General features: G+C 35.0%; 1 protein-coding gene across 1 annotated transcript; it reads right to left on the reverse strand.

The window, feature by feature from the left end:
• Positions 1-5464: 5464 nt before the first annotated feature.
• LOC126971946 (uncharacterized) lies at positions 5465-7677 on the reverse strand. Its single transcript, XM_050818468.1, has 2 exons — positions 7240-7677; positions 5465-6403 (listed from the first exon to the last, which is right to left on the reverse strand). Exons 1-2 carry the CDS (start codon positions 7539-7541, stop codon positions 5524-5526), a joined length of 1182 nt encoding a protein of 393 aa, XP_050674425.1. The 5' UTR covers positions 7542-7677; the 3' UTR covers positions 5465-5523.
• Positions 7678-72089: the final 64412 nt, after the last annotated feature.

The raw sequence follows: 72089 nt of genomic DNA on the forward strand, positions 1-72089 counted from the left end.
GAAATACAAAAATGTGTAGGATGAAGCCGGCAAAGAATGAGACAGAAATATGCATACTATTGAAGTGGAAACTTCTTTATCATCGTTGTGATTTGAAAATCGATGAAACGAAAAAGCGACGGTAAAAAAAGCAGTCACATCAATTAATAATATTTAACATGGGAGATAATGAGATAGGAAGCATAAAACAATGTTTTGGTACCAGGCGATCATAGTTAAAGAAGAGATTGTCTTAAGTATGGCGCGAGTATACCTTAATATATTCTGACTCCAAGCGCACGACGTATTACTACATAGACACCAGGAGAACATATTATTATATATATTAGTGGTGGTAGGAATGTCTTTCATAGCGGTTAAAATCATGTGTCATCCTAGCAACACGTACCAGGAATTCATATGCAGTTTAGAGGTTCATGCACCATGCAGGTTTCACTTCTGACATGTGTACTTTGTACGCACGCAATGTTTTTTTTATTGCAATATATAGAATTTATTTTGTAGTTCAACAGTGTAATTTTATTACTCAAAACAGTTTCTGTAATTCCATTTATGATAATGTGACCACAAAGCTCTTAGATGTGTAATTTAATGTCATACAAAATACATTGTTTGAAGGTGATGTAAACAGATGATATTACGACAGCGCCCGTGCCCCAAGAGCCGGCGACGAAATTGACTTAAATTTTAAAGCACTTATAGCCTGAGTTAGAACAAGTTTAGCTAAACTTATCAACGCCTGATGTTGGTTACTTAGTTAGTGTCAATAAAGGTGCATAGTAGATCAAATGCTGATATTTTAAAGTGTTTCGTACGTCTTTTGGACTATCAGATCATTGATATCATCATCAGATTGTAAGCAATCTTCTTTCTTAGCCCCAAGCAGCCGTTCCGAGATCCTTAAGAGACGCCCTGCGACTGTTGTTGCATAGAAAATTATGTTGAAGAAAACAGAAGTGTCCATAGCGAAATAACCACAAAGCTAAAATAACCCAAAGATTCACCTGACGTATTGGGAGAAAGAGTGCCACTGTATAGGTGCCTCCACGCAGGGTGTGAAAAGACTTTGTTACATAGTATTTGTGGCCTCCGTGGACTGACAGCATAGAGGAGGTTTTAAGTCGGTAGGGAGTGTGCACTTGAGCCCGTCATATGAGTCCGTTTCGGGGTCTTCAATATGTAAATGTATTTCCCTCCACTCCAAAAAAACCGTACGTCAAAAGGATGAAAGAAATAGTTTTGAATGAAGTGGCAATATTGGTAATAAGCATTAATTATTAGATTGTGGCTTAGCGAATCTTCTGGAAATACCACCCAAGACACAACGGTATGTTGATGCATGAATCATGATTTTGCGTGGAAGAATGTTCCTCGAATAGGGCATTGTGAAGAATTTCCTCGTGTTGAGAATAAAACTTTAATATTATGTTGCGTAATGTGAAACATGTCAACAGATAGTCGGTCCAGCTCATGTGTTCTCCAAATATCATGAAAATACGGAAAACTGTTAAAAAAACTGGTCGGGGACTTGTTATGTATTTAGTAAAAAAATATTTTATTTAATAAATAGGATCGCACAACAGATAAAGGCGAGGTTTGCTTGTAGAAGAAGATAAACGAGCATAGAGGTCACCTTATGGTAAGTGATCACCTCAGCCCATACTCTCTCATATTATATGTATTATGTACCTATACTATATGTTCTGTTTTTTGTTAATATTATGTAATGGCAACGTTGAGGTTACACCTTACGGGTGAAATCAGAAAGAAACTATTTATTAAGACTTTTTTTCAAAATCTGTTATAGTGAATAAATACATTTCTAAAATCCTTAACTTTCTTTAAATGGTTATTTGAAATACATTTTTCTATCGAACACTTTGGGGTTCATATCATCCATCTCCTGTAAGTTAGTATTACGAAATACATTTACTCACTAAGCGAGTCTGAACTCTGAGTTAGCCGACTTTATTCAATCGAGCGTAATAACTGGGCGTAACGTTGCACATATAAAGGTCTTAATAAGTTTTTACTTCAAAAGACATTTCAACTTCAATAGTTGTAAGTATAAGTGGCATAGCATAAAAGTACGTAATTTTAGCCTCGCTGAATATGAGCAACAACGAACGGTCAGCGAAATGTGTTCGTTGTAAGCAATACATTTGTGATGAAGGCCGAGTAACGAAATAAGATAAACCCTTCATTGCGTATAGCCTTTGTTCGTTTTTATGATGTGTTCGAGACTGAAGATTGTATGGTTGTTACAAACTACCCGCCTGTCTCCGAACGACTCCGGCGGACGACGATTTTCAAACGAATTTAAAAAATCACAATTCATGTGCCGATTTGAAAATATTTCTTACACTTTATTATGTAATATTTTTTAGTTTTCATTGATGGAAACAGGCTATTAAATCAACCATTTCATAAAATCGCTCTTTACGATTTTACATTCTTAAAAAAATACCTTTATTAAATAGCTTTAAAAACTGTATACCGTGATACTGTACAAAATTACCTCTAGGTATTTTAACAAAATTATTTATTTGACCGAATCGACCCGATGTTCTCATTTTTAGTTTTTTACAGTTTCGGGTTCCGAGTACGTATTAAACGATGATTATTTTTACAGTTTACCTATACATTTAATTACGAGGTTAATATAAGCGAATGGGAAGTAAGAAAATTTAATCTACTTTTACACACTGACTCACACACACTTCATTATACCTCTCACACCTTACTTAGATATCACTCACAACAAACCCAATGCACACATACATCTTATTTCTAAGTATACATACTTCTTAGATATACTTCTTAGTAATTAGAATATGTTTGATTGTCTGTAAATCTATACTAATATTATAAAGCTGCAGTGTTTGTTTGTTTGTTTGAACGCGCTAATCTCTGGTACTACTGGTCCGATATGAATGATTCTTTCAGTGTTGGGAAGTCCATTTATCGAGGAAGGCTATAGGCTATGTTTTTTTTTTCAAAATTAGGGATCCGTAATAAAATTGCTATTTTGTAACACAAGGTGTAAAATCGAAAACCTATTATTGCGTGCGCTGCAAAAACTATTGACAATAGAACAAAATGATGTACAGGCTATAATATAGGCAATATTTAATTACTTATAAAACTATCGCGTGAATTATACTTTATATGGCAAACAACGTTTGCCGGGTCAGCTAGTAATGTTATAAGTATTAATAAGCTCTTTTAACACAGGTCCTATAGTGCATAAAAGGTGGCTCCAATCATGAGTTTTGATTTATGTACAATACTTGATAAATAAAATAAAATAAATTGTATTTTGTATTTTTTTTGTATTTTGTACTTTTGTATTGCCCTTATCTTTATGTGTCTGATTTTTTATGTTATTCGAGTATTGTGTAGTCTTATTATAACTACATTCGGTTGTTTTAGATAATTAAAGAAACTTACCTATATTATTTCGGGTGATAGAAAAGTTTAACCAATAAATTCCGTCGCGGCAATGAACCACCGTTAGCATTTGATATATCTCGGTAGGAGTGTTTTAATATAAATTTTGCGATGCGTGAACAAAATACAAATTTCTTAAGTATCAATATAACTTTAACAGCTACGTGAAAAAATATAAATAGTTCCAAGGTATTAGATTCTTTAGGTATTCAAAATTAGACAGTTTTTAATATAAATAGTTTTCGAAACTGTCATCCATACCAAAAACTGTTAAATATTCTTCCGAATATCGACTATGGGTGGACTTAAATTACAATAAATAACGAAAATTTTACTATTCGATAAACTATTATCGTTTGGGATGTCCGGATTTATACAATAGTCTAACAATATCCCAGGTAAATTAACAGAAGGCTTTCTATAATAAAGTTAAATTGTTTTCAAAATGTAACAAATTTATATCTTAGTAAGTAATTAAATTAATTAAACAACATCTCCGAAGAAACCAAATTTGTTTCACTAACTCTTACTTACTTAATTAAGATTAATTGTTTCCTAGAGCTCTCAAAGCGAGGCAACGCAAGCCAAGCGAAGCTAATTTCAAGCTAGAGTCTCAAGTATTAAGGTCGATAGAATCAATTTGGAAGTTATATCAAAGAGTTATATCATGGAGTCATAATTGATTATAGACTGTATTACTGGCAGGATGTTAGTTTATACTCCGTGCGATTTACAAGAAAGTTTACTTCGTGGTAAACAAAACTGTCGAATAAATTTCCGTTCACCGTGTTTCAATAACGTTAGATTATTCAGCCACGCTCGGCGTACGCTCTTTTCGGTAAGGTCGGTTCGACTCATACAGGGGACCCCGTTTAGCCAGAGCAGAATTTACTAGAGTAATTTATACACAATTATATTATCGGGTGTAACCAGACAACACGAAAGGGTATCACAGAGCTTCAATTAGCAAGAAAGTTCTGTAATTGCGGAAAAAAAAATTTGCAAATATTATTATTCTAAACTTTTTTAGCCAGCAATTTAATGCAATGTAGAGTTCCTATGTAATAAGGGTCAATATAACTTGTACAATGTTTCTGTTTCTGTCAGCTGTTGCGGTGAAATACATTTCTGCTTCTTGTTTTTTTTTTTTTTTTCAAAATAATAAAATAATCTGAAACACATAATTTTGTAGTTGTGTTATTTACAGTGCAATATATTCAGCATCATGGTCCAATTGTAAACCCCCACTTATAGGATGTAGTTGTTGTACATCCTGTATATACTTTCAATGAAATCACTTTATGAATATAGAATAAAAAATAATATTACATGTATTTCTCACACAAGTTAACATCGTTATGATGAAGTAACATTTGAGTGATGTGCTCAAGAATAACATTTTAAAATAATTTTCGATCATATCGTTCAGTGTTACAATTACTACTATTATAGGCTGAAAATAATTCACATGATAGAAAAATATTGATGTACAATAAACAACTAGACTCACAATCAGGTTCAATTGTTTGAAGCAAAACTCTGCCTACGCGTCTATTACGCAGAGTGTTCTTTTAGAGCCTGTCCAGATGAAGCGTTTTACGCGCGAGTTCACTCGCGCGTTGACACTCGCGCGTAACCGAGGTACTAGAGCTACGTACATCCCGTCCAGATGCCTACGCGCGTTTCCTCACTCGCGCGTAAAACGCGTGCAATGAGCGGGACTCTCGACTCGCGCGTCCCATGCGCGAGCGCCGCGCGAGTCGAGGTACTCGGGGGCCTGTGCTGCGTCCAGTACTACGCGCGTGTCCGTGGCGAGTGGACGTATTTGGTTCAAAATGGAGCGTGATAACTTTGACACGGAACTTTTTATCGACGAAATTGAGAAAAGGGTAGCTCTATGGGACATGGAATCATCAGATTATTCTAATAGAACCATTAAACGTAGGAACTGGGAAGAAATAGTGGAAATTTTTTGTGAAGTTGGTGATTCCGAAGAGAAAAAAAAAACTTTAGGTAAGTAAATAATACTTTATTAAATAATATTATTATTTGCATAGATTTTACATTGTTAAACTATATCATTTTATCTTGCCAAGGGAGTTTGTCTTCGTTTACAAAATAATCAGCAAATCTATCTCTTATATTCAATGATCTCGCATTAGGCCTCACTGCCTCATTGTTCAAATTATTCAGAGATGTTTCGTAGAGAGTGTGATCATACCTATAGCCATCCCTTAACCTTACGTAGTTATGGAGAACACAACAAGCCTTAATTATGTTTATTGCAAATTCTATATCCACATTCAACGGTCTATGAAATATTCTCCATTTATTTACCAAGATGCCAAAGCAACATTCAATGTAACGCCGGGCCCTGGATAAGCGATAGTTGAAAATTTTTTTTTTGGTTGTTAGAGATCTACCGCAGTAAGGGCGCATTATATTTTCAGACAGACTAAACGCCTCATCTCCTACTATGACATGAGGTAAGGGGGTTGCATCTGTTTGCGATATTGGCTTTGGATCTGGAATATCTAAAGTTTTCTCGACAAGTTTTTTATATAAAATAGAGTCTTTAAAAATTGTGGAGTCATTACTTTTTCCATATGCGCCTATGTCCACTGCAATAAAACAATAATTTGCATCACATACGGCCAACAAAACAGTTGAAAAATAACTCTTATAGTTATAGTAAAGAGACCCAGAATCGTTAGGTTTTATAATACGGATATGCTTGCCGTCAATGGCACCGATGCAGTTTGGAAAATTTGTGTATTTTTGAAATTGTTTCGAAATTTCTTTCCATTTAGCTTTCGTTGGTTGTCTCATTACTATGTTTAGCAGTTTGTTCCACATGATGTAACAGGTTTTCTGTACTATTTCGATAACTGTAGACTTTCCTAATCTGTAGGCATAATGCAGATCCGCAAAATAACATCCTGTGGCCAAATATCTGAAAAGAAAGTAAAATAATTATTATTATTTTATTTCGATCTTTTTATTATTTACAGGTACTTTATTGCAGAAGAAGTGGAAAGGGTTGCGTGATGGCTTTGTGAGAGAAATGAAGAAGAAGAAAACCACACCGTCTGGATCAGGAGCCTCCGGCAAAGCCAAATATATTTATTTTGAACGTTTGATGTTTCTCGAAAGATCGACACGGAATAAAATAACTGAGAGCAACATCAACACCGCGTGTGTTGCAACTGAAGAACAGGAGTTTTCTGGCGATGGGGAAGATGTGATGAGACCTCCACGTAGTCAGGCAAAAAAGAAGAAAAAACTAAATGCGGCTGACGAAGAATTCCTCTCAATCATAAAAACAAATTTAGCATCTGGGAATCAGCCACAGGCAACAAACCAAATAGAGTCAGATGATGACAAACTATTTTGTTTGTCCTCACACAAAGAGCTTCTTAAAGTACCAGAGGAAAACAGACTTCAAACAAAAATTGAATTAATGAAAGTACTTCAAGCTCAACAAGCTCTGTGTCTTAGACCTGCAGCAGCTCGTTCCGACTACCAACCTTCGACACAATATCATTACCAAACAGGAATGACACAACGTGGACAGAGAGATTATTTTGGAGAAACAGGATATACCACAACAGACCCTTCAACATCTTCGTTTCCACCTGAAACCTTTTCGACTTACAATCGAGGTTATTGCACTGCGTCACGACCACCAACGACGTCTAGCTACAAACACCCTTCACCGGCATCTACACAAGATTCCAATGAATCTGAATTAATTACTTAAGGTATTACTAAAGCAATAAAAAATATTACCTCAAAGTAATCACGAGTTTTTCTTCTGCAGAAACAGTATCCCGTACCATATAATTTTGACATGGAGACAAATCTTCTTTGATAATTTCTAGTAAATTATCAAACGATGCTATTGACATCCGAAAGTAGTTGAAAAACTTTTCACTATGTTCTCTGAGTTTTGGGTATAAAGTTATAAACATACTATGCGTCATTCTATCACGTAGAATGGGATGTACGTTAAATCGTCGACTTTCTCTTTGTTTACGACGTCTCCATCGACGGTATGCAAGCCACAACACAACCGCTGTATCCGAGTCCATGTTTATAACTGCTCAAATCCGTCTCCAACACATGCGCGCGAGAACGCGCGTGATACGCCGCATCTGGACGCAATACAAATCAAAACGCGCGAGTGAACTCGCGCGTAAAACGCTTCATCTGGACAGGCTCTAAGAGCGTTTTGACCGCGCTTTGAATACAACGCCACGCAATGACAATGTGTTCAGTGAAAAATTGTCCAAATAATGGCATATTAGATATAACATGCACTAAAAAGTATAAAACAAATTGCGTATTTTTGTACAATCTAATTAATTAATCTAATTCTAGTTACGATTCACATACATATAAACGTTACTGTGTTCCACTCTGACGTTTGTTTGTAATGGTTTTGTTAATTCATCAATTATTTTGGGTTATTTTACTACAAAAACGATCAAACAATCTTGTGCCTGGGAGTTCACTATCATCTTAACGCCTTGGGAAAATAAAGAGCTATGTGCAACTACAAATAAATATGTTATAAGAAAATGTTAACAGTACAAAATGTTGCAGAGCAAATCTTAGATGAAATATAAATGAAAAGCTATGCCATACAATAGTTAGAAAACTTGCGAAGTCCTTGCACCCCAGAGACTGCACAAGAATATAACCTGAGATTTACAAGTCTTCTGAGATACCTACTTCTACCGAGTAAATGGAAAAGTAAGCCATATTTCAGTACAATTTTGTATCATTCAGCTTTATATAGACTAGATAATATAAGACATCTGTTTTTTTTTTAATAATTGCAAACTGACATGACTATCATCAGAATATATAATTTATTTTTTATGAAAATCAGGGACGAGACGAGCTGGACGTTCAGCTGATGGTAATTGATACGCCCTGCCCATTACAAAGCATTGCTGCTGATGATTATTGAAAAACCCAAAAATTCTGAGAGGCACTACAAATACGCTCGTCACCTTGAGACATAAGATGTCAAGTCTCATACCAGTAATTTCATAGCTACAGCGCCTTTCAGACCGAAACACAGTAATGCTTACACTGCTTCACTGCAGAAATAGGCGTCGTTGTGGTGCCCATAAGCTAGCGGGCATCCGGTGCAAAGCAGCCTCCCACAGGGTAATGGAAGACTAATTACAAAATTTCTTTTTCCGGTAAACCTAAAGGAGGTTTATTATCGTCTGACAAAATTTTGTTTATAATATAACTAGCGGCCCGCTCTGCCTTCGCACGGGTATAAAATAGCCTATGTCATTCACTGAAAAAATGATTAAAACCGATCCAGTACTTTTGATTTATTCATTACTGCTCGTGGTCCGGCCGGAACCGCCGCAAACGCTACGTCCCGCAATTTTTAAATCTGTAATATCTTTGAAAATATTCATTTAAATAATATTTTGTAAAGGGTATGTATCTAAGGTATTTAATTAGATAAGGATTAATGCTGTATTGGTTAAAATCACTTCAAAAATTAGCCATTATTGGCGTAAAAAGTAAATGACAAAAATATTTTATTGTGGGATATCCATAAGAGATAGATATATAGCATAGTGGAGTTTTCTGTAGACCTTTTCAATGTGTACAATACTAAGTACATTATTGTGATAAATCTCGTAGGGTCCAGCCTGTGTTTGCAATGTAAGCGGAAAAAATGTAATTATTTACGACATCACATTAGATACCTCAAAAATAACATTATTTATCCACTATTTAATGGATGTAATTATACATATAAACCTTCCTCTTCAATCACTCTATCTATTAAAAAAAAACTGCATCAAAATCAGTTGCGTAGTTTTAAAGATTTAAGCATACATAGGGATATAGGGACAGAGAAAGCGACTTTGTTTTATACTATGTAGTGATATTACTAGTCGGGTGAGCAGCAGTTTTATATAATCTCGTGTTGAATAGGAAAATTAGATAATACAAAACAACAGAGTAATCTATTTAAAACCTGAAAATTGAAATTGCTAAAAATGTTTTCCTGACGCCAGCGAAAATACATTTGCAAACGTGATCCGCCTTGGCAAAAGAAAAAATTATTCCTTGTTTCGTAAATAACAATGTTGAGTCAAGGATATAGAGTGGAATAAGCTCGGAATGTAAAAAGGCGGTTTCCAAACACAAATATCAACTTACCCAAGTAACTCAGCAGCAAATATGTACAGAGCCTCATCTTTCCAATTTCCCTGTAAAAGAAAAAGAGAATTTTAATTCTATTTACTCCCGGAAAGTTCGTTGCATTTGGACGTGTTTTGAACTTAATAATTCTTTAGTTTGTAGACAAAATGAATAAATTCTGTGCTGTTGCACGGTCGCTGAATTAACGCACAAGAAGCATAAATAAGTTTATAAAATTGTATGAACAAAGGCGTTCCACTTACAAATTAAGAGGTTCTTAACTAAGTTATAATTAAGTCGATTCCATTGTTAGTGTTCATTAAAATTTAAAGCTTGAAATGTTTGAACATAAAGTTTCTATTGCATTTTGGAAATGTTGTAAACAGTATCAAAGTGGGTTTATGTTTAAAAGTTTTATCATAGCTTGGCCTATATCTATGGTATCGAATGTTTCAACATAATTTTATTAACTTCAACACAAACTTGAAAACTTCCTTACATGCGAAGGACCAGTATAATTCACTTTTTAGCCACTTTGTAGATGTATCAAATATATGACCTCCTTGTACTATTTGAATATACTTTTGAAGCTATTTTGAAAAAAGAAGCACGCATTTGAGAATTTAGTGAATTATTATAAACCAGTGAAGTTATTTAAATCATTATTATCAAGGAGAACAAATTATGTACGGTCACCAATCAAAAAAGCTCACCTATTATATTATATATGTAGCAGTGAATATATAGATTGTATTTTTTCTGTTGCTAAAACAATTTCCTGATGCCGAATTTTCCATGAAACATTATCACATTCACAACGCTTGAAGCTAACGTTGTCGCTTATTTTAAGACAAAGATAATGTATCTCTCTGTATCCAATTACATTAATTATGCTGAATTATATACACCGTTTATGTTGTCAATATTGTTATAACATACTTCATTATGTATCTATAATGTACGTAAGTAACATGTATGTAAGCTGGGCCGCAAGGAAAGCAGGTAAGTTCAAAAATGCAGTGACTTTTAAAATAGTTGAACTATCCTTTCAAAATAAAATATTCACTTAAGTTTGTTGTATCGAAGAGGAAGACAAAAGAGGGTACGGGTCACCTGATGTTAAGTGATCACCACCGCCCACACTTTCCTACAACAATAGAAGAATCGCGAGAGAGTTGGCACCCCTTTTTCAAATGTGGACGCGCTTTTTTTGAAGGTACCCATGTCGTATCATCATTGAACCGTCACCGCACAAGGAAGCTAATTCCAAAACAGCACTGTGGAGGAACATCAGACATCAAGATAGTGGGGATGATAACTACTTTGTGGCATGTCATTTGAAGGTGGAATACAGCGGCAGGAATCAGATCAAACAGCTCTTCAGAACACTCTCGGTGATAGATGTGATAGAACACACATAATGAAGCGACGTCTCTACACAACGCCAGGTGATCGAGCCATTCTCAGAGCACTGGGTCTCCGACAATCCGAGCTACTCTGCGTTGCACGCTGTCAAATGGTTCAAGCTAATACTGGGGTGCGCCTGACCAGAGATGACAGCACTACTCTATGTGTGGCCGGACCTGCGCGTGCCCTACTTATGACGACCAGTTTATTTCATTAGTATATAGGTAGCAGTAAAATCTTTATATTTATTTTTGGTTATTGTGTTAAAATAATAAATGATTTCTTAAAGTTGAAGAGCTCATTTATTATAATAAACAAAGGACCACTTTTATGATTTACTTTACACAATCTATTCTAGTATATAAATCTCTAGTCTAGCCTCTGTCTGTTATTACATTGTTTTTGTGAACCTTTGTGATAAATGAATGTTTTATGATACCAATTCTACGATAACTGTCTGTCTCAAAATTGATGTGTACTTAGATCGTGTGACTGGCTAATGGATAGGCAATATGTAATGACTTTGTCTTAACTTAAATACGTGCATCCTCCAAAAAAAAGTCTGTTCAAAATGTTCTCTGTGTACTTTCCCAACCTAGGTGTGTGTAAAATTTTACGATTGGCTGATAGTTAAGGCGTGACAGCATAATAAATATACATACGAATCCTTTTTAATATTAAATATTTTATTTTGTACTTTTATTGTTTTTGTTTTATAAAAACAACCTCCAAACAACAAATAAAGAATAGAGAGCTACGCCCACTATCGTAATCATAAATTCCAACATCTTAGAAAAAACAGGACATGTGGAAAGTTATATTTTGTTCTACGAAGTGTTAAATGAAACATTTTAAAATTAACGAGGTATTTTGAAAAATATTTAAGATCGTAAAGCAATTAGTAAGAAAGAAAAAGCCTACTTACTAACCTATATAAGAAAACTCCCTATGAATTATGTCATGTACACGCAACTCGTTATAACTTTAATAATCTAAATATAGTTAAGGTTAACGTTCTGCCGTTGGAAAGTAAAAGAGAGAGAGTATTTAAGCTCTTCCGACCAAACTGAATACTCATTCTTACCGGAAAGCGTATTTTCCGTCAAATTGCGACTGAAGATTGGGAGCACTCGACTAAATAGTTGCGACCAGTTGTACACTCTGTTTACGAGCTATTGAGTTAACATATAGTTTAGATTTACAAGAGCGACATCTCAAGTCAATTTCCTAATATGCAAATATTGGGGTTGAGCAGGTTATCAACTGTAAAGTACATCCTGTAGATGAAGCCACAACCTGAGAGTTGAACAAAGTATTAAAGATTTTATGACGATACGTCACTCGAACGGCTGGCTCAGTTGGTTAGAGCAACCGGCACGGAACGCCGTAGGTCGTGGGTTCGAGTCCCGCACCGTTCATTAAATTTTGTTTTTCAATTTTTATTTGTGTATTAATCCTGGAAGTGACGGTTATCGCTTTAAAACATAACTTACAGTTTAGATTTACAAGAGCGACATCTCAAGTCAATTTCCTAATATGCAAATATTGGGGTTGAGCAGGTTATCAACTGTAAAGTAGGACTTGTAGATGAAGCCACAACCCGAGAGTTGAACAAAGCAAACAAGATTTTATAACGATACGTTACTTGAACGGTTGGCTCAGTTGGTTAGAGCACTGGCACGGAAGTGGCACGGTCGTGGGTTCGAGTCCCGCATCGTTCATAAATTTTTGTTTTTCTAATTTTATTTGTGTATTGAGTTAACGTTGTAATGAACTGTTTATTGTATGGTTCTATATCTATATGCTTTAAAAAATAAAAAAAAATGTGCGTAAAAAGTACACGTCACGGAAATGAAACCCATTTGGCAAACTGATTCTCAAATGTCGTTTATATTTGTCCTTAGTACGAAAGTATTGATCCCTAATCTGTGTTTATACTAATCTGTCCTCTAAAAATAATGTTTTTGTCAATATTAGAAATAATCGAATATCGATATTGAAAGGAGCTCGGTACATGTTGCTATACAAACTACGAAAAATCAGTACTACTATGACGCTTTCAATAAGTGTGAGAAAAATCCATTAAAAATGTGGCAACTTATAAATAATTTAGCACATAATAAAATAAAAAAAAACTAATAACACCTGCAAAACTAGATACTCCTTCAGGCCAAATTACAGAAAGTAAGGATATTTGCGAATATTTTAATATATTTTTTTCTAATATTGGAGCTGAACTAGCTGGCCAAATTCCTCAAAAATATCATACAACTCAAAAGATTTTAACGGCTGATAATACTTTACAAAATGACTCAGCCCTACATAAACTGAAACTCGCCACTGTAAACGAGGTAGAAAAAATAATAAATAATTTGGACTCAAACACAAGTTCTGGTATAGAAAAAATTACAACTAAAACCATAAAATGCGTTAAATCTTTAATAGTAGAAAGTCTCACTCATTGTATAAATAAGTGCTTTACTGACGGCCATTTCCCCGATTCTTTAAAAATAGCCAAAGTGAGTCCGTTACATAAGGCAGGAAGTAAAACCAATCCGAACAACTACAGACCAATATCAGTACTACCTATATTATCAAAAATATTTGAAAGAATTTTACATAATCGTTTAAACGAGTACCTTTCATCTAAAAATTTCTTATTTAAAAAACAATATGGTTTCCGGCCTAAATCAAATACTCTTACTGCGGCAATGGATTTAATTACATCATTAAAACTCAGCATAGATATTAGATATTCATCGATTTAAAAAAGGCATTTGACACTGTTAGCCATGAAAAACTTTTAATTAAATTAAAATCCATAGGAATAACTGGATCGGCCTATGAAATCTTTCAGTCATACCTCTCAAATCGATACCAAATAACGAAATTAGGAGATACCCAGAGCAGTCCCCAATTAGTAACTTATGGCGTTCCACAAGGTTCAATTATTGGACCGTTATTATTTTTAATTTACATAAATGATATTCATGAAATCGGTTTACAAGGAGATATAACATTATACGCTGATGACACAAGTTTATTCTACTACCTAACTCCTACTGTTCAAATATATCGGGAAACAAAATTAATGAATTTAAATCAAATATATAAATATAACACATGCATTCTCATAAGAAAAATCTTAACTAAGGATTTACATACACAAATTACATTTACAAAAAGAATAAACATTCAAAAAATTTTAACAAGACAAGCCCTCAATATTTGCTTAATAAAACCTAAAACAAAATATGGAACAAGAAATATAATGTACGAAGGGGCAAAATTGTATAACAACCTACCAAAAGATATTAAAGAATTACAATCATTAAATGTTTTTAAAAAAACGTTAAAACACCACATTTTGAAGGATTTCTCATAACTTATTTTCTTAGACCGCTTCCGGCTATGACTATGAACGAGACCTTAATAAACAAATACCCTCATAGCTGTCATTATAACAAATAATAGAATAGTGTAGGTATTTTATTAATTACTGTAAACATTTATATTATACGTTACCCACCTATTTCGTTATTAATGTACCTAATTAGTATTTATTGTAACTCTGTGTCATTATTGTAACTTTAAATATAACGTCTTAAATTGTGTATAGTATATAACGATTTGCCGCTCAATATATGTATCATTTTAGTTTAAGTATCTCAGTAAGTGAATTTGTATTCTTTTTGAGATAATAAATATTCTGAAATCATACACATATTTACAAATTATCTATACTAATATTACAAAGAGGAAATATTTGATTGTTTGTTTATTTGTATTGAATAGGCTCCTGCAACTAATGAACCGATTTGAATAATTATTTCACTGTTGGGAAGCTACATTATCCCCGGTTGATATAGGGTACATTAAATTGTCAAAAAAATTAGGGATCCCTACTAAAAGTCCAATAATGTAACCCAAGATGTAAAAATATGTACGCGAACGACGTTGCGGGTATTAGCTAGTTTTATATACATATACACAAAGGACCAGGCTTACATATGCTGTTCCTTATTATTTTTCACAAGCTGCTCAGCAAGCCAACTGGAGCAAGATTCGTAGTTACGTCGCTGAAAGTGATCAAGAGAAAAAGCCTTGAATGAGGGAAATACTAACAAGGGAGTAATTAACATACTGCTGACTAAAATTAGCAAGCAATAAGTAGTGAGGTTTAAAGGTGAGTCAGCAATATATTTTGTGTAACAGAACGCTCAAGAAATAAGTGATCTCACGCACAACTGAGTATAAGGTCTGTATATCAGAAGGTATCTCAATACGTAATCTATGACCAAGTATTTTTTATCTCGTTTTTTTTTATAACAATAAAGGACGAGACGAGCATCACGTTCAGCTAATGACAATCGATACGCCCTGCCCTTTACAATGCAGTGGCGCTCAGGATTCTTCAAAAACCCAAAAATTCGGAGCGGGACTACAACTGCTCTCGTCACCTTGAGACATAAATGTTAAGTCTCATTTGCCCAATAATTTCACTAGCTACTTGGCGCCCTTTAGACCGAAACACAGTAATGTTTATACATTACTGCTTCATGGCGCCGGCTTCCTGTGCAAAAGAGCTTCTCACTGGTAACAGTCTGTCTGTCTTCGTAACTGTGCACAAAAGAGATAAAATACTCACTACAATACTAAGTAACGAACATTAGTATCAAGACTACTCGAACGTTCTATGCTACTTCTAAGTAAAGTATAAGATGTTATCTATCAATAAATTCAAAGGATCTGTTTAAATGAATGACGTGCTGTCTGTCTTAGTACTCAACTGAAGAAAATGTATATTAACAAACTGTCTGAATAAAGATTATGATTGTATGATATCAATAACTTTTTACAACGTTGAATTATTACGTATTTCTTGATTTATAGCTCTGAGAGCTATTATTATATAATTAGGAAATAAGATCAAAAAGGGTTTTTTAGCTTCTAAGAATAAATTGAAACGACAGAGTTTCGGTGAGATGTTCACAGTCCGACAACGAACGAAGTAATAATCACCAAAAAAAAATCAAATTCCAAATTTCTATATTTGATATTAAGATATATATACAAAATTACTTATAATCTACTTATTAAAGCAATTCACAATTAAGCCTTATATATGTAGGTATCAGAAAACTTATTTCTACAACCCTATCTATCTATCGTGTTGAGGGATAAAACTTTATTATGTAATATGTATGTATAAAAAACTAATACATATGGTTTGTGGGGGAAAATCCAGGAAACTGGGAAACCTGGCCATTTGCTATCACTTAACCTAACTTAAGACTAATGACTAGAACTTAAAACTAACTTAAAACTTAAGTAAATAAATAGATAGATATGTATACATAGATATAAAAGAAGCGGCAGCATTATCATTGTAGCGTCACTGACAAAAAAATGAGACTTATTTACGAAGCTTTATATTTTATTTCCATGGAAGTGACAAACGAACGTCCGGTTATTATTCCGAGCATTAACAAAACATAATCGCACCACTGAGGCCATTAAGAAGTACCTACACGATATTAAATGTTCTATATTATGCTTTTGTATTTACGGTATATAATACAGAAGAACAAATAAAGCGGTAGTAATACGATAGTAATGAGAGCTTTGCGTAGTATTATGTCAAGTCGATTTGCGACATAAGGAAGCGATTTTCAAGTTTCGAACGTTCCAATTCAAATCGAGTTCGAGAGTAACTGATTTTTCACTTTTTTCATAAACTCTAAAAAAAACCTTTTAAATTATGACACATATATTTATATATATAGAATTCTTCCTGTAGTTACTTTAGTGCTGGATAGGTGGCGCTGGTGGCAATGATTATTAATCTTTCCTTGGATCGATGAAATTTTGTATTATATGAAATTTTTTAAGTGAAGTGAAGTTTTATATATATAAATATATGGTGCCCGGTATGCTTTGCTTGGATTGGCATCGCTCACCGAAGAATACTCGTGTCCACCAAATATTTTTATGTGCTCTGCACCTTTAGCAGTTCTTGGTTGCTTTCTTCGTAAGCGAAGAACGTCACAAGAACGCCGGTAGTTGTAAAACTACTGCGGGGAACCTCCGGATCCGTTGAGTCCAGCCAGTTTACAACTACCCTCATTCCGCCGAGTAACCGGCTTCCCACCAGCGGGATCCCCCGGTGAAAAGTGGCTTGGGGGGAACTTGTGGCCGGCTTAGGACAGTGCCGTGAGCTCCCCAGCCCCATGCTGCGCGGATAAACACCCGCATTCATGGATAAACACCCAAAAGGCCCTCCTGAGGGCCACAAAACGCCCGCCGCAAGCGCTCCGCTAGCGCCCCGCGCTCCGCAAGCGCCCCGCGCTCCGCTAGCGCCCGCGACCGCGACCGTGACCGCGACCGTGACCGCGACCGCGACCGCGAACAGCGCGACTATTATGTCTGCGCCCGCCGCGTTCCGCACGCCTGCCGCGCCCGCGTCCGCGTCAACCACCGCCGCTCCCAGCGCGCCCTTCAGAGGCCGCGCCGAGGGGTTCGTTCTAGGCAAGGTGAAAGAGGCGACAAATCGCCTAAGAGAGGCGCCCGCGGTCAGCGTTGAAATGGTTTTTGAAACCATCAAAACGTTGGAGCCCCGCGGCGCTTCTCAAGTGCCAGAAGTCGCATCCGCTTCGCGCCGCTGTCGTCCCGACTCAAATAGCGAGGACGAATTTACTAACAAGAGACGGTGTGACGTAATCTCGCCACCGTCCTACATCAAAAGGGACCCGCGACTTCAGCGACTCGAGCCTCAGGCGGGGCCGTCCTCCCCGCCTGTGACCTACGCGCAAAGAGCAGCGGCTCCCATAGGCCCCCCCACACCCGCGGCCCGCGCGCCTCGCATGGTACAAACGACCGCGACCGCGACTCCGACCGCAACGACGACGGTAACCGCGACAAAGCCTGCCGCCCGGAACAAGCTCCCTCCGCTTATATGTGAAGACCTGCCCAACTGGACGCACCACTTCCGGGTCCTGAGGGAGAAGCTAGGCCGCCCGCCCAGCGCCCGACCCTTTGGCAAAGAGATCAGGTTCACCCCCAGCGATGAAGGTGAGTACCGCCTCATTCAGAGGTACCTTACGGACCTGGAAAAGGTGGAGAAGATCTCCTGGTTCAGTTACTCATTGCCGGCAGACCGCACTCTTAAAGTAGCGGTCAGGGGACTGCCGGTGATGTCGGAACCAGCAGAAATCGAGGAGGCTCTGCGCTCGCTGGGGTACTGCCCGGAGTACTGCCGGCGAGTACAAGCTTGCAAAGGCCGTCCGGGGTGTATTTTCTTCGTTATTTTGAGGAAAACCCCCGGCCTCACCCCTGGCATCTACGAAGTAGACCAACTACTTAATATGACAGGGGTAAAGATCGAGCTGTGGCGCTCCAAAAAAGGTCCCGCCCAGTGCCACAGGTGCCAAGAATTTAGGCACTCCTCGCATGGGTGCCATCGTAGACTGGCATGTGTGCGCTGCGGCGAGGAACACACTGCCAAGGAGTGCCCGCGCCCACTCTCAGAGCCTCCAACATGCGCAAATTGCGGAGGCCCCCATCCGGCCAACAACTCTTCGTGCCCCGTCTTCAAACAGGAGGCACGAAACAAGAAGGCCGGCACAGTGGCGCGCACAACAAGCGCAAGGATAGCCGCCACGCATATAAACCAAACAGCAGTTGAACAGCCGCCGGAAGCCCCGACCCTTATGGCCCCTGCAAATATGCCCAAACCCCGACAGCCAGGGCCAAGCAAAGAAGAGGAGGCCAAAAACCAAGAAAAGCGCCCCGCTCGCGGCGCCAGAGAAGGCACCGACTGCGCCTAGAAAGGAAGGAGCCGATTCTGTACCCACCAACACAATGCCCGGGACAGCATTAACGATGGAGGCAATGCGCGCCTTTCTAGAGACTTTTGCACGAACGTTCCTCGGCGGAACGATACAATACAACGCAAATGGCTAGCCCGCTGAGGATCGTTCACTGGAACGCACGTGGCCTAAAGAAGAAGGCCACATTATTGAAGCATCTCCTCCGCGACCAAAAAATAGACATCGCACTCATCAGTGAAACACTGCTGGCCAGCGCGGACGCCTTTCGGGTCCCCGGCTTCGTCGTCTATAGGAAGGACGAAGTCGGCGAGTACGGCGTTTATCGGGGCCTCGCCGTGCTCGTGAGGAGGGGATTGCTTCACCTACCACTGCCACACCTGCATCTCTCCAGCTTTTACGCGCTGGGTGTTGAAACCAGAATCAACGAAAAAGACACCAGGATCTACGCAATATATCACCCGCCAAAACATCGACTAGACATAGAAGAAGTACGAGAGTTGCTTAACTCTCCGAAAGCAACTCTCGCGGCGGGTGATTGGAATTGCAAACACCCAGCGTGGAATTCAAGCCGGACAACAGCGGACGGACTTAGGCTATGGAGAGTTGCCGTACTTCAAGGGTGTGAGGTCCACGGCCCGGAGACTCCAACACACTATCCAGATTATTATGGCTACCAGCCGGATGTAATAGACTTCGCTGTGCTTAAGGGCCTCGACTGCCAGATGTCTCAGGAGGTGCTCATTGATGAGCTCCAATCGGACCACCTGCCAGTCTTGATCACACTAGAAAACGAATCCTCACGTACTCCACCACCACCACCACGCAAGGTGATAGACTGGCGGTGCTTCGCCGACATTATGGCGTCGACCACCCCGACGAGGAGGGCGGAGTCCAGTACCGACGTGGAGTCCCTCGCAGTGGATCTCACGGAGAGTACCCAGCGGGCGCTAGCCACCGCGACAAAAGAAAAGTCGTCTCACCGACTCCCAGAGCTGCCGGCCAAAATCCGGCGCCTCATTACCCACAAGAGAGAGCTGAGGCGCCGGTGGCAAGACACCAGGTATCCTCCGCTCAAGACCGAACTGAACAGGCTGGCAGCTCAGATAAAGAGGGAGTTGGATGAGGCAGCCGCAGAGAGCTGGGAGGAGCGGATTGACGGCGCAATAGATGACTGGGCATCATTGCACAGGCTGTGCCGTCAATTCACTAACACATCGCCCCCAGTAAGACCTCTGCGGCACGAAGATGGCTCGATGCGGTACGCTGCGGAGGACCGCGCCGACATCTTCGCCAAACACCTCGAACGCCAGTTCCAGCCGAACCCGACGGACGACACCGCTCATCTGACAGCAGTCGAGCAACACCTGGAGGAGTACTTCAGAACACCGATAGCTAGCGAAGAAGATGCGATGTTCTTCTCGCCCAACCAAGTCGCCAAAGCCATCAGGCGCACGAGGCCTAAAAAGGCCCCGGGCGTGGATGGCATTACAATCTCAGCACTGCAGCATCTGCCGCGGCAAACCATCGCGGCAATGACGCGGCTCTATAATGGCATCCTACGCACGGGGCACTTTCCGTCCATCTGGAAGGAGGGCCTCGTGATAGTGCTTCCAAAGCCCGGGAAGGACACGCTGCAGGCCGGAAGCTATCGGCCCATCACGCTGCTCCCCACCGCCTCCAAGGTGTTCGAAAAGCTCCTGCTGTCTCACATCACGCCACACATCCAACTGCGTGAAGAGCAATACGGGTTCCGCGCTGAACACAGCACAACGCTTCAGCTATCCAGAGTACTGCATCTACTCACAGCAGCCCGGAATAAAAGGGAGAGTGCTGTTGCAGTATTTCTGGATATTGAGAAGGCGTTCGACCGTGTTTGGCACCAAGGACTGCCTTATAAGCTCTCCCAGACTTCAGCTCCAAGACGACTGGTAAAGATAGTCGCCAGCTTTCTTGAAGATCGCCGATTCCGAGTGCGGATCGATCACCATATAACGCAACCGCACAAGATCTGCGCGGGCGTACCACAGGGCAGTTGCCTTTCTCCCTTGTTGTACGCCCTGTATACAAACGACATCCCACTCGGAGCTTCCACCACACTGGCGCTGTTTGCAGACGACGCGGCGTACATCACCACTTCCCTCACGTCGAAACACGCCGCGTTGAAGATGCAGCGCCAGCTGGATGAACTACCAGCCTGGCTGAAAAGCTGGCGACTCTCGGCAAATGCCAGGAAAACCCAGGCCATCTGCCTATACAGGCAGTCCATAAGCCTGCAAAAGCTGAAGTTCTGCGGAGAGGACATCCCGTGGTCTTCGATGGTCAAGTACCTCGGAGTCACGATAGATCGTCGCCTCAACATGACGCAGCACGTCGAAGACACTGTGACGAAGGCCAACGTCGCCACAGCGCTCCTCCGTCCGGTGCTCTCCTCCAGCCTCCCTCTAAAGAACAAGGTGGGGGTCTACAAGACCTACATCCGATCCCGCCTCACGTACGCAGCACCAGCATGGTACGCGCTCGTGACAGGCGGCTCAAAAAAGCGTTTACAAATTACACAAAATAAGATTCTCCGCCGTGTCGCGGGCGCCCCATGGTACGTGAGGAACACCACGATCCAGAGGGACTTGGGAGTTGAGATCCTGGACGCCTTCATTAGGCGCCTCGCCGTCGCAATGTTCTCGCGAGCAGACGCGTCGGACTTCGCACATTTGCGGGACCTGGCGCCCTTGCACGCGAGGCCACCCGACGGCCGCCGCTTCCCGCGAGATCTTCTGTCGCGTTCGAAGAAGAGGAGGAGTGACGACGTGCTCGTCCCACTGCTCGGCTGATCGCTTCATAGGGGCTTGATCGCTGGGCCACCCGGGGCGACGATCGCCACACTACCGGATATGACGCCGCGCCCAATTATCCTTATATTGGGCGCAAAAACCAAAAGATGACCGCATGGGGAGCATCCGCTCCCCTACCAATTCAGGAAGAAGATGACCGCAAAGGGGAGCATCCGCTCCCCCAACATCTCAAGAAGAGGATGGCCTCAAAGGGGTGCACCCGCACCCCCACCCGACGACCTGGGCATATTCATGCCCAGCGCCTGAATCCTGATTCAGGGGGCAAATTAGCCCCGAAAATCATGCCCCACGCGCCCTTCGGGCGCGCGTGAGATGACATCACGTGTGTAACGGTTCTCGAGTTATGCGTAGAGTATATAATAAATATATATAATGATAATTAAGAGTTTTAATTGAGTATAAGCATAAAATCGAAAATAATCATAATTATTGTGTCACAGTTCATATAGACCATTTTGCATTCGAGTTAAGATAATTACTACGTCATATTCTTGTAGTTGTATAATGCCAGCTTGCGGTATACCTCACTCAAACTTAGATAAGTCAAATAACTTTTCAACCACGGACGAGTAAAAATGTAAGGACTCCGTGTTACCATAACAGTGAGGCACCAAAACAAGCCGGTGAACGTGTAAATTTCATAGCCCCATGCATACACTTACTCATACAAGCCGATTGGCCGCAATTATGAGATTTGCCATCGTCTGTGACAGATTAGTTTGTGTAAAAAAAAATGCCGTTGTGCGTTGTGAAAATGTGTAAAAACAATAATATAAAAGTATTTGTGAATAAATGATTATTTAAGGGAGAAAAAATTGTGTAGCTGGTATACCCCGTAACCGCACACACACTAGCATAAAGGTGCTTCACTTGCTAATATGACGGCGCGGATTCCTTTTTTTTTTAGTCCGTGTTGTCAACATGGTCTAAGATTAAAACTATCTATGGAAGATAACTTAAAATATTCAGATATTATACGATACGAAGAATGCTAGTATATAAAAACAAATGCTATTTTCGTTTAAAAAAAATTTAAATAAAATATGATTCAAGGGTAGAGAAAAGACTTATTAAAAATGAAAATAGGTGTGAAACAATAACTCAATAGAGACAAAAGAAGGGTTAAAAGAAAATTAATATCTGTATACAATAACGTATTTATATTGAATTCTCATAACGTTAGGGTTATAATCTATAGCTAAATAGAAAAGTCCAAGAAACATGTATTATAAAATGCATATTATGGGTGTAAAAAATGTTGTTAAATGTACATTGTGTCTTGCAGGTGTCTTGATTCTAACCTGTATGCCAAGTTCTTATCTTAGTGACGTTGCCAAACTTACACTTACAAAGTTAATAAAAGGACATAATAATCAATGAAAGTAAGATAGTGAAATATTTTTCATTGATAAGTAGGTAAGTACAATCATTCATAATTTGAAGCTCAGTATACAGCGTTGCCAATGTTCTCGTAATGGTGTGTGACATTGATACTTAGATAATTTATACGTCTAGTCTATTGCTGTTAGGCAACCTTAAAAACAGGCCAGGAATATTAGTTTAGTATGCGTAACCAGCCACGTCTTACACTCGCATTTGTATAACACTTTGTGTTAGTGTGCGTGAATTGATCAAAATAGAGGTTAATTCTAAAGTCTATTTTTTCTACGTTTTCACAGCATAATGATATTTGATAATTGTTTTGTTTGAAAGATAAGAACGCAAAAAACATAATTAAAAAAATCCTACGCCAGTCGATTCTAATAAACGGTCTCGTCACGCGTAGGTCATCATGCACCTGCTTTCCTCGTACGAGAACGACCTACTTTGCGCACTTGTATCGTAATGTACTATATCCACATAGATTACAATAATTTCTAACCTAAAGTCTTAATTAAATGTCATTTAAATCTTATTGCAAACCTAGAGGGTCGCACAGCTTGAATAAGATTTTAAAATTAAACCAACTACAAAATTCCTAATCTACTTAATTATTTTACTTAGTTTATTAAACGAGCCTCTGCAGGGCATACTGCCAGTGTTTCTATACCTGCTAGTTATGGTACCGATACAAGAGGGCGTCCTTCAGCACCATAAGGGTGCAATATAATGGATGCATATCGCATTCTTATGAAGTTACCGCGGTAACAGCATCCTCCAGGTGGTGGGCCAGGACCTGCGCAGTCCAATGATAGCCCATTGGCTCTCGACACATCGGGAAGCAAATAGAAAATATCTTTGGACACAAAGCTGTTTTCTTTTTGCTTTTATCTGACTGAGTTAAATAAATGTCAAATCAATATAAAAATCAATATTGTATATGGGATTTTATGCCTGCAATAAAGATTTATTATTATTATTATTAGAAAATAACGAAAGTCTGGAATCGAAAACATCTATGTCTAATTTTGCTATCTCATTATATGAGCGACACATTTATAAGAAGTTATCACGTCAAAAATTTAATTATAAATAGTTCCTACTAGTTTAGAAAAAATATCATTTTTATCGATTAACTGCCTATGTTGTCATGTTACATAGAAGATACAAGGCACCTCAAACCCACATTTTAAAATACTGCCACGGTGTGGGGATGACATGCCGCATTTGTTTCCATTACAGTTTATTTAGGCGTGGCCTGGCAGCGGGACTCCGCAATCGTTCTAAACGCATAAATATTAAGTTAATTTTAATTTACTTGACCCACTTTTGGGGAAAAGTTAACGGGGACTATTTTTCACAGCAAAGTAGGCTAATTATATTGCAGCTAGTTTGATAGCACGGAAATGAATTGTTAGAATTTATTTTTATATTAGTTGTTCAGCTATTTGCTTTAAGTTTTAGTGAAACTTTCCGTGACGTTGTTGTTTTACAAATTTAATTCAATTGATAGTAGGCGATGTTCCCATCTCTCTAGAACATACTAAAAACATTACATAAGTACTCAAAATATCGTTAACATATGTAATGGTATTTCTTTATGTTTTTTACTAGTATCGAACATGGTGAACATTTTCCTTTTAATTCCAAACTTTGGCCCATTTCCCAGAAATATTCATAAACAAACTATACCTCTTTATTATATTACTTTTTATAGATCAATTCAAAATTGATTTTGTAAGTCATATAGTCACTTTAAACATTCCAAGTCATGGATCCCCACCATGTCATATCGTCAACAAACAGTACTTTTGGTGGCTGGATGCTCCTGGGAGACCCTGCTTTTGTTATTAAAATTAAAACTATATTTTCCTTAATTACTTTAAATTTTAAAATGTTCACATATTTCTCTTAAATTACAATGCGTGTGAATTGATTCATGCATTGAACAAAATAACACTTGAGTTTTTAATTTACGTTTAATTATTTACACCTTTTTTTTCATTTAAATAGGTAATTTATAGCATTGCTTTGCATGGGTTTGCATAAGTTTTGAGTATTAGTAGAGTGATGAATATTCAAATATTTATTTAAAAGAGTGATGATAAGTTTCTTGCCACTTCATCTCATCAAAGCTCAACCTTTTCCGAAACTGTGGTAAATGGTAAAAACTATCACTTTTGAAATTGATTACTGACATTCCATTGACCTTAATTAATGAAGTGATTTTAAATTAATTTGATTTGACAATTATCAAATTTACACCAATAAATGCATGAACGAGGACGCAGGACTTGATCAGTGTGAAAACAGTGCTTTTGATTAGTAGTTCCTAAAACGTCACTATGACATTAGTAACATGAACACACCCTTTATCAACATGCAGTAATTATACTGCAAACCCCAAAATAACTAATATCCTACGAAGATAACTATAACATACCATATATCGACATATACTTTACATAACTTTGCTTCTTTAACTCGAGTTAGTTTGAATGAGGAGTAATATATTTCGAACAAAGCGAAAGTAAGAAAATAATTTCCCAATATTATCTTTCCAAAGTAAAACAGCGATTATTTTACGAGGAAACTTGCTGCGAAGTTACTGCACAGGTGTTTGGAAACACAGACTTTATACGCACCGTAATTCGACGACAAAAATTGGAGCAGTTGGTAATATTGTCACATAAATGACGCAAAAGATAGTCTGAATGTGGCTAACCGGTAACTTTGTTCCCACGAGAGGTAATGAGGTTGTAAACAGCTGTGTAAACGTGATCCTAATGATGTTTTTTGTGTTTGATATGAGGCGCGTTCCGTCAGACTTCTGGTAAAGCGGTAATGTTAAAGCGATTTAGAAAGAGATTTGTCAGAACTTTGTCAGCGCTGATAGACGAGGAAAGATTCACGAATTGCTAGATTAACTACAAACCCTTGCTTATAACTTCTTTATCAAACAAAATGATAAAATGTATCTTCTGTTCAATAGTAAAAAGTACCACCAACACTCAACCACCATCATACAAGATAATACACAATATTGAATCCTGTAATATAACAGAACACGTTTATAGTTATATAAAAAAAAACTACGTTTAAAAAATCCACATCAAAAATTTAGAAGTATAAAACAACATAATAAAAGGCATAACAGGCATTTATTTGCTCAAAATTGATTCCTTTAGAATTCTTTTTGATGTCATTTCCAATATACTAGATCCTAGTACAGCTTCGGAAACAAATGGCGCTTTGAGAGAGAAGAAGCGGCGCAAGAAACTCTCTAAGCATTCTTTTTTTGCGCTCTTTTCTATAAAAATAATATACAATATTGTACAGTCATTTCTATCGCTATAAAATAATCACAATCTAGTCCCAGGCTAGTAGTCCGATCATTTAGATATTCAGCAGTGGAGTAATAGGATTTACGGCAGAGCTATTATTTAAAAAACATTTAAATTTATTTATAGATAATGCCTGAACAGTGGCTGGGACTTTATTATAGATTACATACAGATATACATTTACCCTTAAAGCTATTATGTATCTTATGATGCCTACTAGAATTAGTTACAAGCAATCCCTTATTTCTAGTGTTATAATAATGAAAATCACAATTAAGCGCAAAAAGGTGACGATTTTTGTGAACGTATATTAAATTTTTATGAATAAACTGACAATGAACAGTCATAATATTTATTTCTTTAAAATTTTCTTTGAGAGACTGTCTATAACCAAGCTGATATATAGCACGAACAGCTCTCTTTTGCCGAGCAAACACTATATCAATGTCAGCAGCATGACCCCATAGTAAAATACCGTACGTCATGATGCTGTGAAAATAACTGAAGTACTCTAACTTACTGTTTAAGTGCAGATTATTCGTCTCAAACCAACGCACTATCTTTGAGAGTGCATTGTTTACCTCGTCATCAATATCTGCAGATCGCTTCACTTTAAAAATAAGTAAACAGTATCATCAGCAAACAATACAATCTCATGGCTATCATCTACCACAAATTGTAGATCGTTAATATATATAAGAAACAAGAAAGGACCGAGAATAGAACCCTGTGGAACACCTATTCCCAAAGGTTTACCTGATGACCGTTTGCCATTTACATCGACTATCTGAACTCATTCGCTTAAATATGATTTTAACAGATTTAGGGCTCTATTTTTCACTCCATAATGCTTTAGTTTTAGGAGTAAAGTTTCATGGTCAAAGTTTCGCAGTCAAATGCTTTGGACAAATCACAAAAAATGCCCAATGCATCCTGTGACTCTTTCCAAGCGTCAAGTACCCGCATTAATTGTTGATAAGCCCCTAGTGAAACCAAATTGATTTTTGTTCATTAATTTACAAAAATGCATTTGTAGCTGTTGAAGCTAAAGTTTTTCAAATATTTTATTAAAAAGAGGCAGCTCTGAAATAGATCTGAAATAAGCAGGGTCTAAAGAACGATTTAAACAAAGGTATAACTTTGATGTATTTCATGAGGTCAGGGAACACACCCTCATCTATGCATTCATTAAATATTATTGCTAATTCAGGTGCTATAATGTCAAGTATATATTTTACAATATTAGTCAAATAGCCCCATAGGTCTTTTGTATTTTTTAGGTTAATTAATTTGAAGATTTTTACTATATCGCTACCTGTAACATATTTAAATTTCAAGTCAGTGGAAGATACTGGTACGTGTAATTTAAGCATATCATGTGCTGATTTTGGTGAAGAGTTAAGGTCTTTGGTCGTGATAATCGGGATTTCGGAAAAGTATTTATCACATTCATTTGCAATTTATATTTCCGAATTTATAACGCGATTATTAATATTTAAACAGATAGAGGTGTTACGGCAATTCGATCTACCAGTTTCATTGTTAATTACACTCTAAGTCGCTTTTACTTTTTTATTACTTAATTATTATGTAGTTTATTTATTTTTATTTAGTTTTTTATTTTATCTGCAATGAAACGTGTTTTAGCTTCATGACAAATTACTTTATAGAGCTTGGAGTATTTTTTTACATATATTTTAAATTCTCCGCTATTATTGTAATGTTTCTATAATAATATAAAGGTCATATAAGCGTTTACGACTTTTGAGGATACCCATTGTTGCCCAATCATTAAAACAATGTTTGTTGTATAATCGTCACCTTTTTTGGACTGATATTGTCCAATCTTGTATTTACTTTTAAAAGTTGCCTACTATGGTCGGACTGGAGATTATTAATTATGAGTTTACTAGTAATAGTGACATTTGTAAAAATATTATCTAGACAGGTTACTGTTGTAGAAGTGATTTTAGTAGGTTCCCAAAATACATTGAACAAAGTAAAACTTTGAAATAAATTTTTAAGGCTAGTACAATTGGCCGAAGGTTCAAGCAAGTTTATATTAAAATCTCCACACACTATAATTGACTTGCTGGTTTTGCTAAATTTTGATAGTACCTCCTCCATTCATGATGCAGTGGGGGGGGGTGGTATACACTTAAAATAATAAATTGCTCTAGTTCTATACAAGCTATCTCAATGAGTTGTTCTATAGAGAGATTAACAATATCTCTTCTATTTTAACATTTTAATCTGTTACTAATAATAATTAGGGAACCTCCACGTATTGCGCTACTTCTACAAAACGAACTGACTACTTTATGTTCTCTAAAACTAAACTGGAGCTGATGACTTTTATGCCAATGTTCTGTAATACATAATATATCTATGTTACAGCAGCTCAAAAACAGTTCAATTTCTAATTCCTTACTTGAGATACCTTCTATGTTCTGGTGAACAATATTTATGAGCTTTAAAGCAATAAGATTTAATATGCATCTCTCATGCAAACCTAATTAATATTAATAAAGTATATATAAGTACTTACTATTATTTGTATGTGCTACCTATTTATAGGTTTTACATCGGTGCCGGTGATTCTCATGGTAAGTGATACCACTACAATTACAATACCGCTTAAGATTCTTTATTGCATTCTACAGATGGACCCAATTTAAGGTTCAAATTCAAACCCACATGCACACACACTAACACACACACACAGTTTTTTAATCATTTCTGTTTATTTCTATATTGTTTATTAAATAAAATGTATCTGCTAAGGAAGTTGCGAGATATTCCCAATACAAGTGTCCTAAGACAACTTACTGGGAAGTCTCAACCACTAAAAATGTATATGTAATCTTTGAAATAAACGAAATTTATTATTATTAATTGCATATTAGGAAAATGACTTGAGATGTCGCGCTCTTTCAAATCTAAACAGTTATGATACTAATATTATAACTACTTAATTTGTTAAATTCACGATAGTAAAGTACGTTGTATCACGATATTTATCTTTTACATGGCTTTACATTTTGGTTGAATTTAGTAAACAACATTCCCCTGAACAAATAAGCTAAAGAGAAAACTAGTGCAGAACTGTAATAAAATGCGGCAGATAGGTTCGGCCTTTTGAAGCAAAACAGCCAGAATCTTTTATAAAATCCTAAACAAATGGCCATTTTTATTTTCTGTGACAATACAAGATATAAACAAAAGTAATAAAAATATTCAACTAAAGAAATTAGCATTTTACTGTCTTATCTGTGTTATGTTTGTTCTATCTGTAGGGCCTTGAAGAAACATTTTATTTATATATGGTAAAAAGAAATGCCATCAAAAATATAACTTGAAAAAAAAACAAGTCTCGCAACTCAGTTCTTCCACCGTAAAAAGTTGTGAGATCCATGTCCTATCATGTAATAGCAAGTCCGTCAATTTATTTAGTCTCTACTTAAGGTTCCTTCTGTCTTAAGTTTCAACGTAATTAGCTAACCTAACATCATCTTACAGTGACCATATAATATTATTAATATTTTATGTTTTGAATAAATAGATTAAATTCGCATGAAAACACAGTGTGTCTTTTTATTAAACACACAATGTATTTCACAAGTAATAAATGTTATATTAAATTAGATTGGTTAATGTAATTAAAAAACAACGCTATAAATTTTAATTAATACTTTTTTAATTTTTTATATAAACAAGCTGACTTCGTCCGCGTACACACTTGACTGAGCAGTCGTTGTTTCTTAAACTTTACATATATAGAAACACTAAACAAATAAGATATTGTATTTTTTTTTAGCTAAGGGCCAAGACTCTAAGGAATAAAAGTTAGAATACTTAATTGAAATCTATCCAGTGGCTTTTCCGTGATACACGCACAAATGGAAACCTCTATCATTTCATTTATATAGAATTAGTATAAGTATGTTATCAATGGTGCTTCTATTCTTGAGTTATAACAATATTCCATCAATATTCAGACAGGTATCGAAGTGTGCATGCAGTCTATATATTAATCTTTGTTATGAATCAATGCGCACAGGATCTTACACCTTTTGTTTGAATTCAGAGCCTTATGAATGATTTACATTATACTCAGGATTTATTGCTTTTACGAGATACTTGCTGCATTTGTATTTGAAACATAGCTTAACTTTTCAACTTTAAATAATTCAGAGATGTTTGAGATTTTATCCAGAATGTTTTAAGTTCTTTAGAAGGCGATATGAATTTAACGTCGCGGACAGATAGTTCGCTCCATGTACATATATACTATGCTTTTGGAGATAACATGTGCTTACTAAACATGTTCCGGCTATTCTTGAGTTATAGAAGAACAGACCGAAAATTTCAATAATCGCAGTATTTTTACATATATTCTGTACACGACTGACTGACCGTACTGAGTCGTAAAATAAATATCTATTACAAATATGATCAGACAGAGACTACAGATCTATTTAGTGTTTAAATTATTTTTGTTGATTTCTATAGATTTATTCTTACTTGTCTAGTGTTAAGTCCGGTATTCAGGATTAAACGCCAGAAAAGGTCGTACACTGATCTAATAGGTCGGAACCGTTCTTGTAATTCCTTTGGTGTTCAAAGAGATTATGAGCGGCTGTGATCACTTTACATCAGATAACCAGTACGCTTGTTTGTCCTCCTCTTCTATACAAAAAGTAAGGATAAAAAATCAACAGAAATAAAGTACTTTAGTTTTTGATGACGCGAATTTGAAAACCATTGTGCTGATCTGCTTTTCTTAGCATTTTCTACTTACAGTAAAGGAAAGAATTATAACTAAAAATACGTTTGTATAGATATATCTCACGACCCATATGGCCCCATCTCCGTAGATGCAAACACTCGTATGATGAACATGAATGTGTGTTTCCGAGTAATGGATATTTTGATGTATTTATGGATGTTTGTGTTTATAATAATATTATACTCTATTATATATATCGATGTATGGAACTCGTACAGGCTATGAATAATATGTCTAATTTGTGTAAAAGTGTATTGAATGTAACGTGATTGGCTAATGATGTGTCTTCAAATGCAAATTTTAGATGCACTTTTAAAATTTCACGAAAATAAACAAAAGCATCTTAAAATTATTGTTGTTACATTAATTCTTATTTATATTTAAATTCTGTTAATGTAATACAGTAGGTATTGTTTAATAAATTGTCATAATACACAGCGTGATACCATAATGGCGATATTAAATGAACACAGGGGAAGAAGTAATCATAAAAAAAATTAAAAATATGTTTTACCTAAAAAAATCCATTTATAATAATATCATTTCGAATCAACCTGTAAATAATCTAGTAGCCGTGCGCTCGCGTAGGCACTGATTGACGTAGTAGTTCTGAACATGTCGGTAAGTAGCGCGCTCGCAAGGATGATATGATGTTTGTTTGAAAATAATTGAAAATTTCAAAGATTTAAAGATATTTTATTTTTTCCCGAAGGACACAAAGTGCCACTTGGGTATGTTAAAAACAAAAAAAGCGAAACTTACATAATATAATGACTTTACCAATAGTATAACTTAATTTTAATGTATTTATTCAAATTTTGTTCGTTGCCTATGTCGGGCTGAACAGTTTAAATCCACGCTTGTTTGTCATTGAAAAAGTCTTGAATGGTATAAGTAGTCTTTGTTGCATAATTTTTGTTTGATGGTCTACTTAAATTTGTTCAAAGGGACTTCTTGAATAGCACCCCACAAATGAGTCAGTACCTTTATTTAGCCTGCTGACAGCAGTTTAATTATTTACTACAATTTTTAGATAATTTTTTCATGATTACAGTTCAACCAATGAGTTCACTTAATGTGGCTTTTGTAGCGCCATCCTGTATAATTCAAAACTATAATGGAAGCCAATGTAAGGTTAAGCTTGCGAGCTAGCTGCACAAGTCGGAAGTCTGATTTTAGATTCAATCGATAACATAGAAATAGCAACGACCTTTTAAGCTAAATTTCCGCATTACGTTCATGGATAAGCGCCTATTTCATTGGTAGTTTGAACTTATAGTTGCACTTTTTGAAGATAAGTGAAGCGTTCTATATGCTGTCGACAGTTGCCAACTTCCAAGCACCCGTGTCGTGCTTCGGCTGAGTTACCTGGATACCTTTGCTTGTTAACAACTTCAAGTTTATTACATTATACGCATGATATAGCAAATATAGAGTTGGTTGAATATTTTACAACTATTATGAAAGAGAAATCAAATCGATCTTATTAAATCACTCTATTAATTTTTGTCATAGAATTTGGTCACCTATAAATGTAAAAAGGTATACATTCTACCATTACCACATCTCCGGAAAAGATGACTTATAGAAGAAGTTACAAATTATTTATTGCCGTTCTTTTAAGCTACATACATTTAGAGATTATTCGTTGCACTAATTATTTTCATTTGTATCAATGTGAGATGAAGAAAGAAAAAGACACAAACTTCATGATTTATACGAATTCGTTCGGGAATACTGCACTCGCTGATAATTCCACATAGTGACTGTGCCCTTTCCCTTTCCACCAAATGAGCCATTTACCCGTAAACCTCATCTATTATAAAAATAAGAACAAAAAAACTACTTCACCATGACAGCGTTAGGGAAAAAGCACTAAAACTGTCAGTCGATGTCAAACAGAACAATATTATCAATATCATCTTTCAATAAAATATTCTACGTATACTTTTGTCGGCATTTTATCCTATTTAATTCCTATTCCCACTCCTATCAACAACCACCAACCTAGCCCTGTACTTCACCCTGACCCTATAGAGCAGAGTGCCCCAGCTCAGGGTGACATCAAAAGGACTCGTTCAGGCCGCACAGTCCGATTTCCAGATTATTATCGCCCGTAGTGACGGTCTCTGGGGGGGAGTGATGTGGCCGATACATACAGTAACACGTACACTATACCTACATACATTTACACAACACATAACTGTTATTACTATCTATTTACTATTTATTATTACTAATTATTATTATCTATAATATATATTGTCTTACACTACAATAACTACAATATTAATATTCACAAACATACAAATTAATATTAACAATAATCCCACATATAATATTCAGTATTGTGCAGTGGAAATCCACCGCTTGTAACCGGTGAATATTGCGCCTGCGCAGAACGAATATCGTTCAACGACCCGCGCCCGCGCCATTACAGTAGTCGTGTCTTGATCATTCTCCGCGAAGCCCGTGTCGCTTGTCTATAAGATTTACCTACTTTGCAACTGTCGTGTCGTAATATCTGTACCTCTAATTACTGTGTTTTCTCCTTCTTTCTATATTGTAATGGTTTAACTTCATGTGTATCAGTCTACTTAATGTGTGTGTGAATTGTTAAAGTATATTAAACTGTCATAGTGTTAGAATTGAATTAGGTTTATTAAATCGCCATCAATACCACCATATCACTACTGATAGCCACTCTACGACCATAACTGGTGACCCCGACGTGATCTGAACACGCAACCTTCTGAACTGGTTTTTTAAGATTTAAGACGTTACGACACTTGACTGATCCCAATACGGTGAAAACTGTATACCTTGCCTTATGCCAATCACTTTTGACCTATTGTATCCCTGTTTGGGGTGGAGCCCGCGTAACTATTATGTTAAGTCTGGAAAGAGCTCAAAGAGCTATTCTAAAGATAATGCTTTATAAACCTATCCGATACTCTACCAACCTCCTTTACTCAGAATGCCAAGTCTTAACGGTCCGGCAACTATATATTCTTCGGAGTGTATTAAGAAAACATGCGACCCTACCCCTCAACGTGACTGTTCTTGAACGACGCCGCACCCATATATGTCCCATAATAAAATGTAAAACGGCCTTCGCAAAACGTCAATATGATGCTCTCTCCTCTAAGCTTTACAATAAGATTCATGAGAAGACTTTTATCTACACACTAAGCAATTTTGAGGTAAAAAAGAAAACCACCACTTATCTTAAACAATTATCATATTCAGAAACGGAAAGTCTACTGTAACCTACTCACTAAGAATTACACACACACACACACACACACACACACACACACACACACACATACATTCACATTTAATTTTTAATTTTTGTTTCGTTTGTCATTGTCATTTGTCGAGGAATCACTGACTCCGAAGATACAGTTTTAACTAGTTTCGGGGTCAGAGGTCTTTTAATATCACTGCAAAACCAAATTTTCAATGTTCAATGTATTGTTACAATTAGCGATAAAAAGATGAAAATAATTGGTATTATGTAATAAATATTGTACATTTAGTAATTTAAGTTATTTGCAGTGAGTGTAAAAGAAAATGAAATAAAAAGTATTATTATTATTATTATTATCCCAAAATACAATGTTGTATTAAAGCAAATAGCACCAAATTTACACAGACAATAGTCGCTTCAAAATTGTTTTTAACAAATGGAACCAAGATTAGTTCAAAATTTATATATGGCAAATGCATAGCACTTTCGACTCTTATTAAAGGAATATATCATTCGGAATTGCATGGCACAGGCGGTGAAAATTGGACGTGATTTTACATCGAATCACGAAAGAGCACTTATCAATTTTTTGTCCATTCTATATACGAGATAAATGGAATTGTTCAATATGCAAGCCGATGGGGTTAAAATAGCTTATTGTATTTAAGTAGATAAAGAGCATTTGCTCGTCAGAATAATATTTCTACAAGTATTACGACGCATAATAAAAAATCAAATCAAATCAATCAGAAATGACCCAGAGAATAACGTCCTTTAATATTCTGTACGACTTTATCTTTAACAACCACCTTGTCAATTTGACTTCATGGCTGTCGAGGATCATGTAACTCCTCGCTCAAAAATCATAATGTACGCCATACACTAAATAGATACGTAATTTGTTAAAAAAAACCTTTCAACATATCACTTTCATAAAATCAGAATAGAAAAGATCGTGCCTTGAAATGCAATATGTTTGAATTTTTTAATGAAACTTCTATATCGACATATAAGAGAAATTTTATAGCAATGTCGTCACATATATCAGTTACGCACCATGTTGTTTTTTCTGAAATTTACATTTTTTTATTTTATATTCACATGTGCTAATATTACCTTCAATACTTAATTATTTTATGAGTGAAAGTTTGTAAAATGTGAAAGTGGTATTCCTGGATTTTCTATTATGGTATTAGTAAAATGTTTGCGTGCTCTGCTTGTGACAGAAAAAGATCTGGCCGTCCACGTAGTGTTCTTAATCCGCTGGATTATGATTTATGGTCAATTTTAGAGAGTATGGCTTGCTTTTAACGCCATGATAATTTGGAGTCCCTCAAACAATCCGTACGATTGGCAGTGAAGAATTTTCCCATGGAAAGAGTGCGTGCTTCTATTGATAACTGGCCTCAACGTTTAAAGGACTGTATAGCAGCCAATGGAGACCACTTCGAATAAGCTTTTTATATATATAACTAGCTGACCCAGCAAACGTCGTATTGCCATATAACTAATATATTTAAAAAAAAAACAATTATAAAAATTTTGATGCAACTGATTCTCAGACCTACCAAATATATTGTACTACAATTATTGTATTCGATTGCCATCTTGCAACCCTATGTCGGTTTGGTGGATGGAACAGAATAATATAAAAATCGCGATACAAAAATAGAGTATAGAGTATAATAGAGTTGATCGCAGAGGGTTGAAAATTTAGGGTTGTATGTAATTTTTAATGTTGTAATCATAAAAAAATAAAAACATAAAATTAAGGGTGTTAATAAATTTAGGGGTGGACACACCCTTAACATTGAGGGGGATGAAAAATAGATAGTAGCCGATTCTCAGACCTACTGAATATGCATATAAAATTTGGTAAAAATCAGTAAAGCCGTTTCGGAAGAGTAAGGTAACTAACATTGTGACACGAGAATTTTATACATAAGATATATTTTAAATTGTTTTATATATATGTATTAAACTAACACACTGTGAAAGAAATAAATGTTATTTGCAATAAAAAAAATATTTTCTTTGTTTCAGTATTTATGGCAGGACAAGGTATACATTGATATTATGACGATATACATTAATGCTTCTTGTCTTTAAACTTTTTAATAATTATTATGTATACATATATTTTTGTTTACACACTTTTTATTTTTCTTTGTTTCCATTCTTGATCAAGGAACGACGAAGTCATGAGCGAGTGCTTGTTAAATAAATATATTTTTGTACTATATATACCTACCTACTCATTAAATGTAATAATTTGTTATATTGATAAGGAAGTGCGTGTCTTTCTGTCACAGATGTTCCTCACTAAATATAAAGTCACAAACACTAACTAACTTGATTCAATAAAATATCTTTCATCTTTTTTCACTCTGTCAGTAATTTTATAAAATTTAACTAAATGAACTGGAACCAGGAATATCTGTAGAGTCAAAAACCCGCAAACCAAGTTAATAAATCTAATAAATGCATACTTTCTTAAATAGGGATTCGTTCAAAGTATATGGTTTAAGTTTAATAAGTATTATGGTTACTCACCATTTACGAACAAGCGATTTACACGTTCTTCACTAGTTATTTACCGTGCGTGAGTAATTTATCATAAAACTAACTTTATCGAGCGACCACATCCGCGTTAAAGTCAGTGACATGGTCTTTCATGTATTTTCCTTCCAAAAAGTACTCAAGTGTATAAGGAAATTTACCTGTCTCAAAATATCCAAAAGCAGTGTGTTCCCATTATTATTTGATTCCTTACAAATTCTTTGATTACTTTGAACAAGGGCTAGACAATGTGGCAGATAACAACTCTAATCTCTCTTAACAATATTTATAATAATGATACACTTTCTACAAATTATTTAACCTCAAACTATGCTAGCCCACAGCCTATTCGTGCTATAAATAAATATCCATGACTCAAAAAAAGTATCCATAATATTCATTATAATATAAGTGTTTACTTATCACCACCTGGGATTCGAACCCGGGACCTCAAGACTAGAGGGCTGTCGACGTCATCAACAATGAGACGGTTCAATCGCCCTCAGGAATATACGGACAGTAAAAATCATTTTGTAAAAAAACATACTTCAGAAAATATAGATAGCTCAACACTCAACAACATTTGTGTCTGACGTGAATCTAATTGGCTTCGCGAATTTTTAGTAGCTGTACAGAAAGCTACTTTTAAATGCATGTTCTATGAAAGTTGGATATGTTGCATATTCAAGGTGCAACAGACACACCCCTAACAAGGTACGAACGTGACTCAGCATCGCTACGTTTTATTACGAACTCTTTTTGTTGTGTCAACCCTAACACGAGTCACAGAATAAATGAGTGACTATAGTAATATAACCATTTTATACTTTACTAACTGTAATATTATCTATGTTGTTATACTAAGAGCTATCTATGGTTAGTTGAAATACGTAATAATCTTAAATAATATGTATTGAAGATAAAAGATAATTCATATTTTTTTTATGGAATAGGAGGACAAACGAGCGTACGGGTCACCTGTTGTTAAGTGATCACCGCCGCCCATACTCTCTTGCAACACCAGAGGAATCACAGGAGCGTTGCCGGCCTTTAAGGAAGGTGTACGCGCTTTTTTTGAAGGTACCCATGTCGTATCGTCCCGGAAACACCGCACAAGGAAGTTCATTCCACAGCTTTGTAGTACGTGGACGAAAGCTCCTTGTAAACCGCACTGTGGAGGACCGCCACACATCCAGATGGTGAGGATGATATCCTAACTTGTGGCGTGTCGTGCGAAGGTGGAATTCGGCGGCAGGAATTAGGTAAAACAGCTCTTCGGAACACTCCCCGTGATAAATGCGGTAGAAGACACATAATGAAGCGACGTCTCTACGCAACGCCAAGTGATCCAGCCGTTCACAGAGTACTGGGTCCCCGACAATTCGCGCTGCTCTGCGTTGCACGCGGTCAAATGGATCGAGCTGATACTGGGGTGCGCCAGACCAGAGATGACAGCGATACTCCATGTGTGGCCGGACCTGCGCTTTGTACAGCGCTAGAATGTGGGCCGGCTTGAAGTATTGCCGTGCTCTATTAATGACGCCCAGTTTCTTTGAAGCCAATTTGGCTTTGCCCTCCAGATGGCCACGGAATTGGCAATCGCTCGAGATTTCGAGACCCAGTATTCCGATACTAAGCGAGGCTTTTAGGGAAGTGTTGTCGAAGAGCGATGATGCGACAAATGGGGTTTTTTTAGTGGTAAACGCGCAAACTTGAGTCTTCTGGGGGTTAAATTGGGCAAGGTTCAATTTACCCCATTCCGTGACCTTCTCAAGAGAGGACTCGATAGAAGACACAAGTTTCTCCCGGCACTGGTCGACGATTTCCCGAGAGAATAAGCAAAAATACAGATATTAAGCAAAAAGTAAATTCCGAACAGTAACAGAGATTGAAAAAAAAGTATGTTAGTGTGGATTAGCATGAACAGAATACAGATGAGAGTAGATTGACCTTTTCCTCTACATATATGATCCCCGTAAGCCTCCACAATCTGTCCATTGCTAGTAATCCAAGTATAAGGCCTGAAGTCTACAAACAACATTCATTGAAATATTAGATGAAGTAAAGCTTTTATTGAAAGGGTAACGGACGTAACGGACATGTTACAGACCTTTGTTCAAATAAAAAAAAACACTTGCTATTTCTCGTAAGGATGTATTCCATTAAAATTCAAACTGCTATCATTTTCAGTGCAATCTTATTGACAGATTGTCAGGCGGCTCTAGCCGCTATAGACTGAAACAGCATTTACAGAGTTATACTTCGATGGATTCCAAGACATGCAGGGAAAGGCAATGAATTATCTAAACAATAGAATTCAGAGGGTCGACGTGAATGGCAGGAGATCTCCTGGGACTCCTCTCAGTATGGGGGTACCACAAGGGTCTATTCTTGTACCGTTCCTTTTCCTTATCTATATAAATGATGTTCCTAATCTTATAGAGAAAAAACATAAGGTAGTATTATTTGCGGATGACACTTCACTGATTTTCAGTGAAGTGTCATCCGCATAAGTGAAAAGAAACCAAGCTATGTACGACGAAGTGAACGATATTTTATCTGACATCGTGTACTGGTTTAGCGCTAATAACTTATTGTTAAATAGCAAGAAAACTAAATACATTAAATTTACCGTACCAAATGTCAAAAATGTAAATGCAAATGTTTTGTTAAACGGAGAGGTGATTGAACCGGTGGAATCTGCTATATTTCTTGGCATAACTCTAGATTCCAAATTACAATGGTGCCCCCATATTGAAGGATTGGCGAACAGACTTAGTTCTGCAGCATACGCGATTAAAAAGATTAGACAATTAACTGACATAGATACGGTGCGACTAGTATACTTTAGTTATTTCCATAGTATTATGTCCTATGGTATATTGTTATGGGGCAACGCTGCCGATATTAATACAATATTTGTGCTGCAGAAGAGGGCTATTCGCGTTATTTATAACCTAGGTCCTAAAGAATCATTGAGAGCAAGATTCAAAGAAATTAACATCTTGGCTGTTGCTTCTCAATATATTCTTGATAATGTAATGTATGTTCATAGGCACATAAGTAAATTTGCCAGAAACTGTGATAACCATAATGTTAACACGAGGAACAGACATAAACTTATGATGCCTACTACTCGGCTAAGTCGAGTTAGTAAGTCTTTTGTGGGGCGATGTATATGCTTTTACAACAAGATCCCAGAAAATGTTCAAAACAAAAGTTATTCAAAAGAATTGTTAAAAAACGTTTGTATGGTAAAGGTAAATAATAATAACATAAATGACTTTCTTAATGATACCACAGATTGGGAATGGAGTGACCGCCCTCAGGCTATTAAATAATAAGTTTAATTGTACAATATTACTTTGTAAACATATTTATTCGATGAAAAAAAAAGCCCGCTGAGTTTGTTGCGCCCATTCTTCTCAGGTCTGAGGCATTCATTTTGGAATGGGTGGTAGTTTTTTGACTTTCAATAAGTGATGTCACATCCTATTTTGAATAAAAATATTTGAATTACAAATACGGTGACGAACTTGCAAGAATTGGTGCAAATAGCACACAAAGCAAATGTTGTCCCAAGTAATCTAATGTGTGCGTTTATCAACCCTTGATACATCATGTTCACAAGATAGAGTAAACTTTAGAGCAACACTCCGGGCTCAACCCATACCAAAACTCTAATCCAAGTCACCAACAAAAAGGCAGCGCATGAGGCACAAGGGTTAAGTAGGTAAAATTTACGCATTCCGACCAGGACAAAAAATGGGGAACTGCAGATGAAACAAACGCCTCTCAATCTTAGGGCTCAGAGATTGCAGAGCGTGTAGATTCTGTAATAGTGCAAATGAAACCCGGTTACACATCCTCTCTGAATGTGGTCATTTAATGTGTAAATGTTGCATCTCTTTGGGAGTCCAATTCCTCAATTACTTGAGATATGTCAGCTTACTACAAGATACATTATAAAATATATGAAAAAAATCAATCTAATCCGTGAGCTTTAGTTAAAAGTGGCTATCACATTATATGACATTGGTCACAGTGAAACAGGACTGCACTGGACTGTAGTAAAGCCTCTTTACAAACCATAGCCATATTGACTGTGTGTCATACGTGAGTTCGAGTATATTCAATGATATCATAAGAAATTCATGACCAACAGAACGGAGTAAATGTCAGGAGTTGTAAGATGAGGGTATTGGTAAATATTTGATCGTATAAACGACGAGACCCTTTTTGTGCTTGTAAATTAAATGTTAGCTTCATATTTGAATAGTTCATCTATTATGTATGCGGGCTTCATAAATATATTCAAATCCGTTTTAGCATAATATGTTTAATATCACGTAATATTATGCTGAAACGATATGTCACGCTTTTTATATTTTGGTTATATTTTACTGAAGTAATAAAATGGTTAAGCGATCAAAATTGATCATTAGGTACATTATAATAGTTAATTCGTCAACGATCATGTTGATAACTAAATACTTAACTAAACTTTTTCAGTGTTATTATAAACAAATAATTTAAACATGGCTCAGACACGTGTTTTGTTAGACAGTGACCTAACAATAACAACGTCAGTGACCTAATAATAACTACGTCTAAAATTGATTTTATCTTTGTCTATTACAAAACAGTGTTTAGCTTGTGTTTAACTAAAACGTCGTTAAGCACAACATTAACTGAAGTGTACAGGAACAATTAAAGGAACGGAAGGCTGTTGTTGTCAGCTGTCATCTATCTGTCATCATATAATCTTCCATATGAATATGATCTATCCGTTAAACAGTAAACACACCTTAGACAAACTTCAACTCGTGTTTAAACATAAGCAATTTCTAAGGAATGTTGAACGCTAAACAACAGAAAGACACAGATTAGTTATAGAACTTTTTTAAAACATGTGTTCGACAAATGTTTAACTTGTTTGTAATAACACATTTTATATTTAGTCCCAATCATATACAACATAAAATGCCAAATCCGTCTCTGACTAATTTAGGTACACAGGTATAAGTAGACGTCTGTTGCTTGTCAACAAGGCGGCGCGGGATAGAAATGGCTCGCATCATTTGTCTATGACGTATGAGTCAGTCTAACAACAGAACGTTATAGAACGAGATACATCTATGACTTGTCGCATGTCATATGTATAAAAATATTTAATAAACTCCCTCCAAGCTTACGCGTATTACCCGTCCACCGATTTAAGGAGGATCTTTTGACACGGCTTATGGATAAATGTTTTTATTCCATAAATGAAATGTTGACATGTAGACATTAGATTAGATTAAATATATTGTGTATAAATGTTAAATCAATTATAATAATAACCAGAATTTTGTAATGAATGAAATGAAATGTAAAATGAATTATTTCATAATAATAATTTGGCATGCCTGAAATGGCCGATTACATTGATATTTAAAAATTATTTACATCCATCGTTATATGTTTTCTGGCAAAATAAAGGATTTATTAATATTTATTTATTTATACATAACTCATCAATTCATAATTAACGTAAGAACGTTCTTTGTTTTGTTCCGTTTTTAAAAATATTATTAGCAGTTTAAAGTTCATAAAGCCGTGTGAAACAGTAATTTCAGTAATAATTGGGAACGATTATAGTTATTATAGTTTGAATTATGAAGTTTTTATTTCGAAATAGTGTATAAATACTAAAACAAAACTCATGTATTTAAGTGGTATTTTTGTACTACCCTCATATCGATTGTGATACAAGTGTGAATGCAATTTGGTAAGTCGTTTATAAGATACAGATTGCAAAATTCGTAACTTTCCCATTATACAGTGTAGTAGTTCCAGCGCTTGATACAAATTGGTTCGAATCTTACCACCGAACAAATTTTCGAATTTTATATTTTCAAAAAATGACAAACGAATGTAAAAATTGCAAATTGAATGTGTTGGTTACACAAAAAAGAATAAAATGCACAATATGTCAAGTAATGTACCACCTTGAATGTGTTGTGCCATCTGGGAGTAAATCACCTGTGCCCCGGGGGCAATGGACTTGTACAGTCTGTAAGAGCTCGTCAAAAGTTCTGTCATCAACATCAGCACTGGGAGGCATAACGACTGATGGTACGCTTATTTCAAATAACGAATTGTTATCGGCTGTAAGGAAAGAGGTGCAGGAAATAATTTCTCAAACCGTAAGTGTCGAATTGAAAAAAAATAGTGAGGAGTTGACCGGTCTACAAAGTATAAAGTCATCCATAGACTATTTATCAGCAGTTTTTGATACAGTAAAAGCAGAGTTAGAAAACGCAAAGGCGGAAATCTCAACCTTAAAGAAAGAGAATATTGAACTCCGAGATATCATAAATAGTCATACAAACGCACTTAATATATTGGATCGAGAGGCAAGAGCCACCAATATTGAGGTAAATTGTATTCCAGAGCATAGAGGCGAGAACTAAGTTAAAATAGTAGAACAAATTGGAAGAGTAATAAATACTACAATACCTGAAGGGAGTGTAGTTAAGTGCACAGGAGTCGCAAAATTAACAAGGACTCTTCGAGGCCTAGATCCGTTATTATTAAGTTTAGCTCATCTTTGATAAGAGACAAATTTTTGGCTGGTGCAATAAAGTTCAATAAATCTAACAAGGAGGATAAGCTAAATACATCACATTTGGGATTATCTGGAGACAAGAAACCATTTTATATTTCAGAGCACTTGTCCTCCACCGCTAAATTCCTAAATTTTTTCATTCATACTTAAAACAAAAGCGTAATAATAAATGTGACTATCCTGCTCTTATGTCTTTTAATGGTTACTCATTCACTGATGGCTTGGATATTTGCAATCAATTCGCAAATCACTTTTCAAATATGTACATAATGTCAGACAAAATATTAAAAACAGAACCATCTATTAATACAAATTCCATACATAACTCACAATTAGGCAATATCAACATAACTAAAATGGATGTTATAAAACTATATACGCGGACCTATCAAAGGCGTTTGATGTAGTTGATCACTATATTTTGTTAGAGAAACTCCGGAGATACGGTATCTGCAGGATTCTACTTAGCTGGTTTGAGTCGTACTTAACGAATCGCAAAATGAATGTGGTTTTAGGAGGATATCAGTCCCACACATTTGTTGCGACGTCAGGAGTACCACAGGGCTCCAATCTTGGGCCCTTGTTATTTGGAATATTCATAAACGATATTATTGAATGTTTCAAGTACTGTCAGTTCCAAATATATGCTGATGACCTAAAGATATACGGTAAGATTAATGACATATGTGATTCAATTCATATTCAAAGGGACTTGGATAGACTCTCTGATTGGTGCGATCTCAATAATTTAAAATTAAATCATTTGAAATGCAAAAGCATAACCTTCAGCAGAAAAATTAAAATGTTGAGTTCGATTATAGTATCAAAAACAATATTTTAGAAAAAGTAAATCAAATAAAAGATCTTGGCGTGATCGTAGATTATAAATTAAGCTTTATACCTCATATTGACAATATAGTTAAAAATTCACTAAAATTGTTGGGATTCATCATCAGGCATTTAGAAAGTCTTCTACTAAACTAGCACTTTTTAATTCGCTTGTTCGAAGCAGACTTGAATACTGTTCTATTGCATGGAACCCATATTATCAAATACATAAAAATAGGGTAGAGAGAGTCCAGAAGAAGTTCTTACGGCACCTAGCATACAAGGATAAAATACATAAAAAGGTTAACACCTACACTGATCTTTTAAAATTTTATAAAGCGTCGTCACTGTCTGATCGCAGGGACTTAATTGATCTCTCTTTCCTAAAAAATGTTATAGATGGAGGGTTCAATTGGCGGTACCAAAGCGTAATCCTAGGTCACATGTTCTCAAAAAACTAACGTTCAGGCCTAGATTAACTAGATCGAACCTAGGCAGATCCGCCCCTTTGTATAGAATAGTTGTCACCTACAACAACTTGTTTAAAAGAGCTGGTATAGATATTTTTCAGCACTCAGCCCCATGTTTCAAAAAAGAAGTCAAAAAAATTATGAAAGTACTGCAAGATGGTTAGTCATTGTTCGTAGTTATTGTTTTATTCTTTAGTTTTTTCTTGGTTATTAAGTAAGAACATAGTTATTTTATTTTTTTATCAGCCTTTTGCTTGTGGCTTTAATTTGTAAAAATTTTATCAAAAATTGTTTTCAAAAGTTTTAGTTTAACAAAAAATGTATATAATACTATTAAGCATGTCGAGTTAGCCTGTAAGTGGAGTATACAACATTATAAAAGAATTTTTAAATGTATCTATAGATTAAGATAGTTGTATGCACGTTGGCTTCCTAATTAATAAATAAATAAATATACATAATATAAGAAAAGATAAAAATCGTGTCTATTTATAAATAGAACTATGGATAAATGTCCGGTCTCTCTACTCTTGATACCTGTCTGTGATTGAGCTTTAATTTAAGGCCTGGTTAACTAGCCTGGCCTTAAATATTGTAATAATTTAGAAAACTTCAAAATTTATTGTTTTAAATTTAAAATTGGAACGAGTTTACTTAGATCATTTATACGTGTAGATGACTGACAGCGAAAAAAATTTATTTGTAAGTGACATACAAATCGCGAGTGTAAGACGTAGCTTGTCACGCACTCTAAAGTAATAAATCTGGCCTGTTTTCATCGGTTGTCTAGCAGCAAGAGGCTCTATCTAGTCGTATAAATTATCTAGGCGTGTTTATTATATCAGAAATTTCGATCATTTTGCGTCATTTCACATATTTTTTACGAAGTGCAGTGATTGTCTTGCACCAACTGGTTGTCTTGCCGTCGGTCATTTTCAAGACACTTCAAATCAGAAATGAGGAGATCCGCAGGGGAACCAAAGTTACCGATGTTATCCTAGATGGTTACGAAACTGAAATGGCAGTGGGCAGGGCACATAGCTCGACGGGCAGATGGCTGGTGGGGTAGTAAAGTCCTCGAATGGCGACCACGTACCTGAAGACGTAGTGTTGGTAGGCTCCCCACAAGATGGACCGACGATCTGGTCAAGACCACCGGAATAGGTTAAATGAGGCAGCGCAGGACCGATTGACAATATTTAGGGGGGGGCCTTTGTCCAGCAGTGAACGACTTCCTACTAACATGATGATGATAAAATGAAATAAACAGGCAAAATATTATCATTACATTATAGGCAGAACTCACAGCAATGCCCCCGGTTCGATCCTCGTCCACCACATATCAAAGTGGTTGCGGTTTTTGAATTCATAATATATATTTTGCAATTCAGGCGATCACGTACCATCAGGTGACCCCATAATGTATGGACCTCTTGTATATGTAGATTTCTATAGGTAAAAAAAATTGCCTTAGAATTTTTATTTGTTCAATTACAAACTAATCTCCCTCTAATATAATATAATTTAATCTAATATTTAGATTTTTTTATTTAGTAATTACACTTTTTACGTAATAATGTTTATCTAGCCAAACTTTAACAGTTTGTTGGCAAGTTATTGCTCATTAAAAACATTTATACTTAACTACTACTTACTTTAAATTTAACTATTACCTACGGCTAAAAAGAACGATACTTAAGCTATCCTTAATTAGTAAAATTACTTAAAAACTAAAAAAAAACTAATTACTAAAACAAATTACTAAGTATCATTGTTGAGTAGGATTGAACAATAGTTAGTTAGAGTTATTCAATAATACTAGTAATTTTAATTTTAAATTTTACTAAACGCAAAATACCTCAAGATCTACTAACTAGCCAACCAGATGCTTTATTATGGAAATTGGGTTTGGCATAGGCCATTCTCCAAGCAAGCCAATATATATACCAGTAGGACACACATATTATTGAATGTCCCAGCGAAGGAGACAGATTATAATAAAATGAATACAAATAAAAAAAAAAATTACTGCATTTTCTTTCAGTTTTGGAACACTTCTCAGCCACGCTAGATCGTTGTAAATGACGAGTAAAGATTATATATTATATACTAAGCTACAAAACATATAACTCGTACCTCATATTACAGATAAGGTACTACAGAATCGTTAATTAAGAAATGTAAGAAATAGGTCCATATTCCGGCAAAATGGTGCCAAATGTTTTTTACACCCGCTCCCTGCCTATAACAGGCGTAATATCGTAACTCAGTACGTCAGGTGCAGCTGCCACCAACGACTCGAGCGATTAACCCATTTGAGGGATCTGAATCGACCGACCACTCTTACATGACCCCTCAAACATACCACACCATCTTGAAGTATACAAGAAATTGGATTAGTATAGGGGCTTTATTAGTGGTCAACTTTGAGGAAAGAATGGCGGTAATTTCGGCGCTTGTTTATAACAAATATCACCCGTGCTTGAGCCGTGCTCTTTGTATTTATGACATGTGGAAGAAATACTTTTATTCCTGTTAAGAAAAAACTGCGGGATATAAGAAAGACGTGATAAACTAGTTATGTTATTAACAAGTATTATACAAAAATTGTTTCGTATCGTATTAATTAGCTAATGCTACGTATGTTATTTCGGACTATTCATAAAGTGAACATAAAATAAATTATTTTAAAATCTACAAAAAAAAACCGTCGAATTGTGACTGTCCTCCTATTTTTGATGTTGATTGTCAAATAATGGTACAAGTGTGGTGCTCACTCTATTGACACCTTAACCACCAAATTACGTATCACCATTCCTCTAGAACCTGACAAGGCTCCTGTGATTTTCTGTTTTTTCTTCATTTCTGTCGCCAGTCCTAACTTTCCATCAGCTAATCCGGAGGCTATATGGTAAATAATTAGGTAGGCAGTTGCAAACATTTCTATGATTATTAATATGGACTTTATTTCTTAGTCATGAATGTTTACATGTATTTAGGTATGTTAAAGTATGTATATTATATTAAATATATCGTTGTCTTGTATATTACAAGATATGCCTAGTTTGGGGCAAGATAATTTGAGTAAAAGTGTGTCACTATTACCTATATTGAAAAAATGGATCCTTGACTAATTTCAAACATCAAAGCTTTTTTTAGAAATAAAAATCACTTGACGCTTGCCAATTTCATGAGAAATGTTAGAGATTTTTATTAGAAATTATTGAAATATTTCAAACAATACAGTTTGTCTGTGCATGGATAGAAGCCAAAAGCCAGGGCCTATAAACAGTCCGACTTAAATTGGGCCACTGGACCGTCGAAGTTTTCTAGTTGCCTAAACTAATATTGAATTAATGTTATATTTTCCAAATAAGCGTACGTATATACGTCTTGTAAAGATATATTTGTTAGAACAATGCACGGCTTATCTTTCTTGCAACATATGTTTTAAATTATTTAATTTTTATACTACTTCATTTCTTTTAGCTTGACACTAAAACAGAGAATTGGATGACGATGAAAATGGTCTTAAAATAGCAATTCTAATGAATCCGATTGTTTCTAGCCATCCATAATGATTATTATTACATAGCATTTCTGGTTCTGTTTTCAACGAAAGTGTTGATAAAATGTGTGTCGAATCTGAATGTACTAGTCGAATTTGAATATTTATTTTTGTATATGATATCAACTCTATGAGAACTACTCTACTAGTCTAGTATATGCTAGCATTTGGTAATACATCTTGTTATCTATACATATTTGTCTACATTGTATGAAGTTAGCTACACTCAAAATTGTTCCATTTTCTGCGTAAAAATTTAGTTTGTTTGACATGTTAAGTCGTGTTCTTCTTATAGCATCTGCGTATGGTGTCCGTGTTGGCTCCACTGAAGATCAGCGTCATACTGAAGTGTGACCAATTTGTGACAAATACTTTATTTTAGAAAAATATTTAGTTTGGGTATGATTCTCCTATATTAAATGTCCTAAATAAATCAAACTTATATATAGCATGTCAAATATATTACCGCCAAAGCCGTTACCAAAAAAAGGTATACTTACTCCCTAAAACAATTTTCATGAATTTGGCCCTGACTACAAATTTTTGAGTTTATCGCGAACAGACAGACAGACGCCGCGGAAGACTTTGTTTTATAATATTTAGTAATATGAGTTCAAATATAATCACATTTTCATTTGAAAGTTATTTTATAGGAACAAATTGATGTTAAAAGTAACCAAAATTCCTCATTTTGAATGAAAAACCTCTAGCAATTGTTTCTATTTATTGTGTTATTCAAGCGAGATGCACCATTTCCCTAATTGTTTGAATTAAAACATCCGGAACGGAATGAGGGCGTTTAAGTTCAGAGTTTTCATAGGTGTATGTTTACCACAGGTTATTAACAATTTGTTATATTTTTAAAGTGATAACCCTCACTTCTGGGATTATTTACTCGAGAACGCAAACGCGAGAGGTCGCGGGCACGAGTCCCGCATCGTTCATAAATTTTTCTTACAATTTTTTTTTTATGGAATAGGAGGACAAATGAGCGTACGGGTCACCTGGTGTTAAGTGATCACCGCCGCCCACATTCTCTTGCAACACCAGAGGAATCACAAGAGCGTTGCCGGCCTTGAAGGAAGATGTATGCGCTTTTTTTGAAGGTATCCATGTCGTATCGTCCCGGAAACACCGCACAAGGAAGCTCAATCCATCGCTTTGCAGTACAAGGAAGAAAACTCCTTGAAAACCGCACTGTGGAAGACCGCCACACATCCACATGGTGGGAATGATATCCTAACTTGTGGCGTGTCCTGCGAAGGTGGAATTTGGCGGCAGGAATAAGACACACAATGAAGCGACGTCTCTACGCAACGTCAAGTGATCCAGCCATTCACAGAGCATCCCTGACAATTCGAGCTGCTCTGCGTTGTACGCGGTCAAATGGATCGAACTGATACTGGGGTGCACCAGACCAGAGATGACAGCAATACTCCATGTGTGGCCGGACCTGCGCTTTGTAGAGCGCTAGAATGTGGGCCAGCTTGAAGTATTGCCGTGCTCTATTAATGACGCCCAGCTTCTTCGAAGACAATTTGGCTTTGCCCTTCAGATGGCCACAGAATTGGCAATCGCTCGAGATTTCAAGACCCAGTATTCCGATACTAGACGAGGCTTTAAGGGAAGTATCGTCGAAGAGCGGTGATACGACAAATGGGGGTTTTTTTTAGTGGTAAACGCGTAAACTTGAGTCTTCTGGGGTTTATATTGAACAAGGTTCAACCTTCTTTCACCTTCCTTCTCGAGAGGACTCGATAGATATTTGTGAACAGATAGTAAAATTTCTCTATAATATAATCTATAGCACCATCTGCTTATGCACTAGTCGTGAAAGCCTTAATAATAGTAATAGTTCTTTTTTGTATCAGTTCTTATATTTTCGGAATAGTACAAATTAAATGATTTAATTAGCGGGAGTGATCAACTTCGTAGAGATCACCAACTTGATGAGCTTGAAAGGAGATGGTCTAGTGATATGATAGGCTTGTGCTTGGATACAAGACGATCAGCACCAAGCGTCATATCTTTATTGAAAGAGTTTATGATACGTGAAATAATCGGTGAGATTTCAGTGAATTCTGATTTATTTAAGAGCCTATTTAACCGACTTAAGTAAAAGAAGAGGTTCTCAATTCGAATATATTTTTGTTATGTTTGTTACCTCAGAACTTTCGACTGGGTACACTGATTTTGATGATTTTCTTTTTTTTGAAAGCTGATGCATCACGTGTGGTCACATTTCAATGGTCCAGTTTTGACAATGGCATCCATGAAAAAACCCATATAAATCTAAAATTTTCATTAAGTATGTGCGTTATAAATGGACGAATAGCACAATATCACGCCATCGATTTCGATGATTCCTTTTAATTGGAAAGGATGTACTTAAAGGTTAATTTGATGGGAGTTTGGTTTGGTTCTGATTATGGGATCCATGACAAAGTAACGGAACTCTTCAATTCCTAGGAGCTACTTATCAATACTAGGCCGAATATTTTATATGCTATCCGGATATTTAAATCACATACTGTAACATCGTTATGGTCAAGTAATTGTCGTAGTCGAATATGATGATCAATGGAACTCCTTAACGACTGTAGTTAGGGTGCGATCAGTGGCAGAATTTCTAACTGTCTGTGCTTACGTTCGTTGCTGCATAGCAACATGACGCAAGCGTTCTTTTGAAATTGTCCTCGAGGAAGATTTCCTCTGGTGAGAATTACGTTTGTTTCATTTAACAGCTGTCTGTCTCATATGCACAGCATGTTTAGTAGGTCTACACATATTCAGTCAAATTAGTAAATGTACTTCAGATTCACTAAAAATAAAAATAAATACAAAATTTCTATTATCAATACAACAGTATAGATAAAATCATAATTAAGTAGTTGAGTAAAAATATTCATAAAATTGTATACAGCGCTTAACAGTCTGAACTCTGAACTCTGTAAGCCCTCTTAAGGGGCAGCCTATTTATTGAGTTAGCGATTTGCGTAATTTCGTTACGTAATGGGAACCGAGGGAGACTGACATTAATCCATTTAGCTGTAAATAAAAATGGTTCTGGAATAAATCCTTGCACCCCAAATATTCAAAAATTATTTATTAATATTTAAAGAGTGATATGGATTAATATTTAAATCCCCACTAGATGGATCGACGATCTGGTCAAGATCGCCGGAATACGTTGGATGAGGGCAGCGCAGTACAGATCGTCGTGGAAATTTTTGGGGGAGGCCTTTGTCCAGCAGTGGACGTTTTCTGGCTGATGATAATGATGGATTTAAATATCACAAAACACGATAGGATAAAAAAAGATATAAACATTATACCTAGTTATTCATAAAATAAATTGTAATGTAATGAAAAAAACCAAAATTAAATCCGGGGCCTTACTCGGTCAATCTGATTAGAAAGTGTGTTGAAATAATTAATCATTCAACTTCACCACTACTCCGCGGCCGGCTGTAATGCGAAAAGCGATAGATGGACAAAAAAAATAGAGACAATATAATATACGTTTCACTTTAAAAACTACTGAACAGATTTAATTAAAATTCTGCATCAATACAAGCGGTCGGGACCTAATATAGGCTTCATATTATCATGCTAGATATAGACATTAACTGCTAAAGGTTACGTGTGAATTTGTACAACTTGCACTCAGCGAGCATGGTCGACTAAGGCCTGATTAAGATAAAACAGGGCAGACCCTACGTCCCACGGAGGGGCATAACCTCCATAACATAAATAAAGGTTATGGTATATGTTAATTACGGTAGTTTGGTCGTGTCGAGCTGATGGATTGAACTAAATTGTGCAAATATTGCTGATGTAGATAGATGGAAGTAGAGAAAGGTACAATGAGTCGGGCTTTTGGTTACAACTGTTACAAGCCTTGCCTTCTGCGCCGATTGGAACGCTACTTGACAATATGACATTGTCAATATGCGTGTCACTCCGGCTAGGTATAAAACTGAGTGAACCACATCAGTGTAGATGTGGCGTTCAGGTAGATGCTCTTTGGACGCCACGGGTTATCCTGCCTAAAATCGGTAGGCCGTATCAGTCGTCACGCCAGCATTAATCCGCAGGGCATTTGCCGCTCTTAATATATCAGCTGTTTTAGAGCCAAATCGTAATACCCTCCGCGATGGCAAGCGTCCTGATGGAATGAATTTTGCCAAATTGAGGCATGACTGTGTTTTTACAATCTATTGGGTTCGCATTATTTGTATCGCAATCTTTCAACGTGATATAAAATCACTTCGAGATGATCCTATTTACCTACTTGAAAAGTTGCGCGGTATCATAGACCAATATGTACACTCACATTTAGATTTGTAAGTACATACAATATAAGAATATTTAGTTAATTAAATAAGAATGTTTTCAAGTAAGTAATTAATAATAATTAATATGCCCTGCCCATAACAAGACAGTGCTGCACAGGATTCTTGAGAAACTGAAAATTCTTAACGACACTATAAATGCGCTCGTCATCTTGAGACAAAAAAGTTAAGTCTTATTTTCCCCGTAATTTCACTAGGTACGGCGCCCTTTAGACCGAAACGCAATAATGTTCACACATTACTGCTTCACGGCAGAAAAAGGCGCCGTTGTGGTTCCCATAATCTAGCTGGCATACTGTGTAACAGAGCCTCCCGTTGGTAATACATTTGATGCTGAATATATTGAGAAAATCATTTCACGTCAAATCAAGTCACTACTGTAATAATATTAATATATGAAATATAAATTTATAAATTCCATCAAACTGAACAATTCAACTATTTGGTAAGGAGACAAATAATCCTCAAGCGCTTAACAATCGATACATACAATTATCTGAAGCATTTCTCACTAACACGTTACCAAGTGTTACATAGCCATAATTAATGTGTACCCATAAATTTGTCGATGAGATTAATGTTACAGCAAATGCCTGAAGCTGTAATTTCTGTGTAATACTAATAATAATAAGATAACGGCGATACATGGAACATTAATATCGTTCAGGCAAACGTGATAAGCCAATACATAGATAGCATGAAATGTTATGGGGAATTCCCGAAGGAAAATATATTCAATCGTCGAAGGCTTTGTTATTATTGCTTTTCATGTATCACAACCATAGGTGCTCCTATTACTACCAAATGTACTATCACTGCAACTATCAGGGCACTGGCCTGGGGGATTTAAATAACGACAAGTAAACTTTTTTTTTTAGATTTTTGTTCTATCTCATAACAGTCGCGGGCATTATTATGCCCACGACATTAGTCTTGATAGAGTTTCTTACTGTTAGATAACCGATAGAAACAGACCAAGAATATTAGTTTATTGTGCGCGACAAGCTACGTCTTACACTCGCGATTTGTATCACACTTTGTGTTAGTGTGCATTGCTCAAAATAGAGGTTAGTTCTAAATTAAATTTTTTTAGACATTTGCAGAGCTGTCATAGTCTATCTACACGTATAAATGATCTAAGTTATACGCATGCAAATATTTTATTTTATTTAGGACAACAAACAATCATACAACCAATGTTACTTATTACTAGTTGTTCTAATATTATATAGTTCTATAATAATGATAGTGGGGCCATGAACAATCTTACTATAGGTATATTTATTTATAAATATACCTATAGTAATAACATTTATACTTTTACAGTAATATAATATTTATCCACTGAATAATTTAAAGAGGGTTGAAGCGCGGAAGGAATTTGGGTTGTTTTAAAAAAATATTCACGAAGAGTTTGGCGGAAAAAAAAGTAAAAATTTTGTTATAAATTGACTACTTACATACCTACTATGTGAAAATGAAAGTTATTTTTTATTTACATCAATTTATAAAAGTATAAGAAAATCTTTCAATTACAAAATAAAGTGTTTACAAGCGTCAAAAAGTAATGTAGGTACGTAAGCAACGTAAAATATTATTCTAAAATGTGCAAATTCATGCTAATATTTTCTTTTTATAAATTTAAAAAACTTAGGTTGCAACAATTTAAAGAGAATCAAAGCAAGATATATGAATCTCACTAAAGTGATAATCATATTTTTAACGCTATCAAATGCTTCGTTCAAAATATGGTGCATGCCGGTTATTTACTATGAAATTAAATGTGTGTTACATCACATATTATGCACAGATTTCACCAGGAATATTTTGCACCAATAAATTCAAACTTATTTCTATTTATAAAATGCATTTTCATTCAACTATTTTCCAATATAATATTATGTACTATGGAAAAGCGTTTCAACTCGACGCTAGTCGCTCTTCTGCTTTTGGCGCGAAAAGGATCGGCGCCATCTTGAAATGTGATGCCCGACTCCGGTTGATGTTTCACCAATTATATTCGCTCTTTTATTTTTGGGCGTTTAAATTTAATGGGAAACATAATTTATTCAACGATCCATTGTTCTATTTAATAATAACGTCAACACACCGAAAACAAGAACATTGACGATGACATTTAGCAAAACAAAAGAAGGGCAAGCAATAATTACGCGCTTTTTCAATTCATTATTTTCATTGTCAAGTAGTTGTTGTCCAGAACTCATAATAATTTGACCACAATTTATTCCGTTCCTAAAATTGGGAATTAGTATTGGGATTTTTGATCTAAGAATTACTCAATGTAAAATTAAATCCCTCTAATTTTCACGCCTATTTCAGTTTATATATTTTGTTATTAAACTGGTACATGTGTATATCTTATTAGTGAAATTGAATGTATTTAGTGAAAAGTTCAATGTGTATATACTGTGCATGGTTGAAATAGTGTTTGTGTTTGATTAATATATCATTGAAAGTTTCAAATATAAATTTAAATTAATTATTTAATTATTCTTAAACATAATGAAATTTTAAATATTAATACTTAAAGTTCTAAGTTTTCACTTCTATCGGCACTTTATTTTTAATGTAAGAATGATCCTCTTCTCCCCTCTAGAGTTAGCGTCCCAGCACAGTTTTTAACCGTCAATCGCAGCAATATCTGCAATGTCCTCAGTTTACCGTATTTTTGGTCTTAATTGGCATATCAGAGGAGTCGAAATAGAGAAGATTATATTGTTGTAAATATTATAGACAGCGCATGACGGGAAAGATAATCTCTCAGATAGCATTTCATGTTTAGTATGCTTAGGGGCTGTTTCACATTATCCAAGTAAAGTAGCAGATTGTCATAGGCTAGATAAATTAATGACTAAAAGTTCCAGATATATATTTAATTACTATATTAGTTATCTGGCAGATCGGTCTGGCAACTTCGCACTCAATAGTTCTGTTTGACGAAATCAAGAAATTAAAAAAAAATCGTTTCTAATATGAAATAACGTAATACAAGCTTAATGGCGTTTACTGAAAGTTTTATTTCATATTTTACCATTTTCTATTTGTATATATTTCTAAATATAACTTCTACTTCTATTTTCACAATAATATGAATTATCACATAACTGTATTCCGCTTCCACGTAACGAAATTTGAGAATTTCAACTAATCAATATTCATTAGCCTTTCATAATTAGACAATAAGTCATAACATAAACAAACCATGTGGCAAATACTATAGTAGAGGAGCCCAAGCGGGGATCTTGGGATTTATTCGAGTGCGTCAGAATAACATAAGAGGGACAAACCTTGTCGCACGCAAAACTTGACGCACTTTGTGAACGTCTAGAACATCTGATCAGTTAAGTAAAAAAATCAATCCTTGGAACAACTCGATCGCATCAGATTGATATTGTAAGGTTAGTTAACTATATGCAGTAAAGTGTGCATTTCAATAATCTAACAATTTGAGCGTTACAAAGTCTCAAACCAAAAATTTCAAACGGTCAGGTTAAGGGAAATCCTCCACACAATTGACATATTATGGGTCAGGAAGACGATAAGGATATTATGATTAATGATCTGATGCGCTTGAGTATTTGATGGTCACGATTTTTTTTTTACATTTTCGAAAATCATAACTTTTAGTCACGTCCAAATCGTCAGTTTTTTGAAAGTTTTTTGACCAGGAGCTACAATAGGTCTCACGTAGCATCTCGCAATGATGCGGTGTAAAAGATTTTTTTACTATTTCCTACCCCTTCGTTTGAAAACCCCCACTATGCAAATCGGCAGATTAATATTTTTCCGTTATCAGAAACACGTGTGGCAGTATTTCTTTATGACTGCTTTTTTACATTGTTGTATACGCTCCCTCCACCAGTGACAGGTAACACATCATATAAAGTTTTCTTGTTTAAGCATCTAGCCTACACAATCCAATAGGCACCCACGACGCTGGAGTAAATCCCTATTAAGTCTATTGGGCTCCCCTACCATTATACAAATTTACATTATTTTGTCAAATGCTTGTCACTCTGTCAGGTCTATCTGATGGATAATAACTGTAATACATACATCCTACTATTTAAATTGCCCTTGCCTGCTAGATAACACTATCTGAACATTGTGAAACGCATATGATATCTTTATTCGATAGGTAAGTAGTATGAAGCCTATTAGGAACTCTACTTGGACATTGTGAATCAGCCCTTAAGTAATTAAAATTAAATATTACTAAGGACTACTCCAAAGCGCTTTGCCTATTTGAATAAATTTTATTTGACTTTAACTTTGACTTTGATAGCAAGACGTTGCTCTCATTTGAAAATAATTTGTACATTGCTCAAAAATAGAAACAAATCGGTAGATTTGAAGCTGTGTCGTCGACTGCCGTTTATTGTATTAAATGTCTAAGTTTTCTTTGAACGCATTTATTAGATGTGCAACAAAATCATTTGAATACTAAAATCTTGTACAAACATTTAGGAAATAAACCTTATTTATTAGTATTTTTTAACACTCAATATCTTAAATTTTACGTCCCATACATTTTTTACATTAAAAATATTATTTAGAAAATTGATTATATATATATGTATATAAGTATATAAGTATATTTAAACTAAACAGGGTAAACTCCAATAGGGCAATGAACCACCATTGTATAAATGAAACAGCCGTAACCTAAGGCTTACTCACCCCTCCCATTTAAATAGAAGCTAGATAAAATATTAATAAATATTAAATTTAAGTATGCCTCCGTTGATTAATGGCATAAAACTCTAAAGTAATTAAAACCAAATCTACCGTTTAATAGTTTGTAATCGACGAGTAATAAATTTAATTAAAACGAAAAGGTGTAATGCTATTCCTGCAATCCAGTTATAATACAAGGATACAATATGTAGCTACAATTCGATATGGATAATCCGAATCGCATAAGCCAATTAAATCTTAGCACGTCGTGCAATCGATTCAATGATATTGTAATAATTATCGTCACCGCTTCTCATTTTAATCTTATATATTTATCTGTTTCTTTCATTTTAGAACTATAAATATAGAATTTGTTTAGGTATTGTTTATTTTTTTTACTTTAACCACCTGCTTTCTTACAGTTTCGAATTAAGCTGGGCAAAGGAACGTTCGAAAAAAATATGGACGCGTATAACACCTATATTATTTAAAGAACAAGGATTCGGTTAGTCTTGCATTGCATTTAAATCCAGTAAGAGCTAGAAAATGTTAATCTTAATTTTCATATTTATTTAGTTTAGTTTAATATTTTAAAATTTATTGTGAAAATGCCCGAAGTAGGCGTGGATAGCACAAGCGAAAATACCCGTTATCGGATGTAATTTCAACCCTTTGGTAAAATTATAAAAATTAGTCTTACAGTTCCGGGAGTTACTTTGTTTTTAGGAAATTTCATCGTCTATTTGACTCTTTTTTAGATTTCAAAAATAATAATAAATTTTTGAGATATTTGCACAAATCCGAAACTATTTTATTGGTAATTTTTCGAACCGAACTTTATTTTAATAAATATTATCTAGACTTATCCGAATTACATGACTCCTCAACCATATTTTTCCTATGCTGCTCAAAATACTTGGATTAAATAGAAAAATTTTGAATGCAAGAAGAAGAATAAAGAAAATGTAACTAAGCAAAAAGAATATAAACAAGAATAAGTTAGCTTGCATGAACTGGTGGCATGTAGAATTAACCTAAAAAATTCTAGAATACAACATGTAACTACTTTACACGTACTGCTAGAATACAATATGTATGGTAGGCGTGTAACTCAGTCTAAAGTTGATGTAGGTATCATGTTTACCAGTTAAGTTGTATTTTATATGTGTTGTGTGTGTTAATTGGATCGTATTAAGTTACGTGCGAGCTTACGACATTGATTTACTGTACTATTGAATGAACTAAATGTACATATTTTATTCATAGGCAATTTATTGTTCAGTATCCTTGTATAATAAATTCGTTAAGAGTAAACAGGTATATGTATAGCAGATGAGTATGGTTAACGAATAAAAATACAGTTATGAGCGATAAATCTACTTTTACAGCCTTAAAGATATCAATATTGTGCTTTCTAATATATTTGTAAAAAGTAAAATTTTATTTAAATCAAAATAATATTTAGCCTATGTATAGGAATAGTGAAGCTTTTAGTGAACATGTTATTTCAATCGTTTCAATAGTTGTAGATGTTACCCGCCACATACAAACATATCAGTAAAATTCTTCTTTGTTATATTTGTGAATATTCTTTGTAGATGAGTATATACTATCCGAATTTCCAAGATCTTACCTGATGACGACAAATACTCGTGTCTGCAATTAAAGAGGGCTTGGACTGGTGTATTTCGAATAACATTTTTACCTAGCTTTAACTGACTGAGTGACTGTTCAATTATGCATTAAGGATGTGTGTCTGAAATAAACATTTATTATTATTATTTGTTTGAATATCCATAAAAGGTGAAAAGCTATATAATTTATGAAAATATTTAACCTTAAAATAAAAATCTCCGATTTTTCTTTAAAAAATTAGAACTTCCAAAAATTTTGTAGCATAATATTTATATTCAGTTGCTTGTATATGAATTTTCATAATTCTCATAATCCTTAAAGTGCAAAGATTCTGAAAGTTTCATAGCGGATATATTATATAGTATAAAATAAACAAAATTGCAAATTTCAGATTACTATACACAAAATAAATAAATAAAAATAATCAACAATTTTGACTTATATAAGTAGAATTAAAAATGGAGGCCACGGTGATAGAGTTTACCAGTCTTCGACCATGACGAATGGACCAGCAATTGCTCTTAATAAAACCAAGATTCACTATCTTATGAAGCAACAAATAGTCCCGAATAAATCCGGCAACTCAAGTGGCATCTGTACTTGACAGGGCGAAGCGACCTTCTTATGTAAAGGCCACTCATCCGAATTTACGGCCGGCTAACGAACAACTTTCTTTAATTGGTTTTATTATTCGTGCCTATACCATCTTAGCCGAAACTTTTAGAATAGCCATTATTACGTGTTGTTCTAATATTATTATTATTTTGTTTTCGTTGTTCTCGAGTTCAATTACTGTTTATTTTAATTTTTGTTTGCGTAGATTTGTTTTTAACCAACTTCAAAAAAGGAGGAGGTTCTCAATTTTTGGAGTCAGTGTCATCCAAGATAGACTTGTAACTATGTACATAGTTATAGGTGAGGTGTGCTTGAGTCGTGAGGAGGCGAGAGGCGAGAGCGGGTGGCGGCGGAAGGACACCGATTCCAAAAATTACAATAATCGTAACTAGAATTAGATTGTATAAAAATACGCAATTATTTTTATACTTTTTAGTGCATATTATATCTATTGTTGTGGAATAGTGTTTTTAAAGTCAGTTGTTTTTTTTTTAAGTTTTTTTTTTTTTTTAATATTATTATCTTTTCGTGTCATATTTTATATTGTATGTCTAGTACTTAGTTCAAATTACTTTATTAAGGTTTAAGTTTACTAATACCACTCGGTGGGTACCTCAGCGGCTTCTATTATCTGTCTTCAAGCAGTAATGTAATGTTTGTGTCTTGTTTTGAAGGGCGCCGTTGCTAGTGAAATTACTGGAATAATGACTTAAATTTCATGTCTCTTACGTGACAAACGCAATTGAGGTGCAGCTCAGAGTTCTCGAAGTTAATAGTTAAAACATTATTAAAATAGGTTTAAACTTATTGCTCTTGAATCATGACAATAAATATTTCTAATAAATTACTGAATCTGCCATATTTATATCGGGAAAAGTACAGCTCAAGAGAATAACATACAAGAAACACAATGGCCACTCTTTTCAATCAATAGAGTATTTTACAATGGCTGTAAAAATTAATTTTAAAGGTGCTGCATCCAATATAGGAATAGTGTTCAAAATTAAAAGAGTTTAAAGTTAAGTATGGTAGGTTTATAATTATAAATATCAGGTAATACCTAGTAGATACTATATTCCATACCTACATAATATTTTTACGTTTAAATAATTAGACTAAACAATGACAACTTAAGAAAAAAGCTTGTCAATATAATTTTAAAATTTGGTAGGAATATATAATATTATATTAGAATACATTAGGAGTACACATAGAAATATTATGTATGTAATACAGTATGTACTAGGTATTACCAAATATTTTTATGAACCTCCCATCATTATATGCTTTTTTGGCGACATTAAAGTACGATAAACTATGCTTTTTTAGGTCATAGAGTAAAGGACACAATAAATTATGTACATATTAGTGATCGTGGTTGTATATGGAGTAGAAAAAGTAAAATAATAACTAAATAAAGAGTTTAACTGTTCTCTGGCTGGGTGTCAACGTTCGTGACGTTATATTCCAAACGAGCAGATACTATATATATAGTAATATATATATATATATATTATGAGACCAATTTGGCTGAGACTGGTCAAATCCTTTAGATAATAATAATCCTTTGGATGATGATAACAATAACGACCCATTTAGCCCAGTGATAAGTAACCCTGTCTACTGAGCTATAGGTTCCAGGTTTGAATCCTGGTAGATGCAAACATTTATATGATGCATATAGGATCTTATTTCCGAATCAAGGATTATTATGTATGTTTAAGTAAGTATATTAAATATATCGCTGTCTTTTGCCCATAGTACAGGCTATACCTACTTTGGGGCAAGATAATTTGTGTAAAAGTGTATATAGAAAAGAAAAAAAAATATCAACATCAAAATTCATTTATTTACTTAAGTAAAAAAATACACATAATTATATCAAAGTTATTTGTACCACCAAGTAACCAGTTGGGAAAAGTTGAGAACTTTATTATTAATTCAGAAGTGGCAAGAAACTTATAGACTCATTTCTTAATAAATATTTACATCTTCATCAAAAAGGAAGCAAGTGATGCAACAAAGTTACTTAAGTATTAATAATAATATTTCATTTTAAATCACTTATTGAACGTCGAAAATATTCCAACCATAACAGATCATAACAGGGTTATAGAGAACAGTAATTTTTTTATGGAAGATATATATAGATGTATATATATAACAATATTTTATTATATGTATAATCAAATCAAATCAAATCAAAATCACTTTATTCATGTATGTCAAGGAAATGACACTTATGAATGTCATGTTTTCTTTTCTTTTCTTTTTATTTAAATTAATTGCCATTTCGCAAAACCTCTGATCTGACGGCAATGAGAAGAAGTAGCAAGAAACTCATTGCCCCTCTTTTAAATCAATATTTACAGCTTTATCGTTGTACAAATAATTTCAACTACAATATATTATGTAAAGTGAAGCAACAAAAATACTCAAACGTCAAATACTTAAATGAAATGCCTTACACGAGTAAGTCAAAAAGGTAATTGTAAATTAATACGTAAAAACTAAAGTTATTAAGTACAGTGGATCCATTAATCCACACACACCATAACTAAATAAAGGTATTCCTGTGAGCATTTTTTATAAAGAAACAAAACGACCAACTCGTTCATCTGAAACTCAAGGTTTTTGGAAACCTACAACTCTCAGCGTCGCGTCACCGCGATGCCGCTCAGCATCTTGAGACATAGAATGTTAAGTCTGAGTTCCTCAGTAATTTCTATGGCAACGGCGCCATTCAAACTAAAACATAATTAAAGCTTGGCGACGGAATAAGGCTATATACATACAGATGACTTCCTGTTCAGAGGAGCTCTCTAATACAATAATCTTATTATATTGTTGCCTTAATTGGTGATAATAAATATTGGTGACCAGTAATACAGGTATTTTATTACCTACCACAGGTATCAGCGATTAACAACCAAAACTGTTGTATCCCCCTATTATATCCCCTTTTGTGGAACGCTATTGTCAATGTTACCGTTTAAGACAAGATAAAATATCATTTTACAATTTTCTGTCTTTAGACGTATTTACTCTTTTTGCATCTTAATAGCAATAACTTCGTAATTGTATTAAATAAAATGATGTATTATACCATTTTGTAAACTGTATGAACTGCGCATATTTTTAAAATAGCTAGCCACTTACGTTTTCATACTTTTTTTTTACATGAAACACTCCCAAACTATGCCAAAATTATTTTGGTATCAAATTTCATGTCAAAAACTCAAGTTCTTATTTTGTTCTTGAAAAAAAATTCATAGTAGTATAGTCTATCAGGAATTAGATGACTCCAAAAACGCCACAAATTTCATTACTTTGTGGGCGTTGTGCACATGAATGTGAAGGAAATAAAAGGAATGTTTTGCTAAAAAAAAAATCATATTTTGGGTATCACTTGGAATTATTTTTTTCTGAGCGCTGGAGAGCTGTCCCGTGCGGTGTTCAAGGATTATCCATTCTTTCTGGGACACCCTGTATATTGAAAAGAGTGGCAATGAGTTTCTTGCCTCTTCCTCTTATTAAAGCTCGACTTTTCCAAACTGGTGGTAAAATCTGTAACATTCATAAGTGTCATTTTGACCTAATTGAAAAAATGTTTTCTCTTTCTCCCTTATTGTCACTATCAAACTTCGTAAATCATTAAAACTACATCATTGCCACTAACCTCCACTTAACTTTCAACTTTCGCGAGTACAACAATGAAAGTAAGTAAATCATAAAAAAACAAGAATTGTTGAATACCTATAGTAGATGCGTCAATTCACACACGCAGTAAGTTTAATATTAATTTAACTTTTAAAATATTATAAACACTAGAAGTATTTAATAAAAATAAAGCTTTAAAAACAACCATAGCAAGTCTCTCTATGACAGTATTATCCTTTCACCAAAAGGAGCAATGATGAACGCAAAGAACGCAAAAATGATGAAATCCAAATTAAACACTTAGATAAGTCCATGCACGTTTACGATGTCGTATTTTTAGCACATCTTTCATATTTCACGTTCATTGCAATCTCCGTTTCAATCTTCATCGCAGCGTCGTGCGTGCAAAATTTTAATATTTAATAATGCCATTTCTACAGCTAATATAACAGGTGCGTGTATGAGATTGTGTTGTACTTCCCATAATATATGAGAGCAATGTAATTTGATACACACAGCCGCTCGCGACATTGCCCAAACAAATTTCGATATTGGAGAACATCGCTAAGTCCTTCAGTTCACTTGAAACTTTATGAGCGTACAGCTTACCTTTATGCCTAAAATACACTAGCTTATGTTTCCATAAAATGAAGAGAGTAGTTTTGAAATTATGATAATATTGATTTCCACTTTTTAACATATTTCATATGCTGCGAAATGCGCTCTAATGAGTTTTAATTTATAATTAGTGTATTGTGACGTCACAACATCTTCAGAAATTGATATTTCGGAAAATGTACATCCTTTCCAAAATATTTTTTACCTATATATAATAATGACCAATAAATTAAATACAACTTAGTAACTAGTATTTAAATACAGGCCTGCCCTAGTTTAATGCTAGTGACAACTAAAATAGTATAAATTATTTTAATTAATTATTAAAAGCATTTCTTATATAAAACTATAATTACTTTCGTATTACGCTTATTTCTTGTAATTACACCCATATAACATCTTCACAGCTATAATGTGTTTTATTTTCATTTTAGTATTTTTCAGCTTTTTCTATTAAAATTACAAATTTTTATTGTTAAAGGTTAGAATTATTAATTAATAATTAATGTAAAATTAGTAGTGTATCTAATGCACATTAAAGTAATGATGGGTCTTTTGCATCAATTTCATAAATTGCATTAATATAATTATTACATACAAGGCATATATGCCTTACAGTTATAAGGTATAGAACCTATTCCTATCATTTCTATTTCAAAATCAACCATAATCCGGTTAATATATAAATTAAAATATAAAATCCAATTGTATATAATTTTATTTAAGATTTTCAATATTATTCGTTAATGAAACATCTTCGTGCTAAAACAAAACAGTAGGAAAAATAATCGCGGAAATTCTTAATTGAATTCCGATATAGCAGCGGACCTTTATTCCAATGAGGAAATTCGGTAAACTGTTCTCGTAGATCTTTGTTAAAGTCAAATTAAAATTGTTTGATACATTATACAAAATGTTACGTCAAAGCTCGATAATTTATTTTTATTCTCTTTGGCGATCACGACTATCGTGTTCACGAAGCATCCTTACACAAACAATGGATTAAAGCTGTAAAGGTTGATGTATCCAACATACGATAATTTATATTTATACAGTTTATTTTCTATTACTTTTTATGACATATTTGATATTTAAAACGCATTTTAACTTCTAACACGATTCATATATTGGCTTCAGTACCTTACAAACTAATTTGTTATGTATTACAGCTATTGAAAAATATGCATTGATTTAAAAGAGTGGCCGTTGAGTTTCTTGTATGTTCTTCTCACGAGCTCTACTTTTTCCGAACATATGGTAGATTCAGTAATTTAAATAATATATTAATAATGACGATTCAATAACGCCTACTTTAATAAAGTTATTTGAACTATGTTTATTTGACTTTGATGTTCGTTTGGGTATCGAACGCGAAAGGTTCTACTGACCGTCCGTCTTTATGTCTGCCAGCATGAGCGATATGGCAGCGAATCAATTTTTTCCATATATTAAATTGATTAGACATCAATTCCTTATTTAAAATCCAATATTTAGTAAACTTTTACTTCTTTTCTGAGCTTGATAATAATATAAGCCTTTATTCAGATAGTATCATTTACATATATACTTTACAAACTATCCTTAACTAAGTATCTATCACTATCTGGTTGTCTATTGGCAAAGGCCTCTTCCAACTTCTTCCACTCTTTTTCTATCTTTAGCTAACCTATACCATGTCTTGCCTGCTATCGCTCTAAGTTCGTCTGACCATCTCCTGTATTGTACCCTCGGTTTCCTTTTTAAGTTTCTGGGATACCAGTCGCAGATGACATATATATAGCTGTCAAATTCGAGAAGTACCCTCAAAAACCCATATATTTAATATTTTTCATTAATAATATGGCCAATCTGTAAAGATATATCCTCAAATAAAAAAAAACTTAAAGATGGGTTATAAATAACTAAGATCAGAGTTAACAAACATAAAATACACACAACATGATAACCTTATTTTTTTGAAGTTGGTTAAAAACCATATTCATGTCCCATTCTCGCTGATATATGTAAATTCAACAACGTATTCTGTTAGTTTCGAGACACAGGCTTAACCGGCAAAAGGGATCTCATGTGAATCAAATACGTGCGTGGAAAGATTCGTTCAAAGATCATTGAAAATCCTTGCGAAGAAAAGTTATTTATCTGTTCATATGAATACTACATCATTATATATATAAATACATGGAAATGGAAAGGGAAGAGTTACGTTTTGTTTTACGTTATTTGATCTTTAAGTATATATGTGTTATATTTAAAATAAGTTTCTTTTTACATATACTATATATGTATATTCTTACTTGTGCGGTTTTTTATGAAAAAGGAGGACAAAGTAACGCACGGGTCACCTGGGGTTAAGTGATCACCGCCGTCCACATTCTCTTGTAACACCAGAGGAATCCCAGAAGCGTTGCCGGCCTTTAAGGGAGGTGTACGCGCTTTTTAAAGTACCTATGTCAAGTTAGTGGATGCGGCATCAAAAACTCTCGACCTATTAGGTCGGCAATATGTGATTCTGGTATTGCAAGTGAGTTTGGTCGATGATGACCTACTATCAAGTTACCTGTGGGTGTCGTTTATCCTAATACAACTGGCCTTCTTTACTTAAATCTAATTCAAATTTAAAAAAAAAAAAACATAAAAATAATCAACAATCACTATAAGATTGTGGAGTTGTTGAAGTATTTTTATAAAAATGAAGGAATTGCAATTATTGTTGTTTAAAATTCACATATTTTTATTCAAAATAGGATGTGATATCGCTTATCAAAAGTCAAAAACTACCATGTCCTGAGAAGAACGGGCGTAACAAATTCAGCTGTCTTTTTTTTATTAATAATTAATAAATTAAGAAAGTCAATTATTTCAAGTAAACATATGCATAATAAAACCTTAGTAAGATTGTTATTGATAAAAAATACTGTAAAAAAACTAATGTTTCGCCAAAAAACATATAAATAACTCGGTATGAGGTAACCAAGGCAAAATAATTCTCCATAACATAAAACACTAATTATCCAGTAATGTTATTAATAGTATAGGATTGTGACGTTACGAAATCGTGTGATGAAAAAAAAGATAATTTAAGTCTTACTTTATAGAAATAGATTACCGTAGCACACTGTAGCACGCCGTAGCACGCCCTAGCGTAGCTACTCACGAGTGATTTTTATGTTATAATGTTTTCCGGATACAAGCGGCTAATACAACATCTCCAATAGGACAACGATAAAACTATCACATATAATTAACAACATATATACCCCTTAAGGACTCCCAAAACGGCTGGACAATAATCCTGTAAAATTAAATATTCAAAAAAATATCCTTAAGCAATCTTCGTTGATATGCTAACAATGTATATTAGAAATGACATCAAAAGGAATTCTAAAGGAATAAATTTTGAGAAAATAAATGCCTTTTATGAGATAATTTACGATGATTTAAGAATTTTTAAGTTTCTGCTATTTTGGAGACTTTCAAACGTCGTGATCTCAGAGGATCAGGAGACTGTACTTATTAACGAGGTGTAATGGATACACGGGTGGCGATCAGCTATTCACACTCACACTAATCTAAAGATGAATGAATGAAAATGTCATAAAAATTGGTCCAGGCGTTTTGGAGTCATATAGGACATAGGATAGATAGAGGATATAGGACAGATACACTCTTCGATTTTTATAGGTTATAGTTTTTGACATATATATTGACCTTTCAGTCCCTTAATGCATCCAATCTATACGCTAGTATATTGTTATGTTTCAAGCTGTCATGGATTTGAAAGTTGAACACAATTTAAAAAAAATATAATCAACAAAGGCTCTTCACATTATAATTTGTAGTGCGCGAACATAATGAGTCAAAGTTTCCTGTTTGAAACATTGGAGGGATAAAACAGTGATGCAAGGATTAGTTATCTGAGCCACAGTTAATTGAGGTTGGCGTGCACTCACTGGATTAACTCCCAGGTTTGGCAAGACAGCTTCCGGGATTGCGATGAACTTCCCATTTATTACCAGGGAATTTAAAGTGACGGAAATAACACACAAAATACGCAAAATAGGGCTTTTATAAGTAAATAGAGTGTTTTTTATATATTTTAAAGTGAAACTCTTATAACATCGTCTCGAACTTTTTCGTCTGTGTGTTGCATGTCGCGCGACGGTCCGGCGGCGCCTATAGTTCGCAGTAGCTGACCGTATAGTGAATGGACTATTTATTACTCATTTATGCCAGTGTTCCACGCTATTTTTAGGTTAATGTCTATAATGTGAAAAAATGTTTCACTTTTACCGTGGTTTCATAAAATACCACATAAGCCTATTTTTATTATACTGTTAATACTGGTATTAATCTGCCTAGGTTATTATAAATTTATATTAAATTAAATAATTAATTAAATTTATATTAATCTACATTTTAAGGAAAATATTTTCGTTTATTTTTTACTTATAATTAAATTTTCATTTTGAGTTTTTGTCCTCAAGTCCTCAAGTGTGAAAAAAATATATATATATTATTTTAGTTTTCTAGATATACGTTCAATTTAATTAAAAGGAGTTTTTAACGAGAATATATACTCAGAACTTTATGTTGTAATAATTAAGAATATTTTTACTGTGTTATATTAATATAATTAAATGAGCAAGTGTTTAGTTATTTGATTCTTCTACTTCAAAACAAGCAGCTTACGAATTAATAAATATATAAAGTGAGGAATCAAATTGTCCTAATGAACTTATTTTAATTGAATTTGTTTTTAAATTTTAACTTTATTACTTATATTTGCTTAATATTACTTTTATTTTGATTATGACTTTATCAACTAGATGTTTTGAGATACCTGGACTATTAAGATGATTAAGTAGAGAATAAATTGATTGAGCTTACACATACAAAGTTCTGTGATACGCAAACACATGATTTAATTAAACATATACATTATTGTCACCTGTTTGCTTGTAGTACTCTCGAGAAGTCAGTCACCTCGCACGCGGTCGCAGCACAAAGCTGTCACCTACACCCTCATGACTCACAGATATCACTCGGACTTCCGGCTGATAACAATGATTCAGTTTTAAGTTAATGTTTATTTATAGTCTGTAGTTGTTGCGATCTGCGGCCGGTGGCGGCAACATTGTACCGCGCGGGGCCTGCCGTTCGCGGCGCCACACTAATCAGTAATCGTTGCCGGGACGGGAGGCTGCGTCGACCTCCCCCGCCCGCCCCGCATCGCCCTCGCCCCCGAGCTCGTAGCCTATGCGAATATTACGCAGATACGGAGAGGTATGCGGCTTTCGCAGTATTTGCCTACGAATAATTAAGTAATGTATTGAATAGAATAGAAATAACTTTATTAGCAATATAACATAAAGCCACGCATAATTTTATCAATAAAAAAACATCTTGAAATACTAAATTAAAACAGAAAAATAAATCGAAATAAATGGCACTATATTTTTTAAGATAAGTAACAACAGTGTGCGCTGGGTGATTCATTGCTAAAAGTGTCTGTCTCAATATTTAGTTTTATTAGTTCGTAAACAACCAACCAACGCACCACTGCTTATCATCAGCTCCTATTGCTATACGGTTTCTTTATTTCTATTAAATGATATCCCTCACATCACGAGTGACGTCCCAGCGCTCTACCAACCCATACCAGAGTCGTAACAAAATACTAAACCACCTGTTATGATGTGACCCCGATAACATCACAAGCGCCTGTCAGATAAATCAGACACATAAAGCAATAAAAAAGTTCCGATTCAGTAGATTAGATTTTCTTATCTTCTATTTATGTCGTAATTAGATACGTGGGTAGCCGGTAGTTATACGAAAACCGAAACTGTACAAAACGAAAGAGGAAAAGGAACATCGGGTTAATTATAATTAATAAAACAGATTTGTTAAAAATACTTACTTTTGTGCCGTGCTGGATTATACTGTTTAAATCAAATGTTCTTGCTCTATCGTATAAAGTTGTCCTTATCAGCATTCGGCACTCCACAGTCGACAAGTGTTCGCTTAAACCTTCTTCATTCAATTGAAAGCTATTTGAAGTCTACTTCTTGAGCAAAGTATTAAAAGTATTTTTTCCTTACTGAGTAAGACAAGAATAATAACAAGTTATATAACTAAATGCCACCTACGATTATATATATGTAAATATATTTATATGTGTGTGTGTGTGTATATTATTGTAGGATTTATTACAAGTACAATGAGATAAAATGGGTAGTCGTAGCTAGAGTGAAGAAAGTCTAAAAATATTGTATACAATTATTAAATAGCTTGGAAGACAATTAATGAGTTACTAATAATTAATTTGCTATTAATTTACCTTATACTCACAACAACTTTATATATAAATTCTTAACAAGTTGCAATTACATAAATATATTGTGGATATCTTTGTTGTAAAACATATAGTTTAGTAAGCATCTATATTTTCACAAGATTTTTGTAAGTCAAATAAATGTAAATTATCTGGCACTCGTTTAACATACTCAAAAAAACCAGATAGAATCACAAGTAATTTTAAAAAAATCAGTCGTTTTTTACAACATAATGCTTGAAAAAGACGTAATTATGCCGCATCTGTGCTTAACTTTCCACAAAAATACTCAATGCCTGAATACTACGCGACGCTAGATTTTAAGGGTTGCCACATTCATATTAAATATTCATTTGTGGATTGTAAATTAGCAAATATTGCGAGACGGCAACCCCTCGATAGGCGATGATGCTGAATGGGACCGAAGTCCCGACAGCTACCACCGTTTAAGAGAGTTTATTAAATCCCAAGGGATGTCTTAAAGGAATAATAATTGGTGAATGGCGGAGATAAGCGGAATGATAATGGAATTAGCTTTGCTATTCGATGTTGCTATGATTTCCTGTAATTTTTAATTAGATAATGGAGGGATTTTCATCATGTAATATTTTCTTCTAATATTGAATGAATATAAACACATACAAATACACATAGTAATGCCTGCTTCCCAGTATACCCCATACGTATACTTATTCTTTATTTCTATCTTTCTAATATATAAAATTCTCGTGTCATGGTGTTAAACATTGAACTCCTCCGAAACGGCTTGACCGATTCTCATGAAATTTTGAGTGCATATTGGGTAGGTCTGAGAGTCGGACAGCATCTATTTTTCATCCCCCTAAGTGTTAAGGATGGTCCACACGATTTTTTTTTAAATTTGTATGATAATGAGTCAGCATTAAAAATACATACAACTTCAAATTTTCACCCATCTACGATCAACAGTTACTTTTAATATTGGCAGTACAACGTTTGCTGGGTCAGCTAGTAGTTCTTTAATTTCTTCTTCAACTCACTTCAACTATTTTTGGCCTGACTTCTTTTCAGTTTACCTTCCATCACTTTCATCCACATTTACTACCAGACCAAACCACCCCATAATTTTTATTAATGAATTTGTATAACTAGCAAGCAAGCAAATTCAGGGTACTCAAATAATATTCTTATTAAATAAACAAGTTAACTTTATGGTCTCCTTGTATGTAGTGTCAAATATATGTAGAGTGTTCGCCACCATAATATTTCTTCTATATTTAAAGCATTCTTATACAATATATTAGGTATATCGAAATCGACTATAATGATTTTGGTGAAATTTTAGAAATTCTTATACTCATAATATGATATTATATTATAATGTAATTATATTGTAATATAATATATCCAAATATCTCAAAAATCTCATTTTAGATTTTTGTTGCACAGATTTTTGGGTGGAAAAACCGATATAGTTGTTTTTTCTTTGGTAACATATTTAACTGACTTTACCTATCTAAGCTGACTCTAGTCTTTTCTCGTCGACTTAATCGAGTTTAACAGAACGAGCGTTTCATCGCCGAGCGCAACAGGTCAGTCTCGTTCAGTACTCATTCACACATAAAGTGCTTCTTGTCACTGGTTGCCAAACGAAAATTGTAAAAAGGTTTGCTTTC

Source organism: Leptidea sinapis, chromosome 25, assembly GCF_905404315.1.
Source record: "Leptidea sinapis chromosome 25, ilLepSina1.1, whole genome shotgun sequence".
Taxonomy (NCBI): Eukaryota; Metazoa; Arthropoda; class Insecta; order Lepidoptera; family Pieridae; genus Leptidea; species Leptidea sinapis.

What these genes read in the sequence shown, in the direction of transcription:
- LOC126971946 (XM_050818468.1), bottom strand. Translation starts at nt 7,541, where the DNA reads ATGGACTCGGATACAGCGGTTGTGTTGTGGCTTGCATACCGTCGATGG. An exon ending in AAACTCGTGATTACTTTGAG is followed by an intron (nt 6,404 to 7,239) that starts GTAATATTTTTT and finishes CTTTCTTTTCAG; the next exon opens with ATATTTGGCCACAGGATGTT.